Source organism: Chinchilla lanigera, unplaced genomic scaffold (genome assembly GCF_000276665.1).
Source record: "Chinchilla lanigera isolate Chin_1 unplaced genomic scaffold, ChiLan1.0 scaffold00063, whole genome shotgun sequence".
NCBI classification, from domain to species: Eukaryota; Metazoa; Chordata; class Mammalia; order Rodentia; family Chinchillidae; genus Chinchilla; species Chinchilla lanigera.
Genome location: NW_004955464.1, coordinates 5367606 through 5439376, shown reverse-complemented (window position 1 = coordinate 5439376; position 71771 = coordinate 5367606). Strand labels below are relative to the sequence as shown.

Genomic DNA, 71771 nt, shown 5'->3' with positions numbered 1-71771 from the left:
CTTATAGCACAAAACAAAATTTCCTTTCTTTAAAAGGCTCAAAAATATTTAATTACATATACTAGGGGTTCCTCCTCTACCCCAGTACCTAGGATTGAATCCAGGACCTGACACATGCCAGGCAGCAAGTGTTCTACCCCTGTCCTACATCCCGGTCCCTCATTATATGTATACTCACATTCCTTTGACAATGTTTTCCCTTAACAAAAGAAGTACTCTTTGACAATGTAAATAATGTATCAGCTGAGCTAATCACTTATCTCTAACAAACACAATAATGAGTGATTTTGTACCTAAAATATCTGAGTTCTGGGCTGATAATACACTATACTAAAAGGCAGAAAAATATTTAAATTTTCATTGGTACATATTTGCAATACATAATGATTACATTCACTGTGGGGAGTTGGTACGTGTGCATAACAATCTCAATTCTTTTTACATCTCCTTCCCCTCCTCCCCCTCCCAAAAGTGGAAATTCTTACCAAGAAAATAATACACGATGCAGAAATTTCTAACCAGGAACAGTGATTCCATACAACTATGCTTAACTATTAAGAGCAGCGATCTCCTAAAGCGCAAAAACTTGTATTGCTGTAGAAAAAAAAAGTACACAATCAAACAACACATTTAAATCAACTGACACATTCCACATCATATTAAAAAGCAAACACTTAACTATAGCAGTCAAGATATAAAACATAATCATGGTACAAAAAGGCAAATTATTCTAGAGGCAAAAACGAACTATTGCTGATGTTAAAATGCTTAATATTTTTATATGACCATCTCACTGACAGATCAAAAATAAGAATTTTCAAAAAAGATTAAGAAAAAAAAAAAAAAAGATTAAGAAAAGAACCGAGCATGGTAGCATACATCTGTAATCCCGGCACTCAGGAGGCTGAGGGCAGGATTACAGCAAATTTGAGAAATTCAAGATCAGCCTCAGCTACATAGTAGCAAGGGCCTGTCTCAAAAAAACAAAACAAAACAACACAAAAAAATTTAACACTATCAACCTATACTTGATACAAAGGACTATAGACAAGGAGAAAGTATAAAAACATAGTAACACAGAAGTCTCCCTTTATCTATCCATGGTGGGACAGTCTTTCAAGACACCCAGTGAGGGCATGACAGTACAGAAGGCAGTGAACCCTAAGTGTATTGTTTATTCCTATACAACATACTGTATGTATATGGTAAATAATGTAATAAATTAGGCATAGTAACAAATTAACAAGTAATAAAATAATTATAATAATATACTCTAAGGAAAATTATTTAAAAGTTATGACTTACTTATTTCTGGAATTTTTATTTAATACTGTCAGACTGTGGCTGACCACAATAAAAATGTGGAAAGCAAAACCACGGGTAATGGGAGACTACCACAGCAACAACAGCGGCCAACATTCTTCAAGTATTTACCATGTAGCTGGTACTGCTCTAAACACATTTTATGCATTAAGGCTCTAAGGGAGAAATGGCAAATAGGACGCCAGAACTTCCCAGAAAGGTAGGTTGGCCATAAGCATTCCCCTCTCTGCTATTACTACAGCATTAGTATGTTACTGTACTTCCTTATCTGATTTTTTTCTTTCCGTTTTAAGATGCCCTTTTCTCCCTTCTGAAATGAATGAGGGAAGTAAATTCTTTTTGCCTACCTATAGAAACCTACTACAATTAGTAATAGTAATTCGCAGATAACATCTTTTTTATTTATCTTCACTAAGGATTTAAGCAGTTCCTTATATTGTCCCCAGCTTGCTGATAGACAAATCACTGGTTAGGGAGAAAGAATCCTAAAACTCCGTATTTCCCCTAATTAAGATTGGGATTAATATGTAAGGAGAGGTAAGAACACGTGCAGAAGAGGGATGGGAATGCCTGAACCTTGTGATTACTGTGTAAACCAGAATCTGTATCTTCAGAATTGACCAGACTAGCAGTTCTATTGCTTTGCTTAATGCTTTTTCGGTTTGGATTTTGGATGATACAAAACAAAGTTGCTTGGTACACCTTTACGAAGAAATTAAAGAAAACACAGACAAAGGACAAGGAGTGCATGGAAAGTGTTGAAGAGTGGACAGCACTGAAAGAGTGCTTTAGAACTGCCTGTGTCTGCTGGGATTCGGAAGTCCTTTATGTAAGCCTGAGGCTGCCCCACCCCCACACAGACTTCTTGTCAATGCTATAAATTGAGGCCATCCCTGCACAAATCAGCACAGACTAATTGATTACCTTCCTCTTTCTCTCTGAGCATCTCTTCAAAGCCTTTTTTAGCGGTCTCTCTTTTGGTCCATGTCAGACATGGTAGTTTAGAGTGTATCCTCTATACTGTTGAGCATTGTAACCTCAAGGAATATAGTCTGTTTGGGTTCGGATGTGTAACATTATATTCCTAAATGCAGAACTTTAAAAATAAAGGATAATCGTATTTCTTATAATATTTTTCTTGCATTGTAATTTTTAAGTACTTATCATTTTGTAGTACATGTGTGAAATTAAGATAGCATCTGAGCCTTATATGAAGTGATACTTCATTTTCTTGGATCTATTAATGGCTAAATATTGACAAATCTATTTTATACTAACTGAACTTTGTTAATTTGTAGCTCCATAACATCACTGAGCATAATTAAAAATGTATATTCTTCTCATTAAAAACATGTTAAAAAAAAAAAACTACACTTACAAAGGTTGTCTGCTTCCTCTCCTTTCCACTCCTCACCCCCAAAATACCAATGGGAAACACATAAATTATTGGAAAGAACCTTAGGAAATGTAATTAATAAAAGTTGAACTTTCTTTAATTCTGGCTTTTTCATGTTATATCAGGACAGCTCCTGAAGGAATGTTTTTTTTTTTGATCTTGCTGTGCAGTTTAGGGTGGCCTTGAACTCACTATGTAGCCCAGGCTGGCCTCAAACTCACAGCAATCCTCCTGCCTCAGCCTGCTGAGTGCTAGGATTATAGGCATGAGCCACCATGCCCAGCCTTTAAGGAATTTTAGAAACTAAATAGCAAAGAATCACAGAATTCGGTAGAAATTACATCTTTATTCTCTGTCTGCAGATGCTTGCAGCATCTTACAAATAATAGCCCATATAAATACTTGGTCCCAAACGCGACAGCCCCCATCATATTTGTTATTCAAATACTTTCAAAGCACAAGAAGTAGAGCTATGCTATTCCATGCAGCTACTGGGTGCTTCATGCCGTCCCAGTATGAAGGGCATAATTCCCATACCGCAGCTCTGACCTCGACCATCACTTACAATGGTATGGAGGGGCCTGGGAAGCAGGAGACAGTTCAGTAGATATGCAGAGAATACTTCCCCTTGATCCTAAGATGAAGTGTTTTAATTCCCTGTAGAATTTCTGTGATTTAGCTATGAGCTATGCTTTACTGAATATTTACAGTACAGCAGGCACTGAAGATTTCAACAGTCTTTTTGGCCTAGAGTTTGCCAAACCCTGTCCAGCTGTCTATTTCTTTGTCACCTTACTCCATACAAACACTCTGCTTTACCCTATTCGCCAATCTCTAAGAATTTGGTAAGGGCAGCGGAGCGGGTTTTAATAGTATAAACAAGTTTAAAGGCAAATTGGTTAAAATTAGAATTTTTTAAAAGATCTAATTTTTCACAGGTTACATGAAAAATGTAATTACCACGTAGTATATGTAATAAGAAGCTACTTATGTAACTCTACCCACAAAACATGTTATAGGTACATATATGTGTAAATGGACAGTGAAGGGTCTGGAAAAATAAACTGGTAACAGTGGTTCTCGGGGACAAACACTGAGATTGGCCAAGTAGTAGTCAAGGGGACTTCCAAATTATCTATTGTATAGTATTCGAATATTTCGTAATAAAAATGTTACCACTAGATTCCTGAAATGAAGGCTGACAACACAAAAACAATGGCAATGGTAATGGTTGCTACTGTTGTAAAAAAAAAAAAAAAAAATTTTTTTTAAGGCCTAACATTTTCTAGTGAGCTTGGCTGTTAAAAAAGTAAATGAAGGGCCAGGGATATAGCTCAGCGGCACAGTGCCTGCCTAGCAAGTGCAAGGTCGTGAGTTTGATTCCCGGTACCAAAAAAAAAAAAATAAAGTAAATGGGTAGGCCATCTTGGTGCATGCCTGTAATTCCAGCATGCAGAAGGCAAGAATGTGTCTCAAAAAAAAAAAAAATATTTCTCGGGAGGCTGACACAGGAGAATCACCGCCAGGTCAAGGCCAACCTATACTACATGGTGAGACCCTGTCTCAAAAACAACAACAACAAAAAAGTAAACGGCCACAGCCATCACATTACTCTACGGAGGCTCATCAGAGAAGGAAAGGACCTGATTTTTCATATCTAGCCTGTAGTTTCCTAATGATTCATTCTGCTTCCTTTGCAACTTCAATATATACAGAAGGTCACATGTTGTGCCCCCAGGGCTATGCAGCTACAGTGCCCTTCACATCCCCCCTAGTCTGTTAGGAAGGCAAACCTACCCTCCTGGAAAAATAAAGATACAAGTCCGACTAATGAGATGACTGTCCTGGGCCCCAAGATTCATCATTTTAATGACTACTGCTAAATCCTCACCACCCCTACTCCACCGTCCTTTACTGCACTGCTCAACAAAACCTCTGCTCCAAACACCCTCAGACAAAGGCCATTATGCACTCATGGCTGCAAGAGATGCCCCAAATATACATTATGGCCAGATGTTAAAAATCAGTATTCTGTCACAACCGAACCTGAAGCCAAAGTTGAATGTTACCATCATAAAATAAACTTTTGGGATACAACACAAAATTCAGCTGAGTGTGGTGGTACATGCCTGAAATCCCAGCACTCAGGAGGTTGAGGCAGGAGGATCACCACCAGCTCAAGGCCTGCCTGGGCTACATAGCCTGAACTGCATATTGAGACCCTGTCACCCCAGCCCTCATGTAAAGAAGAAATCTAGAATTTTATCAGGAGAAATTACAAAAAAATTCTGGTACTAAATTTTACAAATTTGGTATTATATGGTAGAGAAAATTTATGAGCATTGTCAACTACTGGACTACTCCTACACTGCACATTTGTAATGTTAAACAGCTGGTCAATTCCAGATGAGGCCCAGCGAGGTAATCTGAGGCATCTTATTTTTCTCTCATTTCCTCATTGTCTACATTTTTATTATGTTTGGCTCTAAGTTCACTTACTATGGTTTTTCTCCTTGTGAAACTCTGAGGTAGCAAAGTTGACACCCTACTTTTTAACTCATCTTTACAAGCTATGAAGGGCTTTTAAACTGGCCCTTTTCTTCATATGCCCACAGACTGCAAGGAGGTAAGGGCCAGATTCTTCTCAGTAAGCACTCTCTCTGCGGAATGAGTATTTTTATCAGATTGTTCTTGTAGGTAATGGGAATGTGACAACTTTAGTTAAATCAGAACCTAAACACACATTCTCATCAGTTATACTGTCATTATGCCATTATAATTTTCTTTTCTTCTTTTTTTTTTGGTCTTTTTGAGGCAGGGTCTCGCTATGCAGTTCAGCCTGGCCTTAAGCTCACTCTGTAGCCCAGGCTGGCCTCAAACTCTAGACAATCCTCCAGCCTCAGCCTCCTGAGTGCTGGGAATACAGGTGTGAGCCACCACACCCAGCATATCACTTTCATACATCCCTCGTTCCCACCAGCATGGGTTCTCACAGAAAGAGGCTGGTTTGAACACTCCACTCCCAGTCCTCAGCCTGCCAGAGCAAGAATGAAGTGGATTGCAAATGGCATCATGAGCAGCAGAAACAGACTGGGAGGAGGCTGTTTGGGACAGTGAGATACCTCAACCAACTGTTCTTTCTCCTGTCAGAGTAGGTGACAGAAATTCTAAGTTCCAGGGACAACTCCTACCAGATTAGTTGTTTAAAAACCTACTGAAAGGTAGTTTATACTACACCACTCAAACCAGGTGAAACTGTTTTACTTATTTATACACACGTTGTCTCGTTCTGAAAAGGATGTGAGGGTCCCTGACATACTCTAAAATTACTGACATAGCCTCAAGCTCACGAGATTCTCAAGTTCAAAGAGAAGCTGGCAGCTGCACAAAGGTGCTCTGCATGGATGTCACCACCCTCCTCCTCAGCTGTACTAGGTCACAGCAAGTGCCGCTGCCTAGCAGGGAGGTAGAGCAAAGCACTGCTAAGAGTGGCAACAAGAGGGGTAGTTACAGCTCGCAAAAATACACTAAAGTCTCATAAATTTTGAAGATTTTGGTCTTAAGCTTTGTTACTCAAACCTTGAATTAACCAAATGAGGTCTGTTATGTACACATACACCAAGGAAATTCTAATGCTGTCAAATTCTGGTATCAGTAATGCTTGAATGATCTTACCTGTATAATGGGAAATTGAAGGTAGTTCATGTTGTTAACAAAATACAGAAGACTATAGCTATAGCCCATGAATGCTCCAGCCAGTAGGAAAAAAAGATGATATTCGTTTAAGCAGCTTTGTGCAGCAGGCCTATCCAAGCTGAAGGGGAAAAGTTAAGTTATTAATTCAGCTGTCAGGGACACAGATCACTGTTTTAGGTTTAATATTTACTGAAGACAAAAAAATGTACTGAAGGCGAAGTTCTAAGTTCATCATTTAATGTCCAAATTCTAACAAAATGGTTCGTTTTAGGTTAAGTGTGAGCAAAAGATTAACAACCCTCTCTTTCCTGAAGCATGAGAATCTGACTCTAGCTCTGTTGCCCAGGAAACCTGATGTGTGTAAGAATGTCTACAATGGAAGTAAGTGACGTCACTTATAATTTGGTAAACCACATCTGGAATAAGAGAAGTATAAACAAACTATGTATACCAAACATATGCTGTGGCCTCTCTCCATGTTGTCACTTATAACCTGACGTCACACGCAGGGCCTCTGGATGCTATGCCTGTAAAGTTGCTACAAGAGACACCAGATCCCTTGAGGCACAAAGACCCACACAGAAAGTCTCACAGCCATGTGATGTGGACTCACCACTCTTGTACCTGAACTGTCTCAGTCAAGGAAAGAGCTCCTAAATGGTGTGGGGCCTGCTGTCTCTATGAACTGAGTCCAGAACTCCTGCTGAAGAGGAAGTCCTGAAGTTTCCCAGCTCACAATCTAGAGTTGTTAAGCTCTGAATATTTAGTTAAATTCTTGGGACTCCCTAGTGGGCATGCCATAACCCACTACCCTATCACCTTTTCTTACATCTTTAATTTTTTTTGTTTTTTTTTTTTTCCGGTATCAGGAATCGAACTCACGACCTTGCGCCTGCCAGGCAGATGCTGTGCTGCTGAGCTAAATCCCCAGCCCCTTACATCCTTTAATTTTGAGTGTAAGATTTTATCTATTCGGTGAACGTACAGCTCTTAAACTCCTAGGTGTCTCTATAATCCAACAAACATCTGCGGGTGTAGAGGTAACGTGTGATTCAGTAGGAGCCAACTTTCCACGAAAGAGGGCACAGTGGAGGTCCCGACACCTATCCCTGTGAGATGAGACTCCAGGCTGACTGTTTCCTGGACCCTGAGCTACAGGATGATGAAAAGTGATTAAAGGGACTGGGGATTTAGCTCAGAGGCACAGCGCCCGCCTGGCAAGTGCAAGGTTGTGAGCTCAATTCCTGGTACCGGAAAAAAAAACAACAACAAAAAAAGAAAACAGATTAGTCTTGCTAAGGACTCTGATGCTGAAATCACTGGTAAATGTATTTATAACAAGTGTTTCTCTTCTCAGCAACTTATAGCTTATTGCTGCCTTCTGGTCCCTGGAACTTCACTGCCATGTCTGCTGAAGAGATCTGCGAAAGGAACTGAAGACTCATCCAGGCTGCAGTTGGGATTCCATTCACAACGGTTCTGTATTCCCACATGCCCCTCACCATTTCATGTTTGTCAATGGGATACTCTGCACTAAAGAAAACTTATCCTGTAAGGGAGGAAAAAACCCTGCCTCTTAAAATAGCTGAGGGTAAGAAGGAAATCAAATATTTAGCAGAGCCGGGCGTGATGACACATGCATGTAATCTCAGCACCGGGGAGGCTGAGGCAGAAAGATCACCATAAGTTTGGGGCCAGGCTGGGCTACAAAGAGTTCAAGGCCAGCCTCATCTTCACAGTAAGACCCTGTCTCAAAAAACTACAACAACAACAACAAAAACAAATCTGATGTATACAAATAAGGATCTGAGCCGGCCATGGTGACACACGTCTGTAATCCCAGCACTCGGGATGATGAGGCAGGAGGATCTTTGTGAGTTTGAGACCAGCCTGGGCTACAAACTGAGCTCATGGCCGGCCTGAACTGCACAGCAAAACCCTGTCTCAAAAAGACAAAAAATAAAATAACAAATAAGGATATGTGCTAGAAGTCTGGAAAGCGAAGAATGTCCATAAATTATTAACCTATGTAGGTCACCTTTGGTTCAGTAACTGAACCAGGCTTCTTAGAAAGAAAAAGCACATTTATGTTACCTCTCGGAACTGGTGCAGGGCACCACCAGGAAACTGTACTGGCCCTTGGTCATCACCGCTGCACACCAGGCCATCACCATCCCCATGGCGGCATGAACAAATGAGTGCATGAGCTGCTGAGGGTGCAGGATCTTCCCTATCAGCGCCAATCTGGAGCAGGGGATGGACGGCACAACTGCAAAGAAAACACATTACTATGGCTCTGTGCTTGCAGTTTATGAAGTCAAAGCATCTCAATTATTCCCTCTCATCCCTACACAAATACGCCAGGGGCAGAAAGAAACTCACAATCAACACAAAACACGTAGTGGAAAAACTAAACTAAAAACACCGTGACACTGGGCATGGTGGCACATGTCTGTATTCCCAGCACTTGGGAGGCTGAGGCAGGAGGACTGCCATGAGATTGAGGCCAGCCTGGGCTACAAAATAAGTTCAAGACCAGCCTGAACTACACAGCGAGATTCTGTCTCAAAAACACAAAAAAAAATTTTTAAAAACCTGAGAACCCAACACTAGGAAGCTGAAGCAAAAGGATCACTGCAAGTTCAAGGCCAGCCTTGGCTACAGACTGAGTTTAAAACCAGCCTGAACAGAAAATCCTATCTTAAAAAAAAGAACTGAGAAAAGAATGAATAAAGAGACGCACACACAGAAAAGTAAAAAAAAAAGAAAAAGAAAAGTCAAAGAATGCAGAGAAAAAAACCCAGAGAGCATGTTTGAGTATCTTTTTAAAAAATTAAAATTTCCTGCTGGGCGCGGTGGCTCACGCCTGTAATCCCAGCACTTGGGAGGCTGAGGCAGAAGGATTGTTGTGAGTTCAAGGACAGGCTGGCCTACAAAGTGAGCTCAAGGCCAGCCTGAACTGCATATGGAGACCCTGTCTCAAAAAAAAAAAAAAAAAATTAAAATTTCCTGATAGCTGAAGCAATGCCAACCCTGGCACTCTCCTAAGCATCACGATAGGATAAATAATTTTAGGGCCAGGGATATAGTTCAGTGGCACAAGTGCCTGCCCAGCAAGTGCAAGGTTCTGGGTTCAATTCCCGATACCAAAAAAAAAAAAAAAAAAAAAAAAAAAAAAAAAAAAAAGATTAGATAGAATAAATAATTTTAAAGATAGCTGTCGAGCTGTGCTTAGTGGCACAGACCTATAATCCCAGCCCTCAGGAGGCTGGGGCAGGAGGACAGCCATGTGAGTTTGAGGCCAGCGTGGGCTACATAAGCAAGTTCAAGGCCAGCCTGGACTACATAGCAAGATGCTGCCTCAGAAAAATTAATTAATTATATTTAATTAAATCCTAACACAGAGATCAGTCTATTATACAGATGCATATGCAAAATGCAGAGTCTGCCCTTAGTAAAATAAATTCAGATTTTTAAAAAGGTTCACATTTAAAACTCACCTGCATAGAACTCGACATTGAAAACACTTATTATTATTATTACCACTGACAGCAACAGGAGGTAAAAGATTACATAGGAACTGTACAGGTCACTGAAAGAATCTGAAACACAAAAAGATGAACTAGTAAGATTTATTCAGGTTTGCAGTCATGTTCAGGATACATGAATATAAAGAGTGTGAACCACAACTTTAACAATAATTTTAACTTTAAATCTTACCTTTTCTCTAACAATTACACACTGCTTACAGATCCAAATGGACATCAACTCAAGTACACGAGGGTGAATTATTTGGATTTGGCTCTGAATACTTTAAAACTACACTGGAATTTATTTTAAATGACCCAGATGTTAACATCAGACAAAATATTACCCTACATGAACATTTCATTATGTGAAAGGGAAGTACCATAGTAATATACCAACAAAGTTTTCTTCTAAAATGTGAACAGTGTTTTTCAGATCTCTTCTTTAAAAATGCACTTTGCTCCTATTGCTGAAGTCAAAGCAACACTTTTGTAAATAGCATAATTCATCAACCATCTAAATGAGTCAAACTACCAACAAAAAACTGCGATGTCCCTGTGAAATCCTAGCACGTTTACATTTCATAGTACAACAATGTTCCAATTCAAAGTTTAAAACATAAATATATTACGCCTAAGCTATGAATAAAAGAAAATAATACATGTCTGCCGAACAGACTAAGACTTAATGAAACCTTTTTTTTCCTTTTTTTTGAGACAGGGTCTTACTCTGTGGTTCAGAAAGGTCTTGAGCTCACTGTGTAGACCAGGTTGGTCTTGAACTAACAGTGATCCTCCTGAGTGCTGAGATTATAAGCATGTGCTACCTCGCCTGGTTTAAGCCAATCATTTTTAAAAGTACAATTCAATACTATTCAATGACCCAAAGTAATGAAAAAGACTTCCTGGTCCACAATTGAATACTTACTATCTCTACACTAACTTATGGCCTAATCTTAGCTGACCTGTATGACCTAGCCAAAAGCTGACTGATTTATTTAAAAAACTTACTATAACTTTTGTGTGTGTGTGTGCCAGGAATCGAACTCATGACCTCATGCTTGCCAGCGAGGCACTGTGCTGCTGAGCTATATCCCTGGCCCAAACTTACTATAACTTTAATACCTTACCAGTAACCCCCCAAAGGCCACTCTAACTCATTGAAAATTAGTATTTCTTATGAAAAATGAAATTAAAAACATGAAAGATAAATTTATAGTCATTGTTGGGGTAAGAGAGGATTTCAAGAGTATTTGTGGTCTTTAGCCTTAGTCAAGACTTGAGCCACGTGTGGTGGCACATGCCTGTAATCTCAGCACTTGGGAGGCTGACGCAGGAGGATCACTTCAAGTTCGAGGCCGGCCAGGACTACATAGTGAATTCAAGGCCAGCCTGGACTACACAGTGAGAGACCCTGTCTCAAAAAAACAAAAACAACAACAAAGAGACTTAAAAAGATTTCAAAACCTGTTCTTGCAACACTTATCTTTTATTTTTTTAATTCCAGTGTGGCACTGTGGAAAAACACAAACTTTGAAGCCAGTGCTCAAATCTAGTTCAGTTACTCAACTAGCTGTGTGACTCCGCATGTACTGTTGACTCTGAATCTGTTTTCTCACTTATAAAGTAGAATACACATGGCTTACTGGATATAGTGCCTACAACACAGTAGATGAGAAGTATTTAGCAGCTATTATTAACTGACATAAAGTAGTTATATTTTAACGAACTTAGTAATTTTGTCTCCAAAGATGGAGAAACATTTTAGCTTGCTTCAGTTAATTCCTCATCAATTTCTGCATATAACTTTTTTTTTTCCGCTACCAGGAATCAAACTCATGACCTCATGCTTGCCAGGCAGGCGCTATGTCACTGAGCTAAATCCCCAGCCCCTAATTATCATTCAATTTTTTTCTTTTTTTTTTTTGTACCAGGAATCGAACTCATGACCTCATGCTTGCCAGGCAAATGCTTATTTTGCTGAGCTATATCCCCGGCCCTAATTTCTGCATATATCTTTATCTTCTCTAATCTTTCATTCTTTTCCCCCTCTCTGTATCTTTGTTATTAGCTATAACATAGAAATGAAGTAGTCTTAGACATATTTTTAAAGATGAGATACAACTTTGTATTTATTTTGCAGTGCTAGGGATCAAACCCAAGGCCTTGTACATGCTAGGCCAGTGTTGTACCTTCAAGTTATGTCTGTCCTCTATCCACTATTTTAAATAGATAACGGGCAGTTCTTTTTTAAAAAAAGAAATACTATCAATAAAGCTATCAAAAGGAAAGACAAAAATTAGGCTTTCCTTTATGTGGTCATCTAATGATCTCTTTTTGTCTCTGGTAAGTCTCTGATAAACTTATTAATCTATTACACAATAGAATGGTAATTTGTGTTATGCAGTGCCTTACACTTTACTTCAAAGTCAATGTTTTGCTATATCAATATCAATTTAAAAACAAATTATTTAGGGGCTGGGGATTTAGCTCAGCGGCAAAGCGCCTGCCTGGCAAGTGCAAGGTCGTGAGTTCGGTTCCCGGTACCGGAGAAAAACAAACAAACAAAAAAAAAAATAAAAAATAAAAAAAAATAAAAACAAATTATTTGAACATAATGCAATTATGTTGAGAAGTAGGTCTTATAAATTTGTTTTCCCCAAGCTAAATATCACTTACCTGACAGCCACTGTATAGGATGAAATAAATCAATGCTGCTGAAGATTATAAATACTGTTGTACATACAGGCAGAAGAACCACAGACCAAACAATACTTGCAACTATCCTCCAGCCCAAAACCTAAAATTAAACACACAAAACCCCTCAAGCATGAAGTCAGTTAAAATTCATAATTTGTTCATGCAAATCCTCTCTTCATACAGGCTATTAATGTTAGTCACTAATATTTATATACTATATATAAACCCAAATAATTACTATTATTAATAACATTATATACCACTACAGAACTTTGTTGCATTTGTGAACTGATGCTTGCATTATGTCTAGCGTCAGGTGCGATAACAAATATCACACTTTGAGGTGGGAGGGGCTGAGATAATCTTAAATTTACTTATCTTTTGGTACTGTGTATTGAACTCAGGACCCTGTGTATGAAGTACTCTACAACTTAGCCCTCTTATTTAGTTTTATAACTATATTTTTTGGCAACTACTACTTGTCTAAGTTTGACAGCTATATGAATATCTAAAGATTATATACACTTTTTGTTTTGGGTTTTGTTTTGTTCTGTCTTCTTCAGACAGGGTCTCCCTATACAGTTCAGGCAGGTCTTGAGCTCACTTTGTAGCCTAGGCTGGCCTCGAACTCACAACGATCCTCCTGCTTCAGCCTCCCGAGGGCTAGGATTACAGGTGTGAGCCACCATGCCCGGCTATATACACTTTAAAATTACCATGATATGTGCTCCTTAGTGGGAAACTACCACATTATAGCACTGTACTCCTGTCTAAATCGCCAGTGCCTACCACAAGGACGCCTCAAATTTACTGTTGACTATATAAACACAAGAGGCAATGAGGGATTTAAAGCATGAAAATCACAGCTGGATTTATGTTCTACAAGGTAAATTATGTTTGTTTACTGTAAAATGGCTCAAAAAAAAGGATCAGAGGGAACCAGATCCAGACAGGAGACACCGCAGTTAGGGGAGGGACAGTCCCCCGCAACAGCGCACCCAGAGATTACAGTTAAGGTCGAAACAAAGGCAGCAGCAATGGGAAAGGAAAAAAACAAAATGTAGTCTCATTTTGAGTTTAGAATACAGGAGATGTCAGTACACTTGGACAGAAGCACTATTCCCTCTAAAAAGGATCTTTCTTCTATTTTTTTGTGCCCACCACAGAACTTTGCAAGAATATCCACCTTGGCTATCTGGTCCCTCACCCGAGCCTCTGCTGAGGGCGCACCACACCATTCCCAACTCGGGAAATCCCGTCTAACTGCCTCTCCCAAGGAATCAGCTACTCGCGCCTGCACCTGCTGGGCAGACTACCCGTGCTTAAACCCCTCCTCAACCTCTGCCCCAGTTTCCACTCAAGTCACCCCTTCCACACTGGCCAGTTTACACTTCTGACTCCTCTTCCAGCCCCTACTCAGCGCCCGCTGGGCACCCCGCCACAGGCTTGAACTGAGTCCGCCCGGCGGGCCCTTCCCCACGCGATCTCCCCACGCTACCCTCAGCCAAGTCCCCCTTCCCGTCCAGCGCGCACGCGCGCCCAGAGCCCATCTGCCCTGCCCGAGCCCAGAAGCGAGCGCCGCAGTGCGCTTCACTCACGCGCCACAGGATGTCCCGCGACCCCCCGACACCCGGGCCACTCGCAGCGGTGGCCATGGAGATGGCGGCCCCAGCTCTCAGGCGAGCAGGGGGCAGTGTGCCCGCCCGCCACCGAGGTTCAAAGGCAGGAAGGCCCCAGGAGGACCCCGTCGGGGCTGCCTGAAACGCTGCCTGAGCACAGCGCGCGGCAGGCAACAACCCGTCCCTTCCGGGATTTATCTGGACAGGCTCGACCAGGCGGAACTGCCGCATATTCATGCCCCACAAAGGGGGCTGTGACCCCAGAAACCGTCCTCTAGCATCTAAAAGGTCCCTCCGAAACAGGGTCCAACGGGGCGCTAGCAGCAAGGGGCGAGGGCGCTGCATGCTGGGAACTGTAGTCTCGGCGGACACCTGGGACCAAGGAAAGGCGTTGAGCAGGGCATGCTGGGAGTCGAAGTCGTCCCAGCGGTGCCTCAAGGCATGCTGGGAATCGTAGTCTTCCCTAAATCCGTTAAAGGCACAGAATTGATTGAAAATCTGAAGATTAGGGAAAAAAAATCTCAGACCAAAAAAAAAAAAAAAAAAAAAAAAAAACCGGGCGTGGTAGCGCACATCTCTAATCCCAACCCTCGGGAGGCTGAGACAGAAAGATTGTTGCGAGTTCGAGACCAATCTGGGGTACAAAGTGAGCTCAAGGCCAATCTGAACTGCATAGTGAGACCCTGTCTCAAAAAGAAAAAAAAGAAAAAAACATTTGGGATCCGAGCCTGGTGGCGCACCCCTATAATCCCAGCATTTAGAAGGCTGAGACACAAGGATTGAAGCGAGTTTGAGACCTACCTGTGCTACATAGTGAGACCTTGTCTCAAAAAAACAATTGCCCTTGTTTCTCCCAATAACTATCAAATGCCTAAAGTGATGTCAAAGGATATTGTGGCTCTCTCCACAAATGCTCTGTAATTTTTCTGAAATCTTAAAACATACCAGGGGCTCTGTTAAGAAGGGTGCATTGGGTTTCATAAAATCTGGTTTTTAGTTCCAGTTCAACCACTTGCTAAGTGGAATATTTTGAGCCCCCTCTGAGCCTCATTTCTTCATCTGTAAGATGAGGATAAAATAGCAATTCACAGTGGCACTTGCCTATTTTCCCAGTTGTCAAGTGGCTGAGGCAGCAGGACTACAAATTCCATTCCACACTGGACAATTTAGCCAGACCCTCTCTCAAAATAAAAATGTATGAAATGGGCTGATGATGTAACACAGTGGTAGAGTGCCCCAGGGTTTGATCTCCAGTGGGGGTGGGAGGAGAGAGGATAAAATAGAACACCTGATGATGTTGTGAGGATGTAAATAATCTGCTGCTTTAAATATTGATTGTCATTGATTCCCAGCCAAACTGAGAAAGCTTTTAGGCAACTCAAGTCTCTTTAATGACGTCTTCTCTGATTATTTTCAGTCTCAGTGAGATCCCAGCATGAGTCTAGTAACACCTTTGTATTCTCTACTACATGTCACAGTCAACATTCAATACTGTAGGTTATGAAAACCGGAAGTGCCTTCTGTAGAAAGACTCACAATCTTCCTGCAAGTTTGACGGAAGGACAAGGAAATGGGCTAAAACTCAGAAACATTAAGATAAAGTAAATACTATTAACATACCTAGCATAGGGTGTGTTATAAATACAGAACTGTTCACTGTATGTTTCCTTGTAAACTGTGATCATTTTTTTGAAGGCTATTTTAATTTTGACAGATTTTTCATGAAAGTGAATTATATCTCAGTAAATTGGCGGCAACACACATCTCTCTCTAAAAAACATTCAATACTGCAAAAGACAGAGGGATAGATTCCAGAATTTACTGACTCTGAAGAAACTCAGAGGCTAGGAGAGAATTTGAGATCACATGTACAGCTCTGTAATGGTTTTTTTTCTTTTTTGGTTTTTTTCCAGTACCGGAAATCGAACTCACGACCTTGCACTTGCCAGGCAGGCGCTGTGCCGCTGAGCTAAATCCCCAGCCCCCAGCTCTGTAATGTTTAATAGTGACTTCTTCAGTTGCTTTAAGATACCATATTCACTCCCATTGCAGGTCAAACTGGGACTAGATCAAATCTTCACCACGAAAAAAACCTTCTATCTGGTGGTGGAGAAAAAAACATAAAGAGTCAGCTTATATAAGTATCTACTTGAGGGGCTGGGGATTTAGCTCAGTGGCATAGCCCCTGCCTGGCAAGCACAAGGTCATGAGTTCGATTCCTGGTACCAGAAAAAAACTGAAAAAAAAAAAAGTATCTACTTGAAATTCCAAGCATTTACTTAGTTCCTGGAGTAAAGTACCAGTTCTCTGCCTCACTACCTGTTCTCCCCTCATTTTTAATAGAACCCCCAATTTTTTTGATAGGTTGATAGAGCTTATTCTCACGTTTCCTTGAGGCTAGGTATGCCCAGTACTATAATCAAAGTATCACATTATAGCTTCCCAAAAACCTCCATAGGAAGTAGGCAGGGCACCATCTTTGCCTCTTTTTAATTCTTTCCTCCATGCAACTGCATGGATGTGTTGGTTGGAGCACTAGCACCACACTGGATCACAGGGAGAAGGTTACACAGTTGTTGGGTATTTCCTTTATAAATGGCTCACCAATTAAACGTATACTGGTTCTTCTTGCCTCCAACAAAGAATTGGATGAGACGAGCTAAAAGTGGTGCCAAAAGTTCATCTAAATAATAAAGGGTAAAGGGGGAAGGGAAAAACTGGCTCTGCAGAGCAAACTTGGGCTGAACAAAGAGAGGAAAAGATAAAAGCAAAAATAAAAGAGTACTTGGTGAAGAGTGGGCCACCACGAAGAGTCAAAATAGTGGGCTCCTTGTGGCATCTGTGTCTTTATATGTGGTCCACATCTCACAGGGTCCTGGGAATTATTTGGTGCTGTCCTGAGATTTTGTAATTGACAAGTCCCACTCATTTCCCCAGCCAGCTTTGCCACACTGTACTTCCTGCATCATTTCCCCCTGGCAGACATAAACCCCATAAATCTTTATGGGGTGCTGAAAGAGTGGTGGTCTCCATCTTCTATAGCTTCTGCAAGCTGAAAGAGTCTGGAGACCCTATCTATTGATGAATATGCACTCTCCAGCTACCTTGGGGTATTGTGGACTGTGGATGGGTTGAAGAAAGAAAAACCTGTCAAGAAATAATTAGAAAAGAGTTATTGACCATCAAGCTGCCCATTTGTCAGGCGTGGTGGTGCACGCCTGTAATTCCAGCACTTGGGAGGCTGAGGCAGGGGGGTTACTACGAGTAAGAGGCCAGCCTGCGCTACAAAATGAGCTCAAGGCCAGCCTGAAATGCATAGTGAGACCCTGTCTCAAAAAGACCCAAAAAAACCTGCCTGTTTGATAGGAGAAACACTTTTACTTAAAGGTCAGCAAAGGGCAGGCACACTAAGCTATCAGTCTGCCCACGTTTTATCTCCAACGCATGCTGTCCCTGCTGTGCCCTGCTCCACTGGTGGGAGCCTGGCCTCACAACCTAACCTGAATGGCTAGTTTAATGAGGTCATGGTTGCTAGAGAAAGTAAGTTGTATGATCCAGAAAGCCCTTCATTACAAAGTTTTATGACAGGCTTAGTTACTTTTTTCATGGCTGAGACAAACTACCTGACACCCAAAGTTAAATGGGGAAAAGTTTATTTAGCTCACAGTTTGTGGAGGCTTCAGTCCATATCAGCTGGCTCCAAGGCAGGTGGCACATGTCAGAGGGGCAACAGTTCATGGCAGCAGAAGACAGTAAAAGCAACAAGAGAGGGTGAGACAAGCCTCTTTCTGTTCCTGATACTGTATCCAGTCTACTGGGATTAGGGCTGTGCCAATCCATCCGATGAGTGGACTGATCCAGCAATCAACAACCCTTAATCCCAACACCCTTAATCTTAGCATTGCACTACAAGTTAATCACACACTCTAGATTCAGCCACTTCCCAAAAAACTCTATGACCACATGAGGATTTTGAGGACATCTAGACACAAACTATAACACAGGTGAACAGGTATATAGCCCCTTTTATAGTAGATATCCCTTTGTTTCAAGTTTTCAAGGAATGGTGAAATAAGCACATGTACATCTTACAAAAATAGGGATTCTGAAGCGGCGCGATGGCGCACACGTGTAATTCCAGCACTTGGGAGGCTGAGGCAGGAGGATCATTGTGAGTTTGACACTAGCCTGGGCTATAAAGTGAGCTCAAGACCAGCCTGAACTGAATAGTGAGACCCTGTCTCAAAAAAGACAAAAAAAAAAAAGACAGAAAAAAAAGGATTCTGTTTTTCTAAAATAAAATAACTTTATTAAACTAAAATTTGCATATCACACAAATTACAAACTTAAAATATAAGCTTCAATAGATTATAGTACATTGACAGAATTACAACTATAAAATCACAATGAAATGTAGGTCATTTTTGTTATCCCAAATCAAAACACTGCCTACCAGCTATCAAGAATTTCCTTTTCTGTGTGCATTTTTTTCTTGTATTGCCCTAATAATTCTGCTTTAATATTTAGATCTTTGAGCCATTTTGATTTCAGTTTCATGTATGGTGAGAGATGGGGTCTAGTTTTAGTCTTTGGCATGTGGAAAGCCAGTTTTTCCAGCACCATTTATTAAAGATGGTGGGACCCAGTGATATACACCCACATAAAAGTCATGCATAGTCATGCAGCAAGACAAGATGATAGCTTGTCATACTGTTGGGAACCACAAATTTGTAAATTAGTATGTCCAAGGCTCTCCTTGCCTACCTTGAGGGCTGGTTTAGGAATACAGAAATCACTTTTCTTTTGGTCAGTGAGATTAGCACCCAGGTGTGGGAATGGATCTTGACTTGTTCCCTTTATGATGTTAAACTTGCCCACTCTATCACTGCCTCTATGCTGTTCCAGGAGAAACACCCTACCCTTTCCCCTACGTTGGCTAGTAAAATGCTAGCTGGAGATTTAAGGCCTTTTGTTCCAAAAGAGCAACTAGCGGTCCCAGATCCCAGATATACACCGTCTACTTTGTCTCTTGTTCTTTCTTTCCTTTCCCATCATGCACTGTACCCTGGGCAGGAAGCTGGAACCCACTACAGGGGTCTCCAATAACTGGCACTATGAGAAAGGTCACTAATACACTTGGCAAGGTATCATGGCTGCTAGCCACATGGCAAGGTAATGTGGTGGCGCCCCTGACCAAAACACAAACCAAGAAAAAGCCATTTACAAACTAGAGTAACGAGGCTGGGGATTTAGCTCAGCGGCAAAGCACCTGTCTGGCAAGCGCAAAGTCGTGAGTTCGGTTCCCGGTACCGGAGAAAAACCAAAAAAAAAAAAAAACTAGAGTAACTGCGGACCAGGCTAATTTAGCAAAATACACCCAAAAAATCCATGGACAACAAGGCATACCTGCAGAATGAATGGAAATGGCTAGAAAGAAAAACAAAATTCTACACCTCATTCCCCAATCTCCACAATAGGCCAGGAAGTCCCTGTCTGGTGCTTTGAGAAGAGTTCCCCAATTCCCAGTTTAGGGGAAAGAATGAAGGAAACAAGGAGAAAAGAAACCTCACAGCATTTTAGAGAGAAACAAAAAGTGTGCCCACATGGGCCTTACCTTGGCCTCCTGTACCTGAGCTTTTACTCTCCTTGCTGGCTTGCCAAAATGTCTCTGTCTTTTTTTTTTTTGCGAGGATGGGGGTGGCCATACCAAAATGTTATCTCCTGGCTGACTCACCAAAATGTTGTCAGGTAGTTCCTTTAGAAATGGCTTGCCATTTAAAGTATTTCCGGTCCTTCTTGATTCAAACAAAGAATTCAATGAGACAACCCAAAAACTGGGGCCAAAAGTTTATTTGAAATGTGAAGGGGTGACTTCTGGGAAGATGGCAGAGTGGTGTGCAGCACAGAAAGCTTCTCTGAGATTTGGTGTCCAAACACTGTAATATAGGAACATGAAGAGGACAAGAAAGAGGTAGGTGGGTTCCTGGGACCCAGAAAGGATATGAAGCAAGAATTGAAGCCCATGGGGAGAGTGAAGAGAGAGACTTCAACAAAGAAAGAGGAGAGGCAGGCGGTGCTTTCTCCGTGAGCCTTAACTTGCTGTGTGGGAGGGGAGGCTGGAACCTGCAGACACACAGTGACTGTGGGCAACCAGAGCTGCCATGGAGAGACACATCGGTGGAACGTAGCAGTGAATGCAGTGGACTTCAGCGGCTGGTGAGTTACTCGGGTTCAGATGTTCCCCAGGAGAGGACAGTTGGCCAGGAGCCATCTTGGAGAGGGAACAACTGAGCTCGGAACTCAGAGCAACTGACGGCTCCATCTAGCAGCCCCCAACCCTGGGGCAAAGGACCCAAGTTAAAGTCAGCAGAAAGTTAGGGAGGTGAGTCTGAACTGGCAGGGAGCCAAGTTAAGCTGGAGGGGGCACACTGACTGCTGTAGGCTGAGTGGGTCTGGTTCCAGCCTCATGGCCAGAAACCAGCCTGAACTTCAGTGGAACTAAAAGTGCAGGCTCACTGGGATTACCCAGGATCCCACCATAAAGCTACAGCTGGCTTGCTAGGATAAACCAACATGGACCTGGAGACTCTGTCTGCTCATGTTGTCTACCAGTGACAGCAAAGATATGCTTTGAAGTGGATTTTTTTTCTTATTTTCTTTCTCTCTTTTCTTGCATTTTTTTTGTGATTGTTTGTTCTTGTTTTTACATGAGTATGAACATGGTTTCTAGTTTGTTGTTATTGTTGTTGTTCTGCTCTGCTCTTGTTTTTACTTCTTCCTTCTCTGTTTCCCTCATCTCTTCTTCGCCAATTTCCCAGTTTGTGTGATCTTTCTTTGTCCTCCAGCCTTGCTTCTAATCTCTTCCTCTTCTTGTATTTCTCTAATTTTCCCCCTACCCCTTTTAAATTTTCTCCCCTGAAAGTAAAATTGGCATATTGGGGGCTTATTTACTGCATACAATTTTCTGGTGTGTTTTAGATTTTGTTGTATAACACAAATCTATCATACAGTTAAAGGTAGCGAATTAATGGTGACCTCAGTTTGTCACTTTCTAGGCTATATTTGATACAGTTGTTATTGCTGATTTTTCCACTTTAGCCAAAATGACATAATTGTTTTAACTAGCTGTGCTTCCTGGTATACCAAGACTGAGACTGCCTCAGGCTCGCAGAAAATGCTGGGGGCCAGTGCCGAAGCACAGGGGCTGGGCCAATCAGGCAGCAGCTTCTCATCCCCAACAAATTGAAGAGTGAGGATCTTGCAACAGACTGAAAACCCACAAGCCAGCTACACCTGGAAGACGCCTCTGAGAAGCAGTCATTTCCTAAGGGCTCTAAATACTAGCAGTAGAGCTTCGCCCCACAGGCAATTTACAAGCATCAACACAGGAAGTCAACTAAAAACAAAACAAAACAAAATAAGAAGATACTTAAGATGCAGCCCCAGACTTCTAGCTTCCCAAAGACAAACCTAGGTGGAACAATCCAAAAGCCACCCACCTGGCCTCCCCGCATTGGTAACAGCAAAAGTAACAAAGGAAATGAATGAGGCTCTAGAAAAAATCAAAATAGAAACTTTCACAGACTACAGAGATGACGAACATAATGAAAGACATGCTGAGTGCCTCTAGAGCGGATACAGATAAAAAAAAAAAAAAAAAAAAATAGAGGACCTTAGGAAAATAATGGAAACCATGAAAGCCCAGCATAAGAAAGAAAAAATTCCACTGTCACAGTTACTTTTCTCTCATTGCTGAGACAAAATACCTGACACCCAGAATTAAGGAAGGAAAGGTTTAGTTAGCTCACAGTTTGTGGAGGTTTCAATCTATGTTTGGCTGACTCCAAGGCTGGGTGGCACATGGCACAGGGCAACAGTTATGGCCGTGGAAGACAGCAAAAGCAGCAAGAACAAAAGGGAGGAGGTGGCAAGCAGCCTCTTTCCCTCCCTTATGTTGTATGCAAACTACCCGCCCCAAGGCAGGTGTAGCACTCACACCCGTGAATCAATCACAAACTCTAGAATCCTGCCCCATGACTGCGTAAGGCTTTGGGGGGACATCTAGACACAAACCATAACAGCCACCAAAAGACTTCTAGATCTAATAACCAAATTCAGTAGCATAGCTGGATACAAAGTCAGTTCCCAAAAAACAATAGCCTTTCTGTACACAAATAACAAACTCACCAAGACAGGAATTAGGAAAACAACATTTTCAAAATAGCATCCAAAAATATATTTTAAAAATCAAAATATCTAGGAATCAGTCTAATGAAGGAAGTAAAAGACCTCTACATTGAAAACAATAGTATTCTGAAAAAGGAGATTTAGGAGGATTTCTGAAAAATGGAAAGATATGCCATTCTTGAGTAGGAAGAACTAATAGAGTGAAAAGGGCCCTACTCCCAAAATTGTTATACAGACCAATAGCATACCTCACAGAATTAGAAAAAACAATCCTAAAATTGATTTGGACCCAGAAGACCTAAAATAGCAAAGGCAATTCTGGGCAACAAAGGCAAAACAGGGAGCATCACAATCCCTGACTTGAATCTGTGCTGCAAAGCTACTGTGATAAAAACAGTATGGTACTGAAAAAAAAAAAAAAAAAAAGACCAGAGGATCAATGGAACAGATAAGGACAGATTAGAAGATGCAGAAACAACTCCAGACTCACTCAGCCATCTTTGACACAGGAACCAAACACCTTCACTGGAAGAAAGATGGATTCTTTAATAAATGGTGCTGGAAAAAGTAGCTTTGCACATGCTGAAGATTAAAACTAAACCCCCATCTTTCACCATGCACTAAACTAGAATTGAAATGGCTCAAAGATCTAAATATTAAAACAGAAACACTAAATCTGCCAGGAGGTAGAATAGATAGAACTCTTGAAGACATTCGTGTAGGCAAAACTTTGTGAACAAAATCCCAATCACACAGGAACTATCACAGAGAATCAACAACTGGGATCTCATCTTATTAAAAAGCTTTTGTACAGCAAAAGAAACCACCAACAGAGTGAAGAGATAGACCATAGTGTGGGAATAAATTTTTGTCAGCTGTTTTTCAGACAACAGACTACTATCTAGAATATATAAAAGGCTCAAAAATCAGATTTTAAAGACTCAATCCAAAAATAGGCATTTGAAATAAATAGACATTTCTCAGATGTAGAAGTAGAAACCACAAATAAATATATGAGAAAATGTTCAATATCACTGGTCACTTGAGAGACTCAAAACAACACTGGGATCTCACCTCACTCCAGAAAGAATGGCTATCATCAAGAAATCAACCAATAACAAATGCTGGAGGGGCAGTGGAGAAAAAGGAACACTTCTCCACTGTTGGTGGGAATATAGACTGGTGCAACCACTGTGGAAATCAGTGTGGATATTTCTTTCTTAAAACACTAGCACTGGAGATCCCGTTCAACCCAGCTATTCCCCTTCTTGTTATCTTCCTGAAAGAATTAAAAGCATCATACAACAGCAATATATACACACCCATGTTTATAGCACTGCAATTTGTAAAAGGTGAATCCTGGAAACAGCCCAAATGCCCATCAACTGATGCATGGATGAAGAAGATGTGGTTCTTTTATACAACAGAGTACTATCAGCCATAAAGAAGGATAAACTTGAGACATTTCTAACTAAATGGATGCACCTTGTAAGCCCATCATTTGGAGGCTAAGGCATGAGTTCAAGGCCAGCCTGGTCTACATAAGTGAGTTCAAAGCCAGCCTGCACTACCTAGTGAGGAAAGAACTGCCAAGCATACATACCCTAATAAGTAGCTACATTTATTGCAGATCATGGGAATTTATGCTTGGGGCCAGTCCATCCCAATAAAGGTATAACACAGACCAAGAAAGGTGCTGGGGCAACAGAAAAGCAACAAGAAAAAGAGGCTGATGACTCAAACTTTCAAAATATACAGACAGACCCCGCTGCTTTAGGTGCCTTCCACTGAATCTCTCAAGGGCCAGGTGTTGACCCTAACCCTAGAGCATCGGCGATCTCTAAGCTTTTGTTACTTTATTTTCTACCTCTCCCAGGACAACTGAAGCAGCCCTAGGATGCTGTTTTGGGTTAAATGGAGAGAAAGAAGTGACTCGCTCAACTCCTTTGTCTCTAGCTGTACTAAAAGTGCCTATCATATAAGTAAGTAGTCCATGGATGTTTATTTAATGAACAAAATAACAAGTGAATGAAAGAAATTAACTGTATCAGACAATTCTATGCATGATGACAACTTCTAATACCTAAATCAAAAAAAGACTTAGTGCAGAGCATTGTAACAAAAATGTTGGAAAGTCTGCAAGAGCAGAGGGGAGAAAGAACAGGCTTGCAGTACCAGACGAGAGAAAGGAATTACTGCCCAAACATCAAGAGACTTCTTTTTCCTCTGTAAAAGGGCAGTGGAACTACAACCCTTGCTGAGGGAGGAGGCCCTACTTTTGTTGGAGCCACATCACTGCTGCTGAGCAGCAATGGAAGAGCTAGTACCCCATAGCTGCTGGAAGCCATACCTGCAATAATCTGTAGTGCTCTCTGGCCTTAGTCTCCTCATCAATGATAAAACCATCTTGAAAGATGCTCTATTAAAAGAGCTTTTGCGTGTAAATTGAGGTATACAGGCTTTGGAGTCAGATCAACAAGTGTACAAGTAATTCTTCTGCCACTTTGCAGCTATAAAGTCTTAGGAAAGTCACTTTATCTTTCCAAGCATATGTAAAAGAAAGACTGAGACCTGGGGATGCAGGCCAGTGGTAGAGCACTTACCTAGCATGCACGTGGCTCCAGGCTCAGGCCTCCGCAATAAGAAAAAGATCTAAAAATATCTCTATAGGCCAAGCGTGGTGGCACATGCCTGTAATTCCAGCACTTGGGAGGCTGAGGCAAGAGGGTTGTTGGGAGTTTGACACCAGCCTGGGCTATAAAGTGAGCTCAAGACCAGCCTGAACTGCATAGCGAGACCCTGTCTCAAAAAAAAAAAAAAAAAAAAACTCTATAAGCAGGCAGCATTTTAAAAAGACATGCACTAGATGGAGAGAACAATAACCTAACCTTTCAAACTGGAATAAAATAAAATGATACAAGATATGAAAGAACAATACCAATCAACATTAGAAAAAGTCAGAAATTACATGATAGAACTCAGGAAAGAAATAAAAATAAAAATCATTATGCAAACAGAAGCTGAACCAGAAGGAACTCAAGAGCCAAGAAACATGAGACAGTAATGTCACAATGAAGGATAATCTTTAATTAAAAAGCAATAAAGAAACAAAAAAGATTTTTCAAAAATAGACAAGATACACAAATAGAGAAGATAAGCAAAGAAAATCTAACCTATGAAATATCTGGACCCTCACTTTAAACCACTACTCTCATGGCTATATAGCGAGGTGGGGATTACTTTTGTATTCTTAAATTCCCTGATTTTTAATGAGCCATCATTTTCCCCAAGTGTTCATTTCAAATCCTCCACTCCCTGAGTAGCCTGAAAAATAGAAGGGGTGATGGTTGCAAAAACTCTTCCTTTTCTTCCCATCTGCTTAGTTTCAAATTCACTCCTTCCAAGAGAGAAAGCTGGTAACTCTTAATACAATGTGATTAGCCATTTGTGAGGCAAAATAAGACACATTTATTTTGAAAGACAGCTCCTTGGACATCCACTGTCTCTTGTGCAACAGGATTTGATGAAGCAAGCAAGAAAATAAGCCCAAAACACATCGAGAATGTTTTCCTGTGGGCTTGGGGAACACGCGTCCTAGGGTAAATCTGAGCCCTTTCTAAAACCGAAGCTCCAGGCCTTTGGGAAAACCTGGAAAGGCTCAGCACGTGATGGGAAATTTCCTCCCGCTAAGGTCATCTCTTTGGAATGGGGATGCCCTCCATGTTGGCTGTTTGGGAATTTGCTGTCTGATTCATGGGATCAGACCTCAGAGGAAGACTATGGAGAGAAGAGGAGACCCACGTGTGGCACAGCGTGTGATCATGGCTCTGAAGTTTCTTCCCTTTTCAGCACAGCGTAGGTAGTTTGCAAAGGCAGATGTAGCCCTCTGCCTATGACGCAGAGATAGGAAAATGAAATCTGTGGGTGAACATGAGGCTCTCATCTCCGAGTATGTGTGGAAGAGGCAGCAAAGTTGAGGGCTGGCATGTGACTTCTTCAGTGTCCATGAGGCAACAGGGGAAGGCTTGGGAATCAGACAGACAGAGTAGCATCCTAGCTCCCTGCTGAACAGCATGGTAGCCTGAGAGAGTAACACAGTCACTTGGTGCATGGGTCTGGTAAAATGGAGGACCCTGGTGTGCACTTCTTTCTTCCACCCTGTCTAAACTGAGCCCCACTACCTACCTTTCAAATAGTAGATCAGTAAATACAGCTACATGAAGAAGACATTAAAAGTCCTTGAAATACTGTTCCATGCATCAATTCATTCATTCACCTGGCCAGCGTAGCGTGTCCTAAACCATGATAGCAGGCCAGGACCCAGGGCATCGCTGGGGCACAGACCCATGGCCAGACCCTTCCCACCTGGGGTATAAGTTCCCATCTTTAGCCACCCACTATCCTCATCCACATGCCCAGCCAGCCACCTGGCAGAACTGATCACCTGTTACCACTTTACATGTTTTTCTTGGAAAATAGACCAAGGCAGGAAATACAAGTCTAAGAAAGCAAGGCTGATTTTCTTATATATCCCTCCCTCTTTTGTCCAACATTTTTTTCTACCCTTACATATCTGCTTCAGGTTGATTCTGCCTCTTCAAGTTCCATGACTTCTTTGAAGCTTTTCCTGCCGCAGCCCTCCTTCTAAAACTCCTATCATGTACACTCACTGGGTAATCTTGCCTTCAGCAGTACAGGACAGAAAGAGCAAACCGTGGAGCCAGACAGTCCTGGGTTTAAGTCCTACCTTTACCTGCTCCTAGGTGAGAAGTTGAGACCCTCTGTAGTTGAATATATACTACATATTGGACATTGTAAATTATATAACTTTTTTTTTTTTGAGACAGAGTCTCACTCTGTAGTTTAGGTTGGCCTTGACTCGTGGAAGTCCTCCTGCCTCTGCCTCCTGTGTTCTGGGATTACAGAACAATACCTGGAAAGTCCCAAGTTTATTCTCCTTTAAAAATGCTCTCCCCATTCTTCTACTTTCTTTTAGTTATACTGTATATTTAAAGGGTGCATAAGAACATAGACTACATTCTTTCCGTCATAACCACCATTTGTTCTTAGCTCCATAAGTAAGCACATATTAAGTGCTCACCACCTGTTCTGGCAATGTCCTGCTGGTCACTCTGAAGCCTGTGACCTGGAAGTCAACTCAGAAAGGGAACATGGGAATATTCCCTGTGTTCTTCTGTGATGAGAACATGTGTAGCCTTTACACTGAAGTCACGTTGGCTGGCAGATAGGTCACTGTAATCTTCTGCCATAAAGCACTTCTGTCAAAAAGGCTGATGATGATCTGATTTTCTTTCCCTTATAAGTGAATTTGTCTTTTAACTTGGAAGCCCCATGTATTTTTTCTTCTTCCAAATCCACATGCTTTACTAAAATATATCTCAGTATTGATCTTCCATGTCGATCTCACCAGGTATGGGATGTGGCCTCTCTATATGAAGTCTTGGATCTTTTAAATTGCTTTTTAGGGAAATACCACAAATTCAGAGTTTCTTTGTATTTATTCCCTTTCATTGTTCCCTCTCCTCCTTCAGTGACACCTTTAGCTCTTCTTCACCTGTCTTCTACATTTGTCACTTTTTCTTGCATGCTTCAATTTGTCATCATTCTGGGATAGAAATGATTTCATTCTTTCCCCTTTTTAATCCCTAAGACATTATCAGTTGTGCATATTCACTGACATCCCTACTCAGTCTTCATTTGTAAAATGAGTTTCCCTTTTTTTCCTGACTCCTAATTTCTGCTTTGTGGTTCTGATTAGTGCTTTCCTTCCATTAACTTGGACGATTTTTAAATTTATTTTAGCTCCCTGAGAAACAGCAAGTTAGAGGTCTTACCTGGTTTCGTGAGAGTGGCCATCTGGAGGCTTCTGACACCATCAGGGTGGCAGTTCTGCTCCTTGTTCTCATTTCTCATGAAAACCTTACTATGAAATTGGACTGTAATCCTCTCTGTTGCTCTCCTTCACATGAAATTATTTTCCTACACATTTAGGAGGGAGAGTGGAGTCAGGGTAGCTTTTCCAAATTCCAAACTCTACAGCTTTCTCCTCTGATTTTGTGAAGTTCTCAGAAGTATGCCTTCATACTTTCTTCATATGAGACTTGGGTTTGTCCCCGCCGCCCTTACCCAGCCTTCTCTTTCCTCTGCTCCGTGTATCCTGGCCTACCCCATTTGTATTCTGCTCCTGGCAGCATCTCCTCTGGTGTCCTGGGAAGCAGCTTTGGCTGTTCTGGAGTCCATGGGACCTGGGCTGCTCCAGCTCCATGGACCTGACCTGAAGCTGCTGCACTCCCGGGCTGCAAACTCACATAAAACCCAGCTTCTGCTGCTGCCTCCTTAGGGTCTGCTGTACTTTCTGGGGAGCACCTGCTGGCTACTGTGGGGTTCTTATTCTCAGATACCCTATTGCTTCCTTCTGCTTCTTTCCTTAAAATGCTGATATCATGCAAGTTAGCACTGCCAATAGCTTCCTCCAGTTTAGATTGTGGGGTCTGTGGGGTTGGCCTGTCACCACATTTTGCTGTAGATATTGTCCATTGCTATCTGGTTACTCTGTCTTCATAAGAGATTCAAGGAGTTACAGAAACTATGCTGGTGCCATTGCTCTCTTCACTAAATTAATTTCTTTATACTATGCCAACTAATGAAATTAAACTGACAATGGGCAAACTGCCACCCATTAACTTTCCTAAAAGTATGAGCTCGATGATGTAGCAGTTATCTAAAACCCATTCCCCTTTCCTTCCCTACTAACAGTGTGCCCAGCTGATCATTTCCAGCTTCCCTTGCAGCTATGGGTAACCATGTGATAGACACACTGCTCTCCAGTAAGGTCTAAGAAGACCATACTGGACAGGGCCTTGGAGGAAGCCCATTAAAAGGTAGGCTAGAAAATTGGCCCAGCCCTTTGGTCCATCCCTTTCTTGCTGCCTGTCAGAGCTGAGCTGAACTGGAGAGAGCTGCCAAATGTTAGAGCTGTAAGACAAGTGAGAATGAAACCATCAGTTAAGCCTTTAATCACTGGCTGACTGCACAGGCAAGACTAGAGTGGAAAAGGCACCACCTCCCTTAATCTTCCATTTTTCCCTGTGGAACAATGTGAGGCAAGGGTCAAGTGGATCAGTGTAGACAGAGGTTATCTCACTGCAGAGGGCTCCCTAATCAAAAAGTTTCTGCCAGTTAAAAAACCCAGAGCCTACCCAGAAAGAGGGAAGGGCTTAGAGTGGAGAAGTCCTGACTACTAAGTAGAGAAAAGTACCTTCAAAGCCTCCCTTTTCCTGCCCTCAAGAAGTTGGTCTCTGCAGACCTGAGGGACGCCATGGCTAGGAAAGAAGGGTCCTGGGCTAGAAATGCAGAGAAGCATAAGGGCACGGTGGGCAGAAGGCAGGGCATAGCAGCGAGCCCACTCCCTGCAGTCACAGCGCTCTGGCTTTGCACACAGTGTGAAGCGGGGGCCCGTCTGGCAGAGCCACTGTTGGGTCTGGAAGATCACACAAGGGTTCTGGGTCTGGAACCAGGCTCTGCACCACCTATGCCTGAGATCTCATGATGACACACTCGCAGGTCTGCTGAGTAGAAGAGAAAGACTGAAGTCAATGGACACCTGATGACACCATGGAACAGCCATACTAACCTCATTCTATCTCTGAACCTCTTCTGTTCACGTGGGCACAAGAAAACTGCTAACCTGGTAAGCCACTGCTTGCCACTGGTTTTTCCACTCTATCCAGACGGAAGTCCTGCCACCACGTTCTTTAGACCCCATGTTCCATACTTATAGCACATGTATGTGCCATTTACCCCTTATATCTTGGCAGCAAGTAATTAAATCAGACTCCTAGCAGCCTGCAGCATGGTAAGGATAAAATCTCAAGGAAAAATTTCAGGTGAGTCACGAAATTGCAGATGCAGACATTGGGTGAGCTATTTATTTATTTTTATGTTTTGTTTTCTTTTGATACAGGGTCTGGCTATGTAGCTGACTGGCCAGAAACTCACTATGTAGCCCAGGCTGGCCTTGAATTGCAGCAATCCTGTCTCAGCTTCCCAAGTGCTGGGATGACCACCACGTCCAGAGGATGAGTTATTATCTTGCAACCATTAGGTTCAGTTTCCCAAAATCATATTACCAAAGACGAGTTTTCAAATTACCACTTAATCCCAACCAAAGATCCCACTGTTTGGCTACCTTAGTAGGGCAAGCAGCAGCAGTGAGGAGAATCGCCAAGGTAGGTGATCTGAACGTAATTTAGAGAAGGACAGCAGCAGTTCAGGTGTTGGAAGTGGCCCCACGGTAGAGCCCGTCACCTAACCGGGAGGCCCCTGGGAGAGAATGCACACAGTGGACCCACTCCCTTGCAATCCACTCCCAGTCAGTGCATAGTCAGTGGCAATCCTTGGGTGGAAAAGAACAGACGGACACACATGCTGAACAACATTCAATTTTTTAACATTTAATTTTTGTTTTGCTGTTGTTTTGTGGTGCTAGAGATCAAACCCAGGGCCTCAGGCATGGTAGGCAAGCGCTACTACTGAGCCACTCCTTAGCCCAGCATTGAATTCTGTTCATTAAATAGGTGATGAGCTTCAGTGTGGAGCCATCTGTCCGTTTCCTGCTGGCTTTGACCACTCTGCTTTCCTGCAGCAGATGCCAGGTCCAGAAGAACCACATTCCCCAAAACATGAAAGAGAACTGAAAAACAAAAAGGGATTTTTTTTTTCATCTTTTTCCCGGTACTGGGGATCGAACTCACGACTTTGCGCTTGCCAGTCAGGCACTGTGCCACGGAGCTAAATCCCCAGCCCCTCAAAAAGTGATTTTTTTAAGACAAAGCTTCTCCCTTACAGAAGGGAGCTACATTGCAGAAAAAGATATTTAATGTTTAAAGGTGAACCACTAATTCCCAAAACCTTGGGCCTTGAGCCCTGATTTCTGTGCTCAAAGTGGAAATCACTGTGGCAGGAGAGCTGACTTTTTAAAAAGTTGTCTTCTGTTCCCTTAGACATCCAGTGATCTTATCCAACCCACATCCCCATGCTAACCTTCGCCTACCATCTCTCTCTTCTCTCCGGAAGCTTTGTGTTAGGCACTAGAGCAGGAGCAATAAAGCGGACACGGAGGAGTCTAAAAAGATCTAGGAACTGGAGATCTGTGTGTGGTGGTTGAAACACAAGGATATGAAGCAAGACACACAGGGCAAGGTCAGATCGCTGCAATCCAGGGATCTTGCGTTTTCTTCTTCAGACAAAGGGATGCAAAAAAAAAAAAAAAGTTGTTTGGTGTGTTCTTTGGCAATACCGGGGATGGAAACCAAGGCCTTCACACTGAGCTATATCCCACCCCTTTTCTGTTTTTATTTTGAGGAAGAGTTTTGCTAAGTTGCTCAGCCTGGGCTTCAACTTGCTATCCTCCTGCCTCAGCATCCCTCAGTGCTAGGATTGCAGGTACGTATGACCGTGTTCTTTTAAGTAAGGCAGTGAGCATGCCTATAATCCCAGCACTTGGAGGCTGAGGCAGGAAGATGAGTTTGAGGCCAGCCTGGGCTATGCAGTGAGTTAAGGTGGGCCTGGGCTACAGAGCAAAATCCTGTCTCAAAACACACCCTGCCCTAAAGAAAGAGTAAAGAAGTGATAGTCAAAGGCATGCTCCAGTATATTTTCAAAAGACACCTGTGGCTGCAAGCAGGACTTGTTTGAAGGAGGAAAAGAAAAGAGTTGGTTAAATACCCAGTGCTGGGTATGGTAAAGATAGGACAGCTTTGAGAAATATTTCAGACATAACAGGGACAACTCTTGCTGTCTGATAAGCTATGGAACATGAGACAGAAAAATCTACATTGATGGCTGTGTTTCTAGCTTGGGTGACTGGGTAGATTTTGTAATGAAGCCAACAAATATTTATTGAAGACTCATGTGCTTGGCACTGTCCCCAGCATTAGGCACCAGGATGACCAAGTCATATACAGGGAATTCAGCAAGGTACAAACACGTGAAACATTATTTAATTATACTCATTACTGTGTTAAGGCACCATGAAGACTAACCTAAGCTGAAGCCAGGGGCAGTATAGTGCATTCCGTGAGCTAGGAAGACTCAAGGAACATCTGGCTGTCAGAGAGTTTCGTTTGGGGTATAATGAAGTAGGGGTGCCCACATGGGGATGTGTAGGAGTTGGGAACATGGAAAAAGGGGCTAGAGATCACGTTACATCCAGAGGAGATGGAGCAGGCCTCCTGAGATGTCCGTATGACAGAGCCACACGCAGGCATCACCTCAGGGCCCCATCACGGAGGTGAAGTGCAGGCAAGGGCACCTGCCCAAGTCTTCAGGCTTGAGAAAAGGGTAACGATGCCAGCAAAACTCTGTGGAAAGCAGCTGCAGGCAGAAGGAGGCTGTAATTTGCTGGCAGGGAAGCCCTGAGCGGCCTTCTATTAAACATCAACTGGGGTTTCTAAAGCATGAAATAAAGGTGAGGGCAAAGCAGCCCTCAAACGAGCACTGAGGATTTTATTTTCATCTTTCTACTTGCCTGCTCCAAATTAATTTAAAGATTACAGAAGTATCTGAAGACAGAAAATTCCCTTTCCCTGCTGCCAGTGTTCAATGGGTGGCCTGCAGGGAAGACATCAGGAATTCCCAGCTCTTAGGCCACAGGGTAGAAAGAAGACACTCTCCTTCGTGCCAAGATGGTCCCTAATGTCATCAATAGCCAGTGCTTCCTTCCCTCTCTCTTTTTTCTTGTCTTTTCTTCCGGTACCAGGAATCGAACTCACGACCTTGCACTTGCCAGGCAGGCACTTTGCCACTGAGCTAAATCCCCAGCATCACTTGCTTCTTCATCTTCGCAGCCTAAGACCCGACTTAGACCCTACTGGCTGCCCATCATGGGTGGTCCAGCCATGGTACAGGCATTCCCTGTCCTTTCCCTTGTCCCAGCCCACACTTACGGCTGGCCTACATTGCCACTGGAGTGTTCCAGTGAGTTCCCATAGTTATGATGCTCCATGGAGAAGAAATTGAGGCCAGCTATGATGGAGCGTGCCTGTAATCCCAGCACCCAGGAGGCTGAAACAGGATTGTCATAGTTTGAGACCAGCCTAGGCTACATAGTGAGTTCAAGGACAGCCTCAACCATGTAGTGAGATGCTGTCTTAAAAAACCAAAAAAAACCCAAAAACTAACTAGATAAAATAAAATAAAATAAAATAGAATTGGGATGTAGAATCTGGGAATGTGAGGGTGGTACTGTGTTGTACAGTCCAGAACCTATGTATCTGGCATAGAACAGACCCTCAATCAATAGCACCTCCCAAATAAAAACCTCTCAGGTAAGTTGGCCAAGAAAGTTCTGAGTGCCACATGATATGCACAGCATATCATTTATTTAAAATCAAGTTTTCTCTGAGTGTCTGCTGGGTGCTGGAGCTGTATTGGTGAGTAAAGCTCTGCCCAGAGGAAGCTGCACTCTAAGAAGTCCAGTAAATAAGCAAATTGCCATGAACATACAAAGAGCTATAGAATAGCAGAGAAGGAAGTAATATTACCTCAAGAAGAAAACTTTACCAAGAAAAGGGTATACAAAGTGGGCCCAACTGTTTGTAATACCTAAATCTTGGAAACAGTCCAAATGTTTATTAATTGATGAATGGATAAAGAAGATGTGGTTTTCTTTAATACTATGGAGTACTACTTTGCCATAAAGAAGGATAAACTTGAGACATTTCCAGCTAAATGGATGTACTTTGAGATCATACTCTTAAGTGAAATAAATCGGACACACATATGTGGTAATACTACATTGTTTCTCTGGTGTGATAAACTGAAAATGTAAATAAGGACCAAAAATGTATAATGAATATTGCAAAATAGGAAGAGAATGTTCAAACAGAAAGGGGGATGGGGAGGGGGAAAGGAAGCAAGGGAAAAGAAAAAAAAAACAAGAAGGGAAGGACAAAAGGGAAACAAAGCTTTTGTAAAAGAGGAGAAAAGGGGTTGAAGGAAGGGTGGGAGAATGGGGAAAAAAAAGAATCAAGTTATATCATGTATGGGTACAAATTCCCTATAATGAATGTGATCATTATGGATACCTAAAATGTACCAATACACTTCATTAAAAAAAAGTGGGCCCAGAAGAATCACTAAGAAATTGCTGCCAGGTGTGGTGGTACACACCTGTAATCCCAGCACTTAGAAGGCTGAGGCAGAAAGATCACTGAGTTTGAGGCCAGTCTGGGCTACAAAATGAGCTCAAAGCCAGCCTGAACTGTATAGAAAGACCCTGCCTAAAAAAAAAAAAAAAAAAAAAAAAATGCCAAATAGACAAGGAAAGGAAGGGCATTCCAGAATGCAAAGAAAAATAAAATTCTTGGGAGATTTTAAAATAATGTTTTTGGTAATTAGTGGTAGTACTGATGCTGTTATTATTAGACTGTTGTGAGTACAAGTACTTGTAGCATTCTCCAACTCTTATCAGACTGGCATCACAGAGACATGAGACCCTTGGTAAGGCAGAAAGGAGATGCAGATATAAGACAAAATCGTGTAGTAAAACCCCTGTACTACTAAACAGAATTGAAAGCATCAGCGTGAACTCACAATATATCTTCTTTCAAAAGCAAACAAACAAGCAACAAACACACTTCCTGCCTCTGAACACTGAATATGCTTGAGAACAACACCCAAGCCACTGCAGTCAGTGTCACTGGTATCCAGATTGTGCCCTTGAAATACCTCTTCCCCACCAAAAGGAACCAGAACTCCTCAGAGAAATGGCTTGGTTTACAAAGGACATGCTCAAAATGAGGCTGGAACATTTTGCCATAGAAGACAGCATGTCAGCCAGACTCAAGAGTCAACCTGAGAGGCTCTCAATGGCCAAAGATGGGACTATTTAAACATCAATAAAGGTAACATGGGCAACATACTGCAGCTGCTGGGCACTGGAGAAGAGCTCAGGTGAACTAACTACTGTTCTGAGAGGAGGGAAATAAGAGGAATCATTTCTCTTGTCTTTCTCATATAAATTAACAAACCATAGACGAAGTCTACTCTTACTAAAGAAGTATTCTAGTTAATAAGCAAAGATAAAATTGAAATATCATCCATTTATTTATTTGTTTGTTTGTTTTTTGTTTTTTTGAGACAGGGTCTCTATGTAGTTCAGGCTGGCCTTGAGCTCACTTTGTAGCCCAGGTTAGCCTCAAATGCTCAATGATCCTCCTGCTTCAGCCTCCCAAGTGTTGGGATTTCAAGTATGCGCCACCACGCCCGGCCTGAAATATCACTCTTTTAAAAGCCCTAATGGATTAAGACATTTAGGCATTGCTTGCTATTGGCCACTAACATCCAAGAGAGGTAACCAGACATACATGTAATGAGTTTGGGAGTGAAGAATCTAACAACCCACATCAAGAAGTCTTGTCAAAAAAAAAAAAGAATCTGATTGAGCCTTTAGATCCAACCACTAACTCAGAGCAGAAGAACACGTTCAATGAATCATGAAGATATGATCAGCAAAATCCATATAGTGAGAAACTAAGATAAACAATTCCTCTGCAAACAAAGGAAAAGAGAGAGTTGAAGTAGGAAGCTATAATTTAAACACATCAACCACTTATAACGAGTAGACCTTATTTGGATTCAATCAAACAAGTTGAAAAAAAGTCTTATTTGTAAGTATTCTGCAATCCAAATTTCCTGTATATTTGCTATTAAAAAGTCATTTTTAGATTTGATTACAGCATTGTAGTTGTGTTTTTAAGAGCGTGTTTTACAGATACAGAATTTAAACATTATGGATGAAATGACAAGAATCTCAGATTTGCTTCAAAACAATATGGAGGAAAGGGGCTAGGGATTTAGTTCTGTGGCCCAGCATCTGCCTGGCAAGCATGAGGTCCTAAGGTCGATTCCCAGTACCTCCAAAAAGAAAAGCAATATGGAGGAAAAGGACAAGGATCAGATGAGAATAGATAAACCAGTACTGACCAAGTTGGTTACTACTGATACTACTGATAGTAAATGTGCATTTACTATCTCTACCTTTGTCTGTTAAAATATTTCATTAAGTTAAAGAAGAATAAAAAGTGATTATATCGACCCATTTGCTGTCCTAGGTTCTCCCAATCTGTAAGAAAAGGAACAACAAAGAAAACTGAGAAAGAAACCACCCAGGGGCTGCAAACACATTCTCTAGGAAGGGATACATTAGCGCTGGTGCGACCTCATGCAATTTGGATGCTGTGTTAGTGGAGATTACAGCACCGAGTTAAAGCTGATTTCAGAATTAAAGAATTGATGTGTATAAGCCCTGCAAAGTGGCTTATAAAATGAATGCTCTCAACATGAGCAAGTAAATGATAATTGCATGCAGACTCTGTGTATCAAATCAGGAGGGTTTTAATTACAAAGGACTCTCCAGAAGCCCTTTGTTCATCTATTATTAAAGCCCTTATCACACTGCAGTACAATTATCTGCTGGCAGCTCCGTCACTGCCCGCAGGAAGGCAGCCAACTCTGGGCGTGCTCCTTCATAGGTTCCATCCCTCAAGCCAAAGCTGAGCTCCCCAGGTCCACTTTTCAGGCTGTCACGAGGTTCTGGTTCCTGGAAGAAATGGCAATGCCTCCAGATGACAATGAGTGAAGAAGGAAGGACAGAAGCTGACATTCTTTATCCCATGTCAGTGACTTATGTAGGAGAGCTTCCCTATTTACAAGTAATCAGAAATTCCCCTGGGATTCTGAGGTTCCCGGGAGAGAAGGGGTTAATGCTCTCCCAGGAACCCGTTCCAGGCTAAGGCTTTGACTGTACAGATTTACATGGGGAAGGTTATCGTGGAGATTAGAAGCCATTCTTTTTTGGTAAGAGCTAGAGTCCAGAAATTATAGTAGAAGGCACAGCCAGCTCATAAATCTGCAGCGCCCAGGGCCCAGACACTTTGCCATTTCTTGGCAAAGTGATGGATGCTTCTACCAGGGAGGCTGCGAAGGTGCTGTCTGTCACCATCTCATTTGGAGACTTAACACCAGAAGGAGGTGCTGACACCTAAGTGTCTAGATCTGAGCAAAGCCCAGAGGTACCCCGTCTATGGAGCCCAAGATAGAAGCTCCCCAAGGGCTCTGAAGGCCAAGCTCTCCTCAGACACAGCTCTGATTCCCACAGGTTACAGCACCTGCAGTTCTTGGCCTGCATCCCTTACAAGGCAAGGCAAGTATCAAACAGAAGTCTTGCTCAGCAGGAGGCCAAAAGGGCCCTCAGGAGGCTGACATCCAGGTATCTGGGCCAAGGGAGAGGTCCAGGTAACTGGGCTCCTGCGCCTATCTGTCCCTCTCCAGTTAGGCTCAGAATTTCTTGTTCTTGAGATGCGAACATACACGGTGTCACCACATCACCTTGATTGGCCTATAGCATCCTTTCCCCAAAACCACAGGTAGCTGGCTACTCTTTTCACTACTCAACCTTTAGGACCTAGTTCTAACAAGGATCTCTACCCTTGTCCCTGGAAGCCACCTGAGTCACAATGTTCAGTCGACAATATACCTAAGGCATTTTTCACACCAAATGGTATCAACTATTAGGCTGTTCACTGCACCAAGAGGCCAAGACTAAATGTGATTTTGAGAGGCCAGAGCACCTTCAATAAAGGTGTGAATGAAAGAGTAAATGGTGGCTGGGCATGGTGGCACATGCCTGTAATCCCAGCACTTGGGAGGCTGAGACAGGAGGATCGCTGTGAGTTTGAGGCCAGCCTGAACTGCATAGCGAGACCCTGTCTCAAAAAGACAGAAAAACGGGGCTGGAGATTTAGCTCAGCGGCAAAGCGCCTGCCTGGCAAGCGCAAGGTCGTGAGTTCGGTTCCTGGTACCAGAGAAAAACCAAAAAAACAAAAAACAAAACAAAAAAACAAGACAGAAAAACAAAAATGTAAATGGTGGCCCTGAGCCCAGCAAGCCAAGTACCTTTGGGAAAGGCCACAGCCTCTGTGCCTTCATCTTATGAGGGTTCCATTCATCCTCCTGCTATGAATGGGAACTGGGCCAGGCACTGCAGAGGCCAAGTTAGGTAAGACCTTCAGCCCCAAGAAGGGGCCCACCATGCCCTGTGGCCTTCTCTACCAACGATCATTGGAGTTCAGCTACAGAACGAGCTGAACAAGAGTGCAGACATTTAACCATGACGCACAGAATTACCAATTGCTCATTCTATGGGAAGAGGCTCCAAAACCAACCTGCTGAGGCAGTGGAAGAAGCTTGTAGAACTTCTACTTCATCCAAAAAATAGAACTAAGCTTTCACAACTGGACTGACAACAGTCTCAAGTATACACATATCACACCAGGTAGTACTTGTGGAAAAGACTTGAAAATGGCCTCCACAATCCTTATCTCCAGGTAGTTGTGGCCTGTGCAATCCCCTCCTTTTGAGTGTTATTTGCTTCTAACCAGCAGAATATGGCAAAGTGACAGCTGTCATTTTCAAGTTTTTAAGACTGTAACTTTGTTTGCTAACAGACCCTCTACTGACTCTCCCTTTACAACTTTGATGAACCATCAGATGAAGCAGCCAAGGGACAAGGAACTGAGGGTGGCCTCCACTGGAGAGTCAGCAAGGTGGCCCTTATCCTAACAAACTACAACCAACAGGGTCCTGCTGGCGCCATGTGAACTGGGAAGACCTCCCCGCCAGTGCGGCACTCAATGAGCCCCCAGGCCTGGCCCACACTCGCTTGCAGCCTTGGAAGAGAACCCAGAGAGAAGCAAGCTGAGCAATGCCCCGATTCCCCACCTGCAGGAACTGTCAGGAGTTAAATCTGCGGAGCTATTGTTGGGTGGCAACAGGGAAGTCACATCGGACTCAGACTTGTGACTGAGAGGACATGCAGTCAAGAAGTAAGGTGACCTCAGAACTATGGAATCGCTAGAGCAGCAAAGGAGGGCTCAAAAGAGAACCAAATGCCAGCCGTGTACCAGTGAGTCTTAGAGGCAAAAGGAATATCATCCAAACAAATGGGAGAGCGAAAAAACTCAGAAATTATCTGCCCAAGACCTAGATTCAAGTCCCGGCTCTGCCTTTAAGTGACAGATGATTTTAGTCAACTCAGACTTACTCTGGCCTCACCTATACGAGGTGGACGGGGCTGGACAGAGCAACAAGAGTGATGGGGTCAGTGTTTTGTAAAATGAAACGAGATGCATGCGCATCAATCTGCACCAAACTCAGGCAGTCTTGGATAAAGCCTTGGCTTCCTTACTGTGAGACGAGGAGGGAATCTCATACCATCTCCAAGAGCCTTGACCTTCTTGGATTCGAATACACACACCCCTGAGAAAAGAAGGGAGGGTGAAGGCCTGTGGCAGTTTACGGTAGTTCCCTGCTCAGTCCATTCACCAGGGAGAATGGACCAACAAGATCACTGGAGACAGCTCTGACCAGTCACGTCTTGTCAGTTGTTGGACCTGCAACCTGAATTCCTCAATGAAGAGAGAAAATCCCCACTTGCTTTTCAATAAGGAAATAGAGGATCACAATAAAATCAGTGGGAACCATCAAATTTCCATACATATTTTGGTCTACCAGCAACGGGGCAGGGAGCTGATACAAAGTCTCACTGTGTAGTCCAAGCTGGCCTTGAACTAGTGAATCTTTTGCCTCAGTCTCCTGAGTGCTGGGATTAAAAATGTTATGAGCAACTGTGTGCCAGGAGCTTTTATAAACATTCTCTCTAATCTTCACTGTGTGTGGGGGTGTTGTGTGGTGCGGAATTGAACCCAGGGTCTTCAGACTGAGCTACATCCCCAGCTGTTTTTATTTTTCCCTTTAACACAGGGTCTCTCTAAGTTGCTAAGTTACCCAGGCTGGGCTCAAACTTGTGATCCTCTTGTCTTAGCCTCTCAAGTAGCTGGCATTATAGGCAGGTGCCCAACCTTGTAATACAGGTTGTGTTATCCTTATTTTATAATTAGCTAAGGCCCAGAGAGAGTAAGCCCTTGGCCAAGGCACACTGCTAGTACATGGCAGGGATAAGATTTAATTGTAATTCTACTTGACAATAAAGCCCCTGACCTTTGCATATAGTTCACTACTCCAGGAGACAGCAGCTTGGGCAGAAGGGCCAGCTGGTGATGACAAAGCACAGAAATCCTTGGCCTACAGTGAGATCGTGTACAGAGGGTGGCTTCATTTATTCTTTCCACAAATGTTTGAGCATCCAGTGACACAGGTTATAGGATGGGCAATGAAAGCTGCTTTCATGGAGCTGCGTCTCACTGGGGAGACTCACTAGCACATAAAGGACCAATGGATTACTAAATAATGAAACAAATTACCGGACTGGCAGATGGACACACGGACAGACAATGACTGATGTATGTGTAATACAAAGTATAACAGGATCACAAGGCAAGTGATGAGTGCTGGAAGGGTAGAAACATCTCAGAAAACTGGCACTGCAACTATCTACCATGATTTAGTCCAAAAAGGAGGGCACAGCTTGGTGGCAGAGTGCTTGCTTAGCATATGTGGGTTCAATCCCCAGTGCCACACACACAAAAAAGTTCAGCATCGCTGCAGCCTGGGTTAACCAAGGCCATGCAACAGCAGGGCAAAGAATAAACTATGAGGTTGAACATTTTCCCTGTACTCTCTCTAACCCACTGACCTCGCCATTCACAGTGGAATCACCACAAAGGCCCTGGGACCCAATGAGGCATGACAGTTTAGAAGGCTTCAGAGAACTCCAGGGGTAATTTAAGAGGGGTCAGCTCAGGGTCTGAGCCAGCAGGAGAAGCCACAGAGATACTCAAACTACCAGGATTGTTCTGAAACCGACCCACATCGTGCTGCTAGAAAGCGTACACAGAGTAAAGGGAGGAAGACAGCAGGACAAAGGCAGAGGTGTCTCTTACAGTAGAACTGAAAAACTCATGTTCCCCAACTTAGGAGGCCAGCATCATATGGATTTCAAACCTTAAGCTTTCAACTACAAGGACACACAAACAGACATGCACAAACATGCTCATGCTCACGAGAAATGCAGACACAGCGTCTGGACCTGCCTGTTCTATGCTAACAGTAACTGCTGCACCGGCTCATCTTCTACTGCGCCGCACAACAAGACACAAATATAATCTCTTACTTTTCTCCTTAGCTGAACTTGGCTGCTGCAATGGTGTGGTTAGCAGTAGCTGTAGTTGTTGGGAGATGATCCATCTCTGGGGCATCAAAAAAGTAGGCCTGCAGGAAAAGAGGGGCAGGAGGCAGTCACAAATGATGGACCAGGGAAGTGTTCCTTTAGGCTCCATGCTACCAGCCCTGGGTTCTTATGGCCCCTAGATCCCGCTTCCTGTGTCTGCCATCACACTGCGGTGTGACTGTCTCTGTATCTGCCTCACTCATCTGTGTATACCTTTACTTTTTTTTAAGCGGTGACTATGTTTACTTGAAAAATTAAAAGTGAAGAACAAGATAGAAACTGGCTCTGCAGAGCAAACTTGGGCCAAGTAAAAGAGGAAAAAGCAAGATAAAAGGACACCATGGAGAAAGCAGGGCAGGCTATCACACGGAAAGTCACATCAGCAGGCTCTTCTTGGTGTGTGCATGTGCACCTTCTGAAATCCTGCCTCCGTTTATTGGGCACTTACTATGTTACATGACTTAACCCTGTGAGGTCAGAGCAACGGTCATAAATGATGGGGCCAGGACCCCAGACTAGGTCCCCCTGGCTCCAAAATGCTGTGTTACAGTCTCTCTTCCAGGGCAAAGACAGTCTGTCCAGCCTCCTTTGTGCCACCAGCGCCTGCACAAGGCCTGGCACACTATGTAAACAATCAGTACTTCATAGCGCAAACTAGGGGTAGGTTGTTGCTAAAGCAGTCATTGGCTCTCTGCAAAGAAAGTGCTAGGTATACTTCCCTCCCTAATTCTTCTGCTTGGGAGTGAAAGGTTTGGTAAGTGTTTCTAGTCACCGTCTCCGATTTAACTGTCAAAAATCAGGTGAGGATAGAGGAGGGAAGACATTAAGGAGGATCTTCCTGTCTCAAGGTCTGTGAATCCTAACATTAGCCCAGGAAAATATCAACCTTGCTACCTTGAACACTGGCTGTTCAAAGGGAAAGTAAATCTATCCCGTGGCAAGGGCCACCAACTGCTGCAGACCCCACCTTGGCAGCAGTGCATTACAACGAAGTTAACAAGCCACCAAGGTCCACTTTCACCAGCTCTGCTGCCTACCAGCCAGAAGAGGGCACCAGTGTGACATGCTGGAGCCTGTCTGACATTTTTCTGTCTCAGCTGTCCAACCTTCCTTTTCAAAAAGTCCCCCACTGTCACCTTTTCTAACTGCCTCTAGTTCATCCATCCTCACAACAATTCTACTTCGATTAAAAGGCTTCCTCCCTAGGCCCCCTTCCTGCAGCTGTTTTCTAGGGCAGGGAGAGAAAAGTTCTAAATTTAAGAGGGAGCAGCAGCCACACTGCCCATTTTAGTCCGTCTAGTTCTCCCACAGGAGCCCAGTCACCAAGGCCTCCGACACGGGAGGAGGAACGCTCTTCCGGGCTTCGGGAAGGAACACTGGTGAGATGAAATGCACCAAGGTCCCAGGTTCCACAGCTCCTAACTCACACAGTGAACCTGGACAGATCCTCTGCCTCAGGAGCCTCAGCTTTCTCAGTAAAACTCCAGGACTGAAAAAGATGATCTCTAAGGGCCGTTTCTTTTTTTCTTGTCTTCTTTTTCTTTTCTTTTTTTTTTTCTTTTTTTTTTTTTTGGTAGTACTGGGGTATTAAACCCAAGGTATTCTCATTGAGCTATATCTCAGCCCTTTTCTATTTTTATTTGAGACAGGGTCCCAATAAGCTGCCTAGGCTGAGCTCAAATGCAGTGATCCTCCTGCTGTCTCTAAGTGCTGGGACTACAGGTGTGACCACCACAGCTGGTTTTAGCTCCAGTTTAAAGACGAGAAAGCTAAGATTTTCTCAAGGTTGCACAACTGTGTCCAGTCTCCAACACAGCTTGCAATTTGGTAGTAGGTCTACACCCAGCCCATGAGGCCTCAGAGAAGATCATGGGCTCTCTAGGAGTAGACGGCACAGATCCTCTGTCAGCAGATCCCCTCCAACCCAAGCTTGTGTGACTCTAAACAACCCTAAAAGTATACAAGCTCCTGATGCAGCCTCTGCCATGCGTGCCAGGTGCCCCATGGGATTTGAGGATCGTTCACAAGTGCGCTCACTGAGGGGCCCTCAGCAGGTGTGAGGCTGTCACATGCTTCACTGTACTGAGGCAAACACCACCCCATGCTTCCCAGGGGAGGGAAAGAGCCTGGCTGTCTGGTTCAGGCAGTGCCCCTCAACTCAGATGACTCCCCTGCCAATTCCTCTCTCCATCCTTGCAATAATAACAATACCTTCCATTTGCCATATTTTTTATGTTGCAAATATCATTCAATGCTTACAGAAGCAAAGATGCTACTGTGCTGTGCACAATCAACTCCTTTTCCTAGGTAAGAGGGCAGGAGCTCGAGACGGGAAATGACTAAAGCAGGGAGTGGTGGAGCTGGGACTGCACCAAGTCTCCTCGCTTCCAGGCCAGCTCTCCTCCAAACCGTAGGAGGCAGCATCCTCAGTACAGAGAACAGAGCCCAGCATGCAGGGCTCTCTGTACCCACCTCAATTTCCCTGAGGAGGAGAAAATCCTGCCTTCCTGGCTCCCACCAAGGACCCCACTGCCCCACGTCCCCTCTGCTCTGCTGTGGAGAGCTGCACAGGCTGAACAGAAGGGCCTTCTCTCCTGTCTCCTCCTCCTTCCCACCTTCTCAGCCAGGTATAAAATGGATAAGGAATTCAGCAGAGATGGGAAGTCACAGTGAGAGGCAGCAACAAAGGGACACTCTCAGGGTGGGAGACCTGAGCTTTTTTTTTTGGTACTGGAAAGTGAACTCAGGACCTTGTGCTTGCCAGGAAGGCACTCTGCTGCTGAGCTACATCCTGGCCCAAGGGAGACCTGAGCTGTAGTCCATGTATGAGTTGTGTTACCTTGGACTACTGTCTTAGGTGGGCATCAAGAAGCACTATGCAACAGACTGGCCCTGGCAGCTTCTGGTGACTTGGGGCTCTTTTCCTAACATCTTTTCACCTGAACAGCCCTTCACAGCATATGAAGGGTTTCTACAACCACCTCACAGTATCTCTCACAAAAGCCCAGGAAGATGTGAATCTCTGACTAGGAAACCAGGAAACCAATGCCCTAAAAGTTAAACTGCCTAAGTTCATAATGCTAAGTACCTCCCCACCCAAGGCTATGTTAAGTGTTTTCTTTTTCTTTCTTTCTTGTTTTGGGAGACAGGGTCTTGCTATGAAGTTCAGGCTGACTCTGAACTCACTATGTAGCCCAGGCTGGTCCTGACCTCGCAGGATTCCTCCTGCCTCAGCCTCCCAAGTGCTGGGATTACAGATATATATCATCATGTCTAGCTTGATAAGTGTTTTCTATGTATTATTTTGTTTGATCCTCAGGACAGCCCTATGGCAAGAAATATAGTCATGCTACAGATGAAGAAATTAAGATCAGAAATATAGAACCATGGCTATGCTGACATAGCCAGTACAGAACACAGCTGGCCTTCTACCTAGGCCTGCCTGATGTAAAAAACACAGGCTCTTCCTAAAGACACCAAGAAACAGGGACCCCAATCCTGCTCTACATGTTGCCTCCCTAAAGTCAACTCCACTTTCCTGTTCTTGGCTTCATTCTTAGACTTTCTACCTGTGAAACTTTAAATTCAAAATCTTTCTAGTTATGATGGAAGCCAACAAGGCACCCAAAGGCAGAGTTCCTCCAAAACCATCCCTCAGCCCTTTACAGAGGCACATGCCCACCCATACCTCCTCTACCAGACACTAAACCTTAAAGCCAGAGACTAAATCAAATTCTCATCATTTTATCACATCCTCTCTAGGACAGTGTAAATCAATGTCTATTTCTTGGACATGTGTGTGATACTGGAGATGAAACCCAGGGCCTGGTGCATGCTAGACAAGCATTCCATAGCTACATTTCAGCCCTTTTTCTAAATTTTATTTTATGTATGTATGTATGTATGTATGTTTTGTCTTTTTGAGAGGGTCTCCCTATACAGTTCAGGCTGGCCTTGAGCTCACTTTGTAGCCCAGGCTGGTCTCGAACTCGCAGTGATCCTCAGCCTCCCTCAGCCTCCGGAGTGCTGAGATTACAGGCGTGTACCACCATGCCTGGCTTCTAAATTTTATTCTGAGACATGGTCTTGCTAAATTGCCTAGGCTGACCTTGAAATTTTGATCTTCCTACCTCAGCCTCCTGAGTGCTGGGATTATAGGTATGTACCACCACACCGAGCCTTGAGCAATTTTTTGTTTGTTTGTTTTTTGTTTTGTTTTGTTTTTTCCAGGACTGGGAATCGAACTCACGACCTTGCACTTGCCAGGCAGGTGCTGTGCCGCTGAGCTAAATCCCCAGCCCTTGCCATGGGATCAATCTTAAAGAAAACGCTGTGCCTGACAGTTTGAAGTCTTTTAGAATTTGTGCATAAAACATGCCAAAAGAATTCAGGAATAACACCATACCAAGCAGCCCACAGAAAGAAGCATGTGAAGCAACACAATTGTCACAATTGTGGCCATTGAAACGCGCCGGTTATCCTCACGAACAGCTGGCCAGAATGTCATTGCCAAGACAGATCCTGAGATGCCCAGGGCAATCATGACTAGAATCCAGCGAACTGCTTTCTGGGGGATAATCCACAGAATCTGAAAGAAGACAAAAGAAGGGTGGAGGAAGAATTGTTAGGAGGCATTTCAGAAAAGTATTTGTTCACCTTAGCCACATACATTTATAAATCCCCGAGGCAATCGGTGGCTGGGCCCCCAGTATGCATCTGGTTTCCAGGACAGGCTGGAGAAACTCCACCAGCAATAGCCTGAGGCAGATGCTTCAGGGGTTGCAAGCCAGGCAGGCACATGGCCCCCAAGTCCCCATCTACTTTAAATTCAAGTGGGACTGTTGCTAGCGGGAGTGTTAGTTTGGAAACAACACCTGGCAAACTCTTGATTCAGTTCCCCCCGTGAAGAAAGTGTCACTCAGAGGTTGCTCCACAGTGTGGTACTTACTGCCGTGGGGATATAAATGAAGAGCGAATAGCCATAGACGCACACGATCTCCAGAAATGAGTAGGAAACGATGTTCATAACCTTGCTGTTTCTCCACATGAGGAAACCCCAGAGAGCAAGAGGAACCAGCCAGGCATAGGCATAGATGACTGTGGCTGCTATGGACACTGTGGATGACAGGACACAATTTTCATCCCCACCAGGATGACTTCTCAAAACATACTGGCCTTTTTCTTAAAATATCAATTTATAGCAGTGGATGGTGGGATCATGGCTTACTGCCTGGCTTTTCCCAGGTCAGGCACAGTACCTGATACCCAGTGGGTGCCTTATAAACATTTGCTCAACTAACACATCTTTAGCACATGCCTTTGTTGTGATAACCAGTACTCTCCTATATGGCTTCTATAATTCATTTAACAACAACTAATATTATTAAACAACTGAATTATGCAAGTGAAATACTTCAGAGGGCCACACAGCTAGCATTTAAATATACTGAACATTTCAATCAAATAAAAGCCAACTATCCCCTTGGAAGAATACATTCTCCTCCCTAGCAAAACAAGAGCTGACACTGATTTCTTTAGCAAATTTATTAAAATGCCCTGGGCACAGATTAACTTGCTCTGTATGCTATTTAGATCTTTCTGTCTCTGAAATATAGAGTTCCAGCTCACTGATGAATTGCCTGCACCGCTCTCCAGTTTCACTTTCTTCTTACACGAATAACTGCCTCGCTGGTGGAGCGCAGGCGGGGCCCTGGGGAACAGTGCTGAGCGTATCACTGCACTGCTCCTCCTTCCCTGCTCGCGGTAGCGAGCCCACCAGGACTCTCTTCCCTCTTCTATAAAGCATGGCCTGTCCATGGCACCAGCCCTTCCTACGTGGAAACCAGCAGGCAGCTCACTTAACAGAGCCTGGTAAGAACAAAGCTCCCCCCCAACAATTACATCAGACTCTTGTTAAGATGTGATTATCCAAAACATCTGGAGCTCCTAGAGCACGTTTTTCACACTGGAGCCCTCATTAAGCCAGATGTAATTTTATTGACATAATGCCTTTTTCTTGGATAACCAAGGAAAGAGGAATGAAATTCTACTCTAGCCATAGGTACCAGTTAATGATCACGTACTGGGCACCAGGCATTACACTCAGGGTTTTACTGACATGCAAGAATATATGACAGGGCACGAAGTATATCAGATGGCATGGGTTCTAACCCTAGGCAAAGGAGCTTTTCAGGGGGTGAGTTACTTAACCTTCCTGCCTTAGTTTCCTCATCTGCAAAGTGGAAACAAAATCACCTTTAGAAATTACTAGGAGAATTAAGGAAGTAGACACTGGTAGGAATTCAGTAGAGCAGGAACTGATAATAATAAATACTCAATCAAGACTTAACTTTTATATTATTAACTAATATGTGCATTATTTCATATAATCTGTATTACTGTTTTGGAGAAGAAGCGGGAGCAGAGAAGTTACTTTGATCAAGGTCACACAATTAACTAGTTGGTAGAAGCTGGATTTAAGACCAGATGTGACTCATACTCTACATAAAATGAGACAATGCTTACTGATGTGGCTGTGACTATCTTACTGGTACATATATCACACCAGTCTCTGATATAGATAAAGATGCTCCTATGCTTCTAGGTGCCCAGGAAGGGTGGGTCACTTTTCTGTGTAATAGACCCACACAAAGCTCGGAAGTTACAGAAGTTAACATGTGACAGGTGTGGTGGCACACACCTGTAATCCCAGCACTCGAGAGGCTGAGGCAGGGGGATTTCTCCCAGTTCAAGGCCAGCCTGGGCTACAAAGTGAGTTCAAGCCCAGCTTGAACTACATAGCAAGGCCCCATCTCAAAAAAAAAAAAAAGAAGTTAACATGTACTATGTACAGTAATATTCACTCACCTATCCTGCTTTATTTATGTGTAGAGCTACTTGAAGCCAGGGTTAAATTCAAGCCAAAGATATCTGATAAACAGAGTTGGGACTGAATCTGGGTCTGACTCCATGATGAAGAAGGAAAAAAATGGAAAATCGGTATGGAAGGCACAGGGGAGGAAGAGAAGGAAGGACACATGGATACTCTCTCATTACATACACATAAATACATGTCTCTATACACGTGAATAGATGTGCGCACACAATATGTGCACATAAACCTATCAGAGAGAACAGTTGTTAATATTCATTGAATTCATGTCGTACAAGCCACTATTCTAAGACATGTGTCAACTCTTTCTTCTTACAACAGCCCTATCATGTAAGTATCATCATCTCTATTTCACCAATGAATCTGAGGCCAGGCGAGATGAAAGAACTTGCGCCCAGAGGTGAAGTGGTGAGGGGCACAGCTGGAAGCTGCAGTCCGTGCTCTGGCTCCGGATGCTCTTGCCCAGGCTACCAACACTCTCTCAGGATGAGGGTGGCCGGGGAAGGCGCTGGGACTTGAGAAAGTGCCACAGGTCAACCTGCTATGCAGCCAGACTTCCCTGCTCTGTGGTGGCGGTCATTTGCAAATCCCTAAGAGCTGTTCTGCTCTTTTCACTGCATAGCACTTACACAAGAAAGAAGTTTTAAAACAAGACTGTGATTTACAAGCCCATCACCAGGTCACACTCGTTTCTGCATTCTCCCTTCCAGGCCTTGACCACTTGCGGGATTCTCTGTAACAAAGCTGCTAACAGAACAGGCACCAGTCTGGCATCAGCGGTCTGTTTCCCACGTTGCTCTTCATAATCAGTGGTCACAGTCTATCTCAGCTATCTGAGCCACCACAAGCAAAGTAACAACAGCCCCACTGTTTCCAGGGCTGGGACAGTACAAACAATGCTTCAATGGGAACCTTCACACACACTGCTTTTTAGTTATTTTCTACTTTTTTAACAGAATAAATTCCAAGCACTATTGGATCTTGTCTGGATCTTTATTGCTTTCCTAAAAACTATGTGAATTTATAATACTGTGAAAGTACTTAGGCCTCTGAATTCATATATTTAAAATGCCAAATTTTATGTTACATACATTTTACCACAGTAGGAAAAAAGAAGGATAGGTGGTAACTCTGGGCCCGGAGGGACGTCTGAACCTTGTAATAGAGAAGGAAGGGGGCGCAGCCCCGAGACAGGGGGCCCATGCGCTGGGGGGAAAAGAGCTCATGGTTAGAAACTGACAGCGTTCTAAATGAGCCACACTATTCACCAACCTTTTCGGAATTCGGGCACATAATGGTATGTCTTCTCTCCCAGATGGATTAAGAAGTTGGAAAGATTCCCACTAATTGCTATGGCAAAGACCAATGTGGCACATATCCAAAAGGGCCCTGCAAAAGCAACCAGGAAATTCAGACACAAGAAAATGAGGCAATAGCCTTTAGACTCTTACAGAATAATTTACCTTCCTCTCCCTATTCATGTAAGCGAGGGAAAATGAATTTTGGATGCACTCAACACTTATTTAATGGGGATTTTCTTTTTTAAAAGGTCAAAACACAACTCAGCAATTAGTTGCCTTACAAACGAGGCAGATTAGAATCCAAAGGCAAAACTGCCTCCCACAATTAGGTGAATAAAGATGTTGATTTGTGTATAGTTTCTTTTATTGGAGGATCATCAAAAAAATTCATAGACATTTGGTTAAACCCTCATCAGAACGTAAAAAGCAATGATTCCCTCCCTTATCAAGTGTCAAATGTTAATGGCAGAGAAAAAAAAGGTTAAATCAGACAGGTCTTGCAACTTCAGTGAAGAGCAAGAAAGGGTGACACGGCAACACTCTAGCAGAAGTTAATCTAATCTACAGCATCACCACACTGGTGCTGGAAGGGGACAATTTAAGGCTTTTTTTTTCTTCTTTTTTAACAAAAAGGTAACAATACACATAGTTCAGTGTTCAAAAGGTGGAAAAGGGAATACAGAGGAAAGCCAGGATTTCCTCCCTGTCGGCAGTGCCCTAGCTCTCCATTTGGTCTCTCTGGAGCTTACTAGTGCAACCAGTTTCTAGCAAATCCTACCATATGAGTGAGCGAGCAAGCAAGCGTGCGTGTGCGTGTGCGTGTGCGTATTTGCTTGTTTTGTCTTTTGCAACTGGAGACTGAACCCAGGGGCTTCACACTGAGCTACACCTCCAGCCCTACTGACTGACTGACTGACTGATTGACTGACTGGCTAGGAGTGGGGGAAAGCCAGGATCTTTGTGTTAAGCTATATCCTCACTCACTCAGTTAGCTAGGGGAATTAACCCAAGGCTTTTACTCTATGCTGCATCCTCAGCCCATTTTTAATTTTTGAGACAGGGTCTCGCTAAGCCACTAAATTGCTCAGGCCTGGCTCGATCTTGGGATCTTCCTGCCTCAGCCTCTTGGGATTACAGGCATATACCACTACGCCAGGCTATGTGTGTTTGTTTTATATAGATGATGATACAAATGTACATTCTGCTGGGTAGCTTTCTATTTGAATCTTAATATAGCTTAGATTCTACTACAGTCAGTCATTTATAAAAATTAGCCTATCCTCTACATGGTTATAAAATGCTCCAATGAGTGGATAAATGCACCACAGTTTACAAACCCCTTTCATCACAGCACCATCCTTGTCTCTCCCACCTAGCAAAAGTACAGCACAGAACAAATGTAGTGTTTGTTTGAGACAGGGTTGCACTATGTAGTTTAGTCTGGCCCTAAACTCACTAGTTCAAACTGCCCTTAAACTTGAGGCAATCTTCCTGCATCAGTTTCCCAAAGTGCTGCTTTTAAAGGCATGCACCACCACACCTGGCTAACAAATATTATTTTTAAACAGAGCTTCTAACAGATTTTATCAATTTCATTTTTCAATTTCACTAATAGGTTACAACACCCTTTAGGATAATTTCAGGTACCTTCGCAGATGATAAAATGAAGAAAATTACAGTACTAGGGGAGAGGACTTGCAGAACTGATGAGCGCTTTTCAAAGGGAACTTCTGGCTCCAGCAAGTGGCATCAACAGGATGCTCCAGAGTCGCAAACGTCAGCTTTCTACAGATGCCCGTAGTCACCAGACTACAAGCTGCCTGCCATAGTCAGGGCTAAATTACACTGCATCATTCTGACTGCCTACCACAAAAAAGACAAAATGCAAAACAAAACAGGGATAGTGGCAAATGCCTATAATCACAGCCACTCAGGAGACTGAGGCAGGGGAAGCTTGAGGGTCGCATCGTAACAGCCACTAACAGCATCTAGGCCCTGGGCTAGGTGATGGTGAGACAGTGATGTGCAAGAGAGGTACAGTCACCATCTCTGACATACTTGGGCACCCTGGGGAGTTAGAGAACAAAACATATAACCTGCCTGCAGGCAGCCCACAGGGCACACAGGCAGAGCACTAAATGGAGACAACGTGGTGTCTACAGAAACACAGGAGTCTGCCAGTAAAGGTGGAAGCGAAAGACCCAGGAAGAGGAGAGGCATGAGCAGAGACCCAGAAATAAGCGAAAATAACTCAAGACCAAAGAAATTCAAGGCTGTGGGGCTGGGGATTTAGCTCAGCGGCAAAAGCGCCTGCCTCGCAAGCGCAAGGTCGTGAGTTCGGTTCCCGGTACCGGAGAAAAACCAAAAAAAAAAAAAAAAAAAAAAAAAAAAAAAAAAAAACAAGAAATTCAAGGCTGAGAGTAGCCAGAGACTGGAGCTGGACTGGGGCTGGACTGGATCATGAAAGGTCTTGGAACCCCTGACAGTGAGTTAGAAGTTTATCTTGAAGGCAAGGGGGAGACATTTGTGAGTGCACAGCTGTTCCTTGGTACCTGCTGTGGATTGAGCCCAGGACCAATTGAGCCACTGAGCCAATGATATCAGAATCTGAGGACACTCAAGTCTTCTACATAAAATTACACAGTACTTGCACATAACCTGTATACATCCTCCTGTATGCTTTTGGTCATCTCTAGATTACTTATAACCCCAAATGCAATGTGAATGCTGTGGAAGGAGTTATTACACTGTTTTGGGAATAATGAGAAGGAAGAAAAGTCTGTGTTCAATACAGACGCTTTTTTTTTTTTTTTTTTTTTTTTGGTGAGAAAGGATCTCACTATGCAGTTCAGGCTAGACATGAACTCACTATGTAGCACAGATTGGCCTCGAACTTGCAGCAATCTTCCTGCCTTAGCCTCCTGAGTGCTGAGATTACAGGTGTGCATACCATGCCGGGCTCTAATGGAGTATTTTTTCAAGTATTTTTGATTTATGAGTGGAATCTGCAGATGTGGAACCTATGGACATGGGGGCCAGTTATACTGATCTAAAGACTTGCCCACCATTCTCTGGCTGCCCACAGCCCTAAGCTGTCTAACAACCCAGGCATGGCAGCACCAAGGGGCAGGAAATGTTTAGGCGGCCTAGAAGGTCATCTGCATCTCTCCCCCATTCTGCTTGAGTTTAATCTGGGTTAATTCACCCATTTCCTCCTCAGACTCTGCATATTGGTACATCTTCTCTCCTCTGTATATTGGCCACCTTCCTCCTACCTACCCTCCAAGGCCCAGGCCTCTCTGCTATAAAATGCTTTAGCTTTACTGAACTTTAGCCATGTTTAAAAGCTCATAAGGCTACTGGTGTTATGGAGGGAGGCAAACTTTGGGTTCAAATCCTGGCTTTGTCATGAGAAGCAGCACAGTATGATGGACAATATGGATTATGAGCTATGGTACTGATCTAAAAACTGAGCCCAGCCACTTACTAGCCATATGACTTTGGGCAAGTGGCTGGGCCTTTGTGACTCAGTGTTCTTATCTATAAAATGGGAATAATAGGGCCAGGGCTATAGCTCAGTGGCACAAGCACCTGCCTGGCAAGCACAAGGTTCTGAGTTTGATTCCCAGTACCAAAAAAAAAAAAAAGAAGGAGTGGGGAATAATAATAACACCTGCCTCGTAAAGTTGGGGCTGTCATGAGAGGTAAATGAGTTAATATAAGTTCTGCCCTGTTAACAGTGTCTGGCACATATGGTAAACAACACTCTGATTGTTTGCTGTTACTGTTACAATGGCTAACTCTGTGGCTATGGGGAGGTTACCATCCCTAAACCTCAGGGTTCTCTTTCGTAAGATAAGGCAATCCTGGAGCACAAGAAATAAAATATTGTAAAATAATGCAGTAGTGCTTATCTCCACACTTGGTAACTGTGATGTACTCAACAGATGCTAGTTCTCTTCTTCCTCCTTGGGGTTGGGGGCAATAGCATTGTCTTGAAATCTTCCCTACTAGCACAGAGCCTAGTGCGGAATGAAGTGTTTGAAAACTGCTGAGCAGCTGCTCTGTGCCAAGGTGCCTGCCAGGTACTGGAGGCATAGATTCCTCAGACACAGCCTGCTCCTCAAAAATTCTCAGCCTGGAAACAGGAAGCATTGAGAGGCCTGCGGATATAGCTCAGTAGCACGGTGCCTGCCTGGCAAGTGCGAGGTCGTGAGTTCGATTCCCAGTACCAAAAAAAAAAAAAAAAAAAAAAAAAAAAAAAAGAAGCAGCAGCAGCAGCAATGAGAGAGCAAGGAAACTACCTTGACCACCACTCCTAAATGAAAGGCACAGCCAACACAACTGCTCTTTTCTTTTCTTTTTGTTTTGATTTTTGAGATAGGGTTTTACTATGCAGCCAGGCTGGCCTTGAACTCACAACAATCCTCCTGCTGTGATTATAGGTGTGTGCCACCATACCCGGTAGCACAATGGCTTCTGCTGAGGTATCCCGGAATCATTCCCATAATCCCAGAGGAACTTCCAGAAACGTCATGGGGCACATGGCTGGGCAGAAGGGAGCTTCCTAACCTCTAAAGAGGATCTGCACTTTTCCTGGTTTTTGATATTGTATATTCTCCCTGCTTTGTGAAAAGTCTAGAATCTGGCCTAGCACCTGCCACACAGACAGCCAGATGTTCCCCTCAAACACAGGGGGCCACTGTCATGGGGGCCATTTCCTCAGAAGCTCTGGGTGGACCCTGGAGATGTTCTCTGGCAGCAGGGGGTTCAGGAATGACAGCTACCCTCTGGTTTGGTGACCAAATCCCAGAGAGAACCAGCCCATCTGAAGGCAGAGCTGACCTCAGCACATCAATGAAAAAGTGTGAGACTATGTTCTCCACACTTACCCCACCAGCAAATCCTCTATAAAGTGAAATCAACAATTTTGCTTCATTTGTTTCAAGCTTGTAATATCATCTAAAGACTTTGACAGGCATACTCGTGCTTGTTATTGTGCAATTAACATAATACCCAATTGCACTGCCCCCTAAATTCTTTGCAAGAGTTGCTAGTGAATCTCAGAAGAATCAAATAAAAATAAAATAGTGTAGACCCCACCAACAGTGTAATTCTCCAGCTTTTTAGGCAACCCACACATTTAGCCCAGTTCAACTATTACGTGGTAAAGAATCAAAACAGCACCACACATACCATAGAGATCTGGATTGCTGCGGATATATAACCTCACAAAGTTTTTCCCGGGTATTGGCAAAAGAGACCCTTTTATTCTGTCAAAGACCTGGAAAACAACATAGCAGTAATTCTACAGAGTACTTTTTAAAAGAAGTTTAATAAATTCAACTAAGTCAAAAGTGAAACTCCATTACTTGAGCTTTTATGATAGTACTTTCACAATAAGTGGCAACTCTTCTTTTTTTTTTTTTTTTTTTTTTTGGTTTTTCTCCGGTACCGGGAACCAAACTCACGACCATGCGCTTGCCAGGCAGGCGCTTTTGCCGCTGAGCTAAATCCCCAGCCCCTAAGTGGCAACTCTTAATTTTTGTCAGACTTCATTTTTTTTTTTTTCCTGGTACCAGGAATCAAACTCACGACCTTGCGCTTGCAGGGTAGGCGCTGTGCCGCTGCGTTAAATCCCCAGCCCCGAAACTTCTTTTAGTACAGAAAGACTTTCCCATGATTTGACTGTTTTGTCACAGAAAAAATACATCTCCCTCACGTAAAATGAAGGATAAAACACGTTTACAAACCTGGTAAGTGTCCACATCAAAGAATGTTTGATAATACTCAAAAGTCCAGAAGGGAGAGCTTTTCTTCTGTCCAGCAAGTAACTGTCAAAGGTAAAAACAAGACATAATGAGGGCTGGGGACTTAGCCCAGTGCCAGTGTATGCGCTTAGCATGGGCAAGGCCCTGAGTTTGGTCCTTGGTATCACAAAAAACAAACAAACAACAGCAAAAAAACCCCAACCAGCAGCCATTTCATAATTCCAGCTTCTGAGAAAGAGAAAGACAGAAAGAAACAGAGAGAGACCAACCAACAGATAGACACAGAGAGAGACCGACAGAGAGAGAGACAGACAGAGAGAGAGACAGACAGAGAGAGAGAGAGAGAGAGAGAGAGAGAGAGACACACACACACACACACATACAGACAGGGAGAGGGAGAGGGAGAAGGACAGAGAGAGGGGGAGGCAGAGGGGTGGAGGGGAGGGGGAGAGGGGGAGGGAACGAACTGATCTGATGAAAAAGCAAAATGTAAGAGAAACACCAGGTTCTTCTGCATTCAATGACCACTTCTGCAATAGCCAATGCCCCATTTCGAGCCTGACAGAGCAGCAAGCATCTGCTTTTCACACACCAGAAGCTTTCAAATCTTGGCCCCTCCACTGGGGCAGCTCCGGCGAATCATCAGATTCCTTTCCAGCTTAGTTCCCTTAACTAAAAGGATAATAAGTCCCCGACTTACACATATTTGAGTTGCGAACTTTCAGGCTCACTTTGTTGGCTTATGAACAAACCCAGCTTATGAACAATTCTCCCAGAATGGAACTCATTCATAAACTAGGGACTTACTGTACAGTTAACAAGATCTACCTCATAGGAAAACAGGGAGGATATATGGAGCTGGGGACTAGCTCAGTGGGAGAGTGCTTGCCTAGCATGCATGAGGCCCAATCTCCCAGTACTGAACAGAAAAAAGAAAAAATAGTATGTGGAATGTATTCTGTCACTAATACACAGAAAAGACAGCTGGTGTAACTATCTTTTCCTCTCCCACAACTTCAAGATCCTTACTGCTACGGCCACTTATAGTCTCAAAAATCTGATATACTGATTCACTCTAAAGTATTGAAAATATTACTCATCTGACAGGAAGAAAAGAAAGAAGGAAAAAGCCAACATTCCAAAGTAAAGGAGGCCGTGAGGAGGGCCTTGGCTGTCCCCACAACACAGCTCTCCAATGGCAGACGCAGACCTGACGTCATGACTACCAATTCCTTCTCCCTTTCTTTCTCCAGTGCTGGGGAATGAACCCAGAGGACTGTCCATGCCATGCAAGTGCCCTATCACTGAGCTACATCCCCAGCCCTTTTGATTTTACTTTGAGATAGTAATATAGATATGCAACTGAAGCTATGGGGCCACTCCTCTCCATTCGCTGTGGGTCACACCCCTTTATTCACCTGAAGCTGAGCAATGCTCCAGGACCAAGCCCCAGCCACCACCATCTCTGTCTTAAGCCTTACTACACAGAGGCAGCACTATGAAGCAGAGGCCTACAAACCTGTCCTGGAAAACTCCAAAATTCTAAACCAGGATGCCTGTGCACGAGACCTACTGGCATAATCTACAATAACCTTTCTTTACCTGGAGCTCACTGCAGGTTCATGTGTATGGACTGTATGTCATACATCCAATTATAACAGTGAATCACGGGAGAGGACATGCACAACAGACACAGGCGACGTGACACAGCTCCTGGTCAATCATGTTGTCAGTCATGCTTTGGAAGACCTCAATGGGAGGCACTCCAGAACTGGTGCAAAAGTTTAACCCCTGAACCTTGTGCCCTCAGTGCTCGTACCATTTTCTTCATACAGGCGCGAGCCTGTTCATTCTGAGTGTACTGTCTACCTTAAAAAACTTTGCTGCTTCTCCCTTAAGTTGTATGCCACATGAATTCTTTATTCATCATGCACAAGAACCTAGGAACCCACACCCATCACCAATAGATACATCTTGGTGAGCCAACCAGGAGGTAAGGCCCCTTTTGGGGAAATTTTTTTCTGCTTTTAGGCTCTGCCAAGAACAAGAAAACTTCCATGTATTGCTCAGATTTATGTTTGTGCGATTTCTCTTTTGCCACGAACCCCTGGGGATTCCTTTTCAGTGGCTAGTCTCTGAAGCCTAAACATTTTAGGCTGAGGCAGGCCCTCTAAACTCTTTTTCATCCCTTCTCATCCTGCACCCCCCTTCCTCATAAAGCAAATAGGCAGGATCCTTTTATCTCCTCTGAAAATTCCCTGTCCTTCATGTTGAAGTTTTCATCTATCCTTTTGGAAAGTGGGTCAGTGGAGTTGGGGATGGAGAGAAGGGGTTAGGTAGGGATGAAAGGCACTGTACAAGAGGTCAAGTTTTAAAGCTAGGTCTGGCCTGGGCTACTGGCAGCAGTGGGGTCCAGAATCCCACCTCTCCCAGGGTAACAGTGGCTCAGAAGGCCTTCCCAGTTTGTTGGCCTCTTTCCCTCGGGACTCATCCTATTCCCAGTTCTTACACTGCCATCTACTGGACTGCTCACCCATTAGACTTTCCTTAACCCTTTGTGAGTGAGCAAACTCCACCTACCCTACTTGCAACAGCTGGGACAAAAACTTATCAGGACCCAGAGGCCCTGCTCCCCTGGATAGTAGATCAGGACTGAAGACCATCTGTCAAATTTCTCAGCCAGGAGCCAAAGACACAGGAAAATTTTTCAGTGTTTCTTTGGGGTTTTTTTAGGGGAAGCACTTACCACCCCTCTATAGACAGGCATGCCTTAATGTTAGATGATTGTATAACTGGCTAGAGGTGTCCAGCCAGTAGGGTATCCCAGCTCCAGACCCCTGTCCTGGCCGAAGGAGAAGATCCAGAAGTCCAAAGGAAGTGGCACTGGTGCCCACACAAGACCAGAGACACCAGCAACCCAGCTGACGACCTACTTTTCCAAATGACTGCCCAAGGTTGGGCTAGCTGCCTATGAGCAACAGCTGCTGTGGTGCTCTTAGCTGCAAGATAACAATGGGACAAAAGTTCTCAGTTCCAACTGCACACCAGGTTAAGGCCTGTCAGAGCTCAAGGGATGAGTACAGATGACTGCAGAAAGGCTCACTAAATACTAAGCTATTCTTGTTGAAAACCCAGACAGTCGTGCACAGTTCTAAACCAAGCTACCCTCCTCCCAACTAACCAACAGGTAGAACATGAGTGTGAACAAGCCACTGACCAGAATTATGCCAGCTGCCCCAACCTAAGGGACTAGCCACTGACAGGAATGGAAAGCACATGGTTCATTCATGGCAGGAGTTTCATAAAGGGTGGCATTAGGAGGCCAGGGCCTGCCATAGTCAGCCTAACCACATCACTAAAGCAAGAGGAATTCCTCCTTTAACCTTAGCCCAAAAAACAGAACTTACTGCCCTCATTTGGGCTCTTCAACTTGCCCAGGGCAAGACGGCCAATATATACTGCCTCTAAGTATGCCTTTTTTTTTTTTTTGGTATGGGGAATCGAACTCAGGACCTTGCGCTTGCCAGGCAGGCACTTGTGCCACTGAGCTACATCCCCGGCCCAGAAAGGAGACTTCTGACTAGCCACCAGTCACCAATAAAAGAGACCAGAGATCCTTACCATCCTGGAGGTAGTAAATCTCCCTAGCAAAGTAGCTGTTGTTCATCACTGGCTCCTTGGACCTTGTCTCCCAAATTCAAAGGGAGATTTGGCTACCAAACAGGCTGTCCTGGGGCTGGGGATTTAGCTCAGTGGCACAGTGCCTGCCTGGCAAGCACAAGGTTGTGAGTTCGATTTCCGGAACTGGAAGAAAAACAAAGAAAAACAAACAAACAGGCTGTTCTCCAAAACAACCCCAGCCCATCAAAAACTCTTCCAGTGTTCTAATATCAAGATTGTAACTTGGAGCCAAGGTACCCTACACAAGAGCTTCAGATAACTGGTGATGAAGGAGGAGTCCAAAAAGGCCAGTGGCGGTACCTCTTGGCTGTTCTTGCCACAATGATCATGGTGGCAAGTCACAAAGCTATTAAGTGCCTTCCTGATGCCTTCCATCTAGGGTGGGATGCTACTGCCACTATGGCAGATAAGCTCGTTACAGGGCCCAGAAGTACTCCAGACACTTCTTATAGGCTCCTTCAGCCTCTTACTGGAACTACATTGGCAGGGACTTCTGTTTAGGAAAATGACAATAAACAGCTCACACATGTTTATTACTGAAAATAATTTCTGTCTTAAGACTCAGGCACTTTTCTTCCTGTGTGGCACTGATCCCTCTTTGTATCTTCTAACAAATTGGACAGAAACATGCACCCTTATTTATCTGGCCCCGGAGATCAATACAGCACCTAATAACCAACCCCTTTCGGTTCCTGCAGCCACCAGAACAAGAACCAAGCAAGCCACAGAACTCATTCTTCTCCTATTGAGTCTGGGCATAGGAACTAAAATAGGCACTGGAGTAGGAGGACTAGCTGATACGGGAGATTAGGGCGTGGCAAAGCTGGCTCAGGAAGTAGATGTGACCTGTTAATTACAAGATCCTGGAACACTTGTGTAGAACAGTCCCCAGGGCCCTGCACCTGGACTTCCTGTGAGAAACTGAGCAGGTTTTCATGAGGACGGCCTAGAGCTGACATCAGCCTGAGGCACGCGATCCCAGCACTGCCTCTTAGGACTTGTATATAGAAGTTCGCACGGGTTTCCTTGAGGTTTGGACAGTATAAAGGACAGAGATGCCAAAAAGAGCTTGCTATCATGGCTTTGCTCACCACAGCCCACTTTGCTTCCTCCACGGTGTACTTTTAACTTCCATTTTCTTGGTCCAAGCAGAGCCAGTTTCTCTCTCATTCTTCATTTTTACTTTGTCAAATAAACCTTACTACTGCTTTTTGTTCATTTTGTTAATTCTTTGTTCGAGAGGAGAGCCTAGACTCTAACTCCAGAAGGAGAGGCGAGCAACCCAGAATCCAGGAACATTTAATTGGTGAGCCACTTTTAGAAGGAGCTACCCCAATAACATTTGCACTGAGCTATATCCGGCCCTTCTTACTTTTGTAAGTTTGAGACAGGGTCTCATTCAATCACTAAATTGCCTGGGTTGGTCTCAGATTTTCAATTCTCCAGCTTCAGCCTCTGAGTGCTGGGATTATAGTGTTACCACGCCCTACACCATACCTGGCTATGTTTCTTTTTAAACACTGGTGCCTGGTGTTATTCAGTGTGATGTTAATTTCATGTGTCAACTGGTGTGGGTCATGGTGCAGGGATATTGGTTAAATATTCTCCTCGATGTTTCTAACAGGGTGCTTCTCCACAAGATTTACACTTATACTGCTTGACTAGGTAAAGCAGATTGTCCTCTATAATGTGGGTGGGCCTCAGCCAAACAACTAAAGACCTGACTAGAATAAGAGGTCAGCCCCACCCACCCACACCCACTCCCTCCCTCTTCCCAGCAAACAAGAATTCTCTCAGCAGATGGCCTCTGAACTGTACCGCTCCTGAGACTCCAGCCTGCTGGCTTCCTGCATCAGATTTTAGATTTGCCAAGCCGCCACAATCACTTAAGCCAATTCCTTAAAATAATCTTTCTCTCTCCAAATATATTGGCCTTCTTTCTCTAGAGAACCCTAACACACTCAGCTATAGGAATAACAACCCTTAGACCTGAGAGAACCCACTTTAGAAAGCATTTAACATCTGCTTCCTGGGGCTGGGGATTTAGCTCAGCGGCAAAAGTGCCTGCCTGGCAAGCGCAAGGTTGTGAGTTTGGTTCCCCGTACCGGAGAAAAACCAAAAAAAAACAAAAAACAAAAAAACAAAAAAAACACATCTGCTTCGTCTCATACATCATTTAGCAGTAAGAAACACAGGCTCTGGACTCAGATGGCCTTGAGTTAAACCTCCATCTGCTATCTACCAGTTGTGTCTAGGGAAGTTACTTAAACTCTCTGCCTCAAGTTTCTCATTTATAATATGAGGATAAAAATCACTCCTTGGTCAAAAGGGTTTCTCCCCTCCCCCGCCCACCCCCAGTACTAGGGATTGAACTCAGGGCCTTCACAATGAGATACATTACCCAACCCTATTTTAGTTTTTATTTTGAGACAAGGTCTCACTAAGCCAATAAGTTGTCCAGGTTGGATTTGAACTTACGATCTTCCAGCCCCAATTTCGCAGAGTGCCGGGATTCCAGGTGTGTGTCAAGCAATGGGCCTTGCGTTTTGTTTGTTGTTTTTTAAAGATTCTATGAGATGACGCAAGTAAAGGGACTAACTGGTGGCTGGGAGCATTTAAACACTGAGTGAAAATTAGCCATCGTCAGTGATGACAACGACCACAAGACCGAATTGATCTTTTTCTCATATTTCAGATGAGCAAACCCAGGTTCAGAGAAGTGAAAGTGCCCTTCCCAAGACCATCTTACCATTGGCAGGACCAGGTTCTTAAATTTGAGTTTCTGTCACAATATTTAGTATGTAACACCATTGAATTTAACATAAAATTTAGCACTTATTTTGCTATCTCATAGTTTCAGAAAGAGCATCTAATACTCAGGAGCTGCAAGTAAAGGCCAGCTGAGGCTACACATTGAGTTCAAGGCCAGCCTGAACTATACACTGACTCTGTCCCGGGGGCAAAAAAAAAAAAGATTAAGAGACTGAGGTTACCAAAATAAGAGGTTTACAGGGACATTCAGCTATACCCAAAAGGCTGGAATCACTGTCCTAAACTTGTAAATGAGGTAGGAGGTTAAGGTTGGGCCAAATTCAGTGACGCAAGTAGATATAATCTATCAGTTATGAGACCAAGGGCACATGCACAGAACACAGAACCCAGGAAGACCCTGTAGTTCAGGAAAACAGTTCATGGGACTGATCAACTGCAGAAATTCGGCAAAAATGACAGAAACTTCAGATGGGTTCCAAGGACCCTACAATCCAAAAGCTGAACAGAGCCTTCCCTGTGTTCAACAATTGAGACCTGAAAGAGAATGAAACAGAGAGAAACCCAGAAAAAAGGCCAAAATTATAGCTGTTGTAACCAACAATGCTTTAAGCACACCTAAGTCACCCAAGGGAAGACCCAGGGCTAATCAATGAAGGAGTTCCTGTTTTAAACACAAGGCAACTGGACAATGGGCACACGGCTGTACCAGGCCATCATCTGGACCCTGCTGTGTGTCAGGTAGCTGATGTGCCTGACTCATGGCCCTGGAGGAGTGACTGTCGCCACTCTCTGGGAGGGGATACGCCTGCCGAAGGCCCCACTTCCCACTATGACAAAGAGGACAGAAGGGCCCTGGAGCAAACTGCCATGTCCCTGTTCACAGACATCTCCCTCTCCTTCGAAAAAACCCTTGATGTTGGAAGCCATGGGTAAGCAAACTCAATTTGTTTTATTTTTCAATTTTTTTTTTTTTTTTTTGGTACTGGGAATCGAACTCAGGACCTTGCGCTTGCCAGGGAGGCACTTGTGCCACTGAGCTACATCCCCAGCCCCTCAATTCCTTTCAGACACAGGCACAGCTTATTCTGTTTTCCTTCTCTGGAAAACCCTCCTCTAGAACTAGAGCCAAAATTGGGGTTAAGGGGAGTTCTAGTCAAGAGTTTCTTTACTCCTGTTTTGACATATCAATTTGAAGGTCAAACATTCAACTATGAGTTTGTAATTGCCCCATGGTGCCCTAGTCCCTCACTAGGAAGAGACTTACTGGTAAAACTGGGCAAAATGTACTTCATTTCCACCTACAAGAAATTTACATCTCACTACCTTTTTCTGTGTGTCATGTCCAAGTCTCTGTTCAGGACACCAAAAACCTGGAAAGAATTTCTTCAGGACCCAAAAGCCACTAACTTGATCACCTGGATTTCAGGAAAGATGACTGAGATCACCACAGATAGACACAGTCTTTTGCTGGAATCGAAACCATCCCTCAACCATAGATTCCAGAACTCTGACACCGGGCTGAGACATGATCAACACCAGCCCACCACTAATCTTTGAGAGCTGGGCCAATCTGAACCCCAGTATCACAGTGCCCTCTCCAGCTACCTAAGCTGAAGTCCTTTCCTTTCTTCCCCCTAATGTTACAATTAAGTTTTCTCCTGTGAATTTGCGCTTTAGCTTTAATTTCCATTCCCACTAAGAGAACTCATGCTAGCCAGTGACACCCGTACCATGTTCTTTCCTCCCGCTGCCTTCATCAAGACCATCCCCTTGCATATATCACCCTCAGCCGCTTTCCTCCCCCGGCCACCTCCTCCTCTTTCATCCAGATGCCGACCCAATGACTCCCTCCAGGAAGCCTTCTTAAGCTGCTCTCTGCTCTACCCGCTGCTGTGCCCTCCACCAGCGCTTCCACGGATAATGGTCTATGCCTGTGCCTACATCAAGGTAAAGGCCACAGGTCACTGTCCCTTGTGTGGCCACTGCCTGGCACTGTACCTGATGCAGTGAGTAAGTATATAAACAAGCACTAAAAAAATTCAAAGAAAAGAATCCAAAGTTAAATTCAAACCTCAGTTTTGTCAGAGTCATCGTTGCCCAGTAACTCATCATCCTCTTCTCTCCCTGAGCCTCTCGAAGGTCCTGGCTGATGTTTTGGGATTTCGCCAGGATCCTCAATGCTTATCGTGGTGACATCTGGGTTTGCTGCTAGGGAAGTCGGTACATCACCAAACTCTGAAACCAAGTACAACACAAGGGTTTCAGGGACCTTACACACCTAGAAATGCTATGCTTTCATTGAAAGACAAGTTGTTACAACCTATGGACCCTATCCAAAAGTAACAGCCATAAGCTTGGGAAAAAAAACCTCATCTAGAAATCAATCTGACATTGAAGTATGATTATGAACACAACAGAATTTAGAGTCAGACCTAGATTTCAGTCCTGGCTCAGTTACTTCCTAACTGCATGAACCTGAGCATATAAACTATAAACCTCAGTGCTCCTACCCATACAACAGAGAGAACAGTATTTATGTTAAAGAATTTGGAGAGTGGCCAGGCGTGGTGGTGCACACCTGTAAGCCCAGCACTCTGGGAAGCTAAGGCACATGAATTGCAAGTCTGAGCCCAGCCTAGGCAACTTAGTGACTCAGCAAGACCTTGTCTCAAAATAAAGAACAAAAAGAGCTGGGATGCAGCTCAGTGCAAAAGTCCTGGGTTCAATCCCCAGCACCACACGTGCATGCGCGCGCGTACACACACACACACACACACACACACACAACATTAGAAGGGAGAGTTTGGAATATTACCTAACTCAAGTCCTTTAAGTGTCTGGCCTAACCTAATCCTCTCTTCTTTGATTAAAGTTAAAAAAAATTCATGGACGTTTTCTTTCCCAGTAAGTCCTATGTAATCACTGTAGAAAATATAAGGACAAAAAAGTACAACTCATATAATAAAAATTGCTCCTAGTCCCTTCACACAAAGGCACACACCATGAACCCTGTGGTACACTTCCTTTTCTGTACACAGCAAGACTCATGCCAGTGACTGTCACTCATTCAACAAATATTTACTTCATGTTTATAGAGTGCCAAGTACCAACAATTGTGTATCCTGTTTTTATCCACTAGTGATTACATACAAAACTTTTTTCACATTGTAACAGTCTCTGAAACATATAAGGAATGTCTGTAGAGAAAGCTTTCTGAGTTACTGCCTTGGGATGCCCACGACCAGTGCATTCACTAGGTTACCAGGTTTAAGGTTCTTGGGCCATACCGCTAACCTGCTTTCCAAAAGACTCTGACCCACTTACGTCCACCAGCAGTGACTGGGACTTCCTGTCTCTGAGCATCCTAATGTACTTTATTGAATTTTACAAAATTCAGGGCCTTTGAAGGCCTAAAGAATGGTACCATTATTAATATTACTGCATGACACAGATCCTGCCAATAGGATGGGGCTCTTGGAAAACTGAGCTTACTTTTACCACCCTTCAGCTAAATGAAGTTTTATGCAGAAAACCAAAGTGACTAGAATTAATCAGGAAGCCAATACATAACAATTATTCTAGCTTCAGGCAACACTTGGGTTATTTAAACAGCTTGAAGGTTTCACTGGGCATGACACCTATAATCCTAGCACTTGGGAGGCTGAGAGAGGAGGATCGTTACGAGTTCAAGACCAGCCTGGACTACAAGGTGAGCTCAAGGCCAACGTGAACTGCACAGGGACACCCTGTCTCAAAAAGACAAAACAAAAAAACAAAAGCAACATGAGGGTCTAGAATGAGACAGTTCTTTGTTAAAGCTGAGACTAAGTCCATAACCCACACCTTGGACAAATTACTCCCAGTGAGTCTCTGTTTTTTCACCTATAAAATACAGATCATACCTCCTCATACAGAGATTGTATGACATGAGGTTAGAGTTACCACTAATTGCTGGACAGGGCACTGGCATTTAAAAAGATGGTCACAGCCTTGCCAGAGGGACTCAGACCAAGTAAGATACACTTAAACCACATATTTAAAAAGTTTACCAGAGAAGAGGGCATTCCAGGAGGAAGAACAGAAAGGCAAAGGCCAAGGAGACGCAACAGAAGGTAACTCATCCACCGCAGATGGAGATTTGGAAAGGAGAAGAATGGCCAGAGGGGTGGGGAAAGCATCTCCTGTAAAGGCTGGGAGATGAGCAAGACCCAAGGACAAGGAAGTGTCTCTGGCAGTGCAGGGATAGTTCGACGGGAGTGTGCACTGTGTCTACTTCTAGCACAATGCATGTTTGCAATTCTCCGCATGTTATTCTTGTCCACCTCGGCTCCTTGAGGGCAAGGCTGGGGTCTGACTTCTGCCACCAACGTTCTCTACTTCTATATCCTGGCATCACCTAAGCCATGTTTTGTCTCTGTTCCCCTCCGCCCACGACGTCTTTTACCTGAAGGCTCCTGACCTCCTCTTTCCCATGTAGCACTACCATTCTTCCTCAGGGAAGCCGGCTACGACTCCCACAGCCCCAAGTCCCTAACACTTTATAAACCTTGCTCTAGCCACTGCCTGCCTGCCCTCAAGCCTCACTTCTGCCAGGCCTCCACTCCGTCCCCATCTGGGGTCTAGAACAGAGACCGTCTGCCAGTCCTGGGTGGAAAAAATCAAACTTCTATTCTCAGGGACTTGCACAGGCTGCTCTCTATGCTTGAACTTTCTTGCAATCCACTCCAAGGAAGCCTCTGCAATGAAGCAAAATTTCATCAGAGTAAGGGAGTAAGTCACGTGGTTCACTGGAGAAAGACCGTCTACGACAGAAAGATGGCACAAAACCCCTAAACTGTGACTGTACCAGAAACAGTGATGTGGCCCTGCTGCTGGGGCAGAGAGGAAAGGCAGAAGCAGTTGATGAAATCAGGGGAGAGGAAGGCTGGATGGTGTGGAGGTCTCCTAAGTCACAGAGCCCCAGCTTTCACTCCTACTAAGATGGGGACTAATGCAAGGTTCTGAAAGAATGACACGATCTGGCTTAGTTTCAAAAAGACTACCATGGCTGCAAATTATATTCTCTAGAAGGGCAAGGGAGGAAGCAAGGAGCTAGAAGGGTGATAACAAGAGCTATAAGCCAAAAGATGGTAAGTGTCTCTGAACATGGTTAGAAGTGGAGGCGGAAGCTGTCAGAAGCGGAGGGTGTGAGGCGTATTACGGATATGGCAGACTTTGTCAGAGAAGCAGATTTCTCTTTATTCATCATAGCTCTTCCTCAGACAGTAAAGTCTGTGATGCCAGACTGCCTGGCAAATCCTCCCTTGATGGTTTACTAACTGTGTGATCTTCAACAAACGGCTTGAATTTTCTCTGCCTTCATTTCTTATTAAAAAAAAACATGGGAGCCTAGCATGGTAAGGTCAACCTGTTATCCCTGCACCCCAGAGGGTGAGGCAGAAGGATCCCCAGGAATTTGGTATGAACAAACACCAAAACCCCGGGTGTGACCCACAGTCTCTTACCAAGGTGTTTGAAATAATGTCCAAGCCAGTATAGCAATGAAAATGCATTGCTCTGACTGCAGAAATAGCCATCACAAAGGTGGACACCCAAATGTTATACCTTCAAACTGCAAGTTATCCACAGCTGCCATTCAGTCAGTGGGTCTTCTCCCAGTTAGGAGGAAAAGGTGCAGAGGTCTACAAGGAAAAGATAGTACACTTCATCAGATAATAAAGTAAAATATCTACAAACAAAACCCATTTAAGTCTTCTTTGTCAGTGGGGCTTCATAGCTCTACATATAAAACTATTATAAAGAAATTGCCAAGGGTGGTGATGCACGCCTGTAATCCCAGCACTCAGGAGGCTGAGGTAGCAGGACTGCTGCGAGTTCGAGGCCAGCCTGGGTAACACAGTAAGCTCAAGGCAGGTCTGGACTATCTAGTGAGACTCTGTCTCAAAAACAAAACAAAACGAGGAACTAACGCCAGTAGTCCGCAAGTTCCACCCAATGCACACGCTCCGCCGTGTGGTCGTTTAGGGACGGAGGGACGCAGCCTGGGTGGCTGGGTGAGGGAGGAGAGGCTAAGGCTGGAGAGGTGGCAGGGAACAAAAGCTGTTCAGCCGAGACAGTGGTCACGGACATGGGCTTTGGGATCTGGCAGAGCTGAGTCTGACTCCAGATTCTGTTCTTTCTCTGCTGTGTGGCGCTCCTCGGGGGCTCAGCTCTCTCATCTGTAAAACGGGTTCATAACGGCGCCTACTCACACAGTGCGGGGGCCATTAAACGACACGGCGCGTGTGAGGCACTTCGCACACAGCCAGGCGGCTGAGGAGGCGACCCTACAGCCAGAACGCCGCGAAACAGAGGCAAGTTCGACGGGCAGGAGCCGAGCCGCAGCCTCTCACCTCGCGCGCAGCCCAGGGTCGCTCGGGCCTGAGAGGCTCCGCCAGCGCTTCCCCCGCGCGGAGTTGCCGGAAGCCGGAGATCCGGGGGGCGGGACTGCCCGCCTCCTCCGGGCAAAGCCCCGCCTCCTTAAAGCAGCAGCGCTCCAGGGAAACGCTCCCAGAGACCTCCGCGCAGAGAGCCGGCCCCCGCCCCGCCCCGCCCCGCCCCCGCCGCGCCTCGGTCCGCGTGTTAAAAGAGACAGGCGCGGCGAGGGCGGGGCGGTGCTCGGAGAGTCCAGGGGTGCTGGCGTGGCTCTGAGCGCGCAGGAATTCTCCAGAGGCTGGGGTTTTCTTGCCATTTGTTTATAGTACCTCTTAGGAAAAACCAAACTAGAGCAATAAAAGATGATCGCCAAAAAAAAAAAAGGCCACCCGCGTCACCAGTCTTCTGGGTTCCTTTGGCTATAAAAATCTAACCAATTAGAGTGAGATGAGAGAAGGCAGGGTGCTGACTGCTAACTTGAGCCACCCCGCCGAGAGCGGTGGTATGTGCCTCTATCCCGCCGTTAGTCCGGAACGGATGTCTGGGGGAGGGATGGGGCTCTCACTGGTGTCCCCCCAGGCTTAGGCCTGCCTTCCCGTGGGGCAGGGCCCAGCTAAGCACCCTTGCTCCAGCCTGCTTCGCCTGCTCCAAACTCTGGGGCCCCTCTCTCCCACAGAACCCGGAGCTTGCCTCTGCCACACTGCTCACTGTAATTTTGTTGCTGGGCGTGGTGGCGTACGCCTGTAATCCCAGCGCTCAGGAGGCTGAAGCAGAAGGATCCCCATGAGTTTGAGCCCTGCCTGGCTCATAGCGAGTTCAAGGCCAGCCTGAACTACACAGCAAGACCCTGTCTCAAAACAAAACAAAACCAGGAGCGATTCTGGTCTCTGGGTCAGCAGTGCCACCCCAGGGGTCCAGGTACACAGTAATTGCTCACTGAAGACTAATAGTGAACAAGTTCTTGCTGTCGGATATAATATTATTAATCATTGCAGATTAATATATATCATGTTCTATAGTGAGGGATTATTTGAGCTGGATCATGATCGGGCTCTGTCCGTGCAGCATTTCTTATTAGCAGAACAATCCTGAAGCTGGTGGTGGTGTTCTCTTCGTGTAAAGAGAAAGCTGAGGCTCAAGGGATGTGCAGGACACTTTGGGTTGAATACGTACCAGCAGTGAATCTCGGTTCATGAATCCAGATGTGTGTGTGTCTGACGCCCTATGCTCCTTTTGCTCTTGGATTTCCCTTGCTGCTGCCTTCGTCCTTCACTCTTGGCCCTTGGACTCAAGCTTTCTAATAAAGTACTCACATAGGAGCCCACACGAGACTGGCTGGCACCAAGAGTGGCTCCAGGAAACAGAGCCTCGGGTCTGCATCTCCGGACTGGATGCCCACAGTTCACATGGCAGCAACCGGCCCATGCCTGGTAATGAGGGGTGGGGTAGGAGGAAGGTGGCAGCATCACAATTACTACGGAGTCTGTCTTTTGTTGACTTGGGTAAGGTGCAGATGGGAGGTAAAGTACCCAGTTATCTGGTGGGTATGGTGTGGCATGGAAACAGTAAGAGAGCAATCTTCTTTTTCCCCCCGAGGCAGGGTCTTACTACTAGCTTAGGCTGGCCTAGAACTCGCAGCAATCGCCCTGCCTCAACAGTGAGCAGAAGGCAGCAAGCAGCAAGCTACAAGTGACAATGACAACAGCTGTCTCTTTCTGTCTCTTATATTTTAGCACTCACATCCTTAATCCTAGCATTGCACTGTGAATCAATCCCAGCATCACTAGTTGATCCGCCAGCTCTGAAAAGCCCCACCTATGAGTGCATGAAGCTTTGAGGGAACATCTAGATACAAGCCATAACAATGACCATAGAGGCCAGTGCAGCAGTAGTATATAAAATCTTTCAGTAGACACATATTATTAAATGCATGAAGCTTTGAGGGAACATCTAGATACAAGCCATAACAATGACCATAGAGGCCGGTGCAGCAGTAGTATATAAAATCTTTCAGTAGACACATATATTATTACATGCATGAGAACTGTAACAGTCAAGAGAATCTGAAGAGATGTGATCAGTGTTTGAAAGGTGTTGTTTTTCCCAATGCATTCAAATGCATGAAAGTATTCACATGGGAGAGAAGCCATATGTATGCAGCCAATGTGAGAAGTCTTTCAATTCTTTCACTTATCTTGAAATACATGAAAGACTTCACACTGGACAGAAACTCTATGTAGATTATGTGAGAAAGCTGTTAGTGATTTCCCATGATTTCAGAAAACATGAACAAACTTACACTGGAAGTAAGTATAAATATAAAATGTGGGAATGCTTCACTTTTACATGAGCCTTCATGGAAACATAACATTTGTTATGGTTGATACATTGTGTCAACTTGAGGAGTCTAGCCACTTAAGTAAGTAACTCAGCAGTTCTACATCCTGGGGTGAAAAGGACATGCCCCTGCTGCTCTAGGATGTTGTTCATTGTGTCACCTTGAAAAGTTTAGAAGGTTAACTATGTCACTCAGCAGGGGGCCAGGATCCTTACTTTGTATTCATCCTGAGCCTGTGCAAAAGGAGGGCGCAGAGACAGTGCCCTGCGGGCAGATAGCTGATAATGTAAGGGAGGAAAGGAGGCTTGCTCTTTCCCCTTTTGTTGCTGTTGCTTTTGCTGTTTTTGGCTGCTGTGAACCGTTGCCCTCTGCCATGTGCCACTCTGCCTTGGAGCCAGCTGACTATAGACCGAAACTTCCACAAACTGTAAGCTAAATAAACCTTTCCTTCCTTAATTCTGGGCATCAGGTATTTTTGTCTCAGCAATGAGAGAAAATGAACCAAGACAACATTGTCTAGTGGAGAAACTCATACCCGTGTACATTTCATGAAAGCCCCCTCTAGTCACTTTGGTTTTATTTATACTTACAAAATAGTGGAGTATAGTGTGAAATCAAGAACATAAGGGACATACACAAGTCATCTGTCAGCCTAAATGTAAGAATGCTTATTGGATCAAATCCCTGTACATGTACGAAGTTCTCAATTATAAATTCCTTTTCAAAAAACTCTGAACATGTCTCAGGTACAAGAAAATGGTACAAGTGTGTAACATGAAAAGATGTCAATTATTTGTGTGTAAATACTGTAGAAAATACACAATAAAAGATATCCTAAAGTAGGAAAAAAACAAAGCAAAACAAAAATGTAGATATCTTATAGAATTCTTCCTTTAGCAATAGCAGAATATACATTCTTCTCAAGTTCCCATAGAAAATTTATG

General features: G+C 44.0%; 2 protein-coding genes across 4 annotated transcripts in view; both read right to left on the bottom strand.

Moving 5' to 3' along the window:
• Ndc1 (NDC1 transmembrane nucleoporin) overlaps positions 1–14667 on the bottom strand; it is a 51948-nt gene extending 37281 nt beyond the window's left edge. Inside the window, exons 1-6 of the mRNA XM_005398557.2 lie at positions 14241–14667; positions 12622–12742; positions 9916–10017; positions 8510–8684; positions 6395–6533; positions 486–594 (exon numbers count right to left, since the gene is read on the bottom strand). Coding sequence (XP_005398614.1) covers positions 486–594; positions 6395–6533; positions 8510–8684; positions 9916–10017; positions 12622–12742; positions 14241–14606 — 1012 coding nt within the window. The 5' untranslated portion in view covers positions 14607–14667. The remainder of the gene's footprint in view (positions 1–485; positions 595–6394; positions 6534–8509; positions 8685–9915; positions 10018–12621; positions 12743–14240) is intronic.
• A 16239-nt stretch (positions 14668–30906) lies between these two features.
• On the bottom strand, positions 30907–69687 carry Yipf1 (Yip1 domain family, member 1). 3 transcript variants are annotated; one of them, XM_005398555.2, is made up of 10 exons: positions 69663–69687; positions 67680–67756; positions 64147–64310; positions 55605–55685; positions 55048–55135; positions 49823–49939; positions 46607–46773; positions 46064–46246; positions 41602–41699; positions 30907–31161 (listed from the first exon to the last, which is right to left on the bottom strand). In XM_005398555.2, exons 2-9 carry the CDS (start codon positions 67708–67710, stop codon positions 41610–41612), a joined length of 921 nt encoding a protein of 306 aa, XP_005398612.1. In that variant the 5' UTR covers positions 67711–67756; positions 69663–69687; the 3' UTR covers positions 30907–31161; positions 41602–41609. The 3 variants fall into 3 exon arrangements, with proteins under 3 accessions (XP_005398612.1, XP_005398611.1, XP_005398610.1); XM_005398554.2 differs by lacking the exon at positions 69663–69687 and adding an exon at positions 68468–68574; XM_005398553.2 differs by lacking the exon at positions 69663–69687 and adding an exon at positions 68327–68558.
• Between the last annotated feature and the right edge of the window lie 2084 nt (positions 69688–71771).

Coding starts and splice junctions, on each gene's coding strand:
- Yipf1 (XM_005398555.2), bottom strand. CDS start 67,710: ATGGCAGCTGTGGATAACTTGCAGTTTGAAG. Junction 55,136..55,604: donor TTGATGTGGACACTTACCAG/GTTTGTAAACGT, acceptor GTTGTTTTCCAG/GTCTTTGACAGAATAAAAGG. Junction 46,774..49,822: donor TGTGCCCGAATTCCGAAAAG/GTTGGTGAATAG, acceptor TGTCATCCACAG/TGTCCATAGCAGCCACAGTC.